A 71,938-nucleotide genomic window follows, 5' to 3' on the forward strand; every position below is an offset into this window, starting at 1 on the left:
TCTTTCCCCTCTACCTCCATCTCTCTCTCTCTTCCTCTCTACCTCCATCTCTCTCTCTTTCCCCTCTACCTCCATCTCTCTCTCTTCCCCTCTACCTCCATCTCTCTCTCTCTTCCTCTCTACCTCCATCTCTCTCTCTTTCCCCTCTACCTCCATCTCTCTCTCTCTCTCTTTCCCCTCTACCTCCATCCATCTCTCTCTCGCTAACCCCTCTACCTCCATCTCGCTCTCTTTCTCAGCTGGATTACTCTGTAACTGTTAACTCACCTGACACTGCGATACAGTTGTCCAGCGCCGGAGCCCATGAGACTCTGACATCATCCGGGTTGCAGCGATGTGATTGGACGTCCAGCTGAGCCCAGCTCACAGCTTCTCCCAGGTCCCTCAGGTCTGAGACGACCGCCTGTCCAGACGAGGAGAGTCTGATGACCCTGCCGGCCGAGGCGTCCGTCCACCAGAGGACGGATCCCCCCCAAGCCGCCGGTCCGGGGGAGAGCTGAGGAGCAGCAGACGTCCGAGTGTCGGCGATGTAAACGTTGCCGTTACAGCAGCCGGCGAGGAAGACGGTGTCGCTCACAAACTGTAAAGAACTCAGAGGATCTGCCGAGTCTGTCTCTGTTGGGACGAAAGAACTCGTATTGTTATAAATGCTCCTAAACACTCAGCAGGCCTGACATGATCCACTGAGAGATGGAAATAAAATAATAAATTTCCAGGTTTTAAAACTGCAATAAATAAAATATGGCTATCGTTGACTCTTTGCTTATACTTTAACATGTGTACTTCCATTAATAAATATATGTAAAGTAAATAGTGTTCTTGTACTTTGCTACTCTGTCCCCTGAAATTAAATGAAGAGCTTCAAATAACTTTAATGACTTTTTATAAACATACTATGAAGAACCGAAGAGCTTCTTGGAACTAGTGTTTGCTCTTTGGTAGGGAGCATCAACAAATCCAATAGGCATCAAGGGAAATGCCAATCCACTCATCTGTACAAAAAAATGTAAAATGCCTTTAAACTAGGGATGCCCCGAATCCAGGAGTCAGCTTCGGATCAGGCTGAACATTGGGCTTTTTGACGGGGTTCGGTTTCTGCCGAACCTTAGAATTGTATTTCCACCGAACCGACCCCTACGCTTGCACTACGCGCGCTACGCTGGTCGACGTAACGACGCCGCTGTTGATTACGGGAAGGTGTTTACGTAGGTGGAGCGTTCAATGCAGTAGGCTGTGAGAAAGTGGAAATGGAACTCGTGAGCAGAAAAAGTGTAGTTTGGCAGTACTTTCAGTCAAAAGAAGACCATTCAAGTCCAGCTACATGTTCAATCTGCAATGCTGATTAGTCTGGTGGTGGCGAGGACCCTAAACTATACACAACATCACCACTGTTACAACATCTGGTATGAAACATCTGAAAGAATACGAGTTGTGCATGAAGGAATCTACAGACAGCAGCCAAAATGCAGCAACTTCAGGTACGGCAAAGGAAGGACAGTCACTGTTTACTTCATTAATGTGTTTACTGAGTTAATGGACTGAGGATGGGACGAGGATTCTGCAGAATCTTAACCAGTGGATTCGGTGCATCTCTACTTTAAACCATCCGGCATATTCTTGATAGAATTAGATTAAAACTTCACCGCGTTTTAGCAGGAAGTTCTTTTTAATCTGATTATATTGAGAATCTGCCAGATGGTTTTAAGTCATTTTACATTTTTTCCAAAGACAAGTGCCTTGGATTTTTCCTTGATGCCTAATATACTCTGACTTTACAACACACCATACTATGATTCTTCTTACCGAGTGTGTAGAGAATCTGTCCTGAGGTCAGCTGAGTCAGCTGGACGTCGCTGCTTCGAGCTCCGTGAAGAAGTTGTGACGAGAGTGGAGCTGCGATCCTGCTGCCTCCCTCTGAAACACTCCTCCTCCCCTTCACACTTCCTGTTCGTCTGATCACGTCTGTCATTGGACGATAAGACGCAGCAAGATAACCAATCACACTGGGAGAAAACACGACACATTGCACTTATAACAAAAAAAGGGGGAAAGAAAATGGTTATTTATTTTACTTGTAGATGCTGCAAAAGGTTTACAACTTTAAATCCTTTTTGTCAGTTTCACTTATTAAGTTCAATGTTTTCTATCAGCTGTATTTTCTTCCGAAGTCTTTTTAATTTATTTTGTCCTAAAGAATACATTTATGAATGAACGGTCGCCCCTTTTTTGTTTGGTGTGTACACGCTGCTGCAGCAGTGCAAGAAATGTATTTCATTTGATTATATGTACGTTCCTCTGCTGTCCCAGCGGGAGGGTTCTGATAATCATTCTTGGTTGATTTTAATTTATTTTGAACATGTAAAAGGTAACAGAAAATACAACAATAGAGAGCGTATCGATGTATATGGATGACAAACACTTATTATATTATATTAACAATATTTTTTACACTTATTTAATCCCTAATCTTCATAAATCACTGTTAGTTAAGCTTCAACAGTCAAATACATCATTTTACTTACCATCTATTTCATAAAATACAATTTATTTTTTGCATATTTATTTACTCAAATAAATTAAACTCACTTCTGAATAACAATATAACAAAATGTAATTTTTTAACCCCAAGGCTACATTACATTGGATCTTGATCGTATTGAGGTGGAGGCAGAAGAGTTTTCCTCAATGTTTTTCTGAATACATTTTTGGTACTTTTTGATGCTAAAACTGTTGTACTTTTACTTGAGTGAGGTTTAAAATGCAGAACTTTGACTTGTAACAGAGTATTTCTACACTGTTGTATTACTACTTTTAAGTAAGTAGTAAAAATGAGTATTATTGTACAATGGAAACCAACCGAGATTCTTTCAGGTAAAGTGAGAAACATGTATCGCAGCGGATTAATTGAACCATAAATAAATAATAATAATACAGATTTGAACTCACCGCTGTCGTCTCCTCCGACGGTCCACACCTGCAGGTCGGAGCTCAGCCCGTCGTTGGTAACAACACACCTGGAGGAACGACAACAGGACATCAATTACATTCATTTTAATATTCAAATAAAAGTCGAATTAAAGTCTTCTCTCTGCTGGACTCGAGTTAATCGGATCTGACATAAAAGATCTACAACAAATGCTTCAAAATGCACTTTAACTACACAAGCATCAACTCACTATACCATACTATAGTAGGACTTCATGACTTTCAACATACTATACTAGGACTTTATGACTTTCAACATACTATACTAGGACTTCATGACTTTCAACATACTATACTAGGACTTTATGACTTTCAACATACTATACTAGGACTTTATGACTTTCAACATACTATACTAGGACTTCATGACTTTCAACATACTATAGTAGGACTTCATGACTTTCAACATACTATACTAGGACTTCATGACTTTCAACATACTATACTAGGACTTTATGACTTTCAACATACTATACTAGGACTTCATGACTTTCAACATACTATGAACCATGAACCTAGAGTGTTATTTAATACTATTAACTCTGTTGTAAATCCATGCACCTCTGCTCCGACAGATGTTTCAATCAGTACATGTGAGAAATTTCTCTGTTATTTTATCAACAAAGTAGCATCTGTCAGGAAAAATGCCAGTGCTAATTTTAAAGTGTTTGTACCTGCTTCTCCTGCACACTCAGCTGTGTTTGAGGAATTTAAACCACTTTCACTGACGTTACTTAGTGAGGTTGTACAACACATGAAACCCACCAACGGTCCCCTAGACATTGTTCCCGCCAGAATGGTGAAGGAGGTTTTTAATAGCACCATTGGGTCTAGTCTTCTTACTTTTTTTAATTCTTGTCTTAGTTTAGGTTCTGTCCCAGCTGCCTTCAAACATGCTGTGGTCAGGCCCCTACTTAAGAAGCCTAATCTTGACCCCACAGTGTTGTCAAATTTTAGACCAGTCTCTCATCTGCCTTTTCTTTCTAAGGTTTTGGAAAAAGTTGTTTTCATACAGTTACAAGCCTTTTTACAGCAGAACTCTGTGTTTGAAAAATTTCAGTCTGGTTTTAGATCACGCCACAGTACTGAGTCTGCACTGTTGAGAGTACATAATGATATTGCCTTGTCTGTAGATGCCGGGAATCCTACTGTTTTAGTGCTCTTGGACCTCACAGCGGCTTTTGACACAGTGGACCATGCAGTCCTCCTCTCTCGCCTTGAGCATTGTGTAGGCATCAGAGGTTCGGCACTTGCATGGTTTAGCTCCTATTTGGCTAATAGGAGCTTTTCTGTCATGATTGGTGACCTCTTCTCGTCAGCTGCTCCTCTCTCTTGTGGGGTTCCCCAGGGCTCAATTCTTGGCCCCATTCTGTTCTCTTTATATATGCTGCCTTTAGGGGCTATTATAGGAAAGCATAAACTGTCATTCCATTGTTACGCAGATGATTTGCAAATCTATTTGCCTATTAAAGCAAATGACAGTGTCGCACTAAACTCCCTGCTTAGTTGCATCACTGATATTAAGCTGTGGCTTTCAGAAAACTTTCTTAATTTGAATGAAGATAAAACGGAGTGTATTATTTTCAGTACTTCAGGCACGCAAAATGGTCCAGCTTTGAGTTTGGGAGCTCTAGCATCCTACACTAGGTCAGCCGTCAAAAATTTGGGGGTTACTTTTGATTGCAGCATGAAATTTGACAAGCAGATCAGTAATGTTGTTAGAATGAGCTTTTTCCAGCTTCGTCTCCTGGCTAAAGTTAAGCCTTTCCTCAACAGGCACGATCTAGAAAAGGCAATTCATGCCTTTATTAGTTCTAGGTTGGATTATTGTAATGCTCTTTACGTTGGTCTGAATCAGACCTCCATCGCACGTCTTCAACTTGTGCAAAATGCAGCTGCTCGCTTTTTAACAAACACATCTAGACGTGCACATATCACTCCCGTTCTCTACACCCTTCATTGGCTCCCTGTGCGTTTTAGAATCGATTTTAAGATTTTATTGTTTGCTTTCAAGGCCTTAAATGGTCTGGCCCCGGAGTATTTGTCCGAAATTTTAACATTGCGGGAGCACAACCGGTCATTGCGGTCTTCAAACCAGCGACTTTTAGAAGTGCCGAGGTCTAGATATAAACGGTGGGGTGACCAGGCTTTTGCAGTTGCTGCCCCGAGACTCTGGAACAAGTTACCCCCTGATATCCGCACTATTACAGATGTCGCTCTTTTTAGGTCCAAACTTAAAACGCATCTGTTTAGTCAGGCTTTTAATACGTAGCAGTGGTGTGACGATTTCGTTCTTTTGTTTCTCTGTAACTATTTCTGTTTTTACATGTTCTTTCTTTATATTGTGTGATATGTGTTTTTATTCTTGGTTTCGATGTTAAGCACTTTGGATACCTGCTGGTTGCTGTAAAGTGCTATATAAATAAAGTTTGATTGATTGATTGATTGAACATACTATACTAGGACTTTATGACTTTCAACATACTATACTAGGACTTTATGACTTTTTTTGACATACTATACTATGTTTTTATGACTTTTTCGACATACTATACTATGAATTTTTTCGACATACTATACTATGACTTTTTTGACATACTACACTGACTTTTTTCGAAATACTATACTATGAATTTTTTTCGACATACTATGACTTTTTATGACTTTTTTCGACATACTATACTATGACTTTTTTGACATACTACACTGACTTTTTTCGACATACTATACTATGACTTTTTATGACTTTTTTCGACATACTATACTATGACTTTTTATGACTTTTTTCGACATACTACACTGACTTTTTTCGACATACTATACTATGACTTTTTATGACTTTTTTCGACATACTATACTATGACTTTTTATGACTTTTTTCGACATACTACACTGACTTTTTTTCGGCATACTATACTATGACTTTTTCGACATACTATACTATGACTTTTTCTTATGACATTTTGGGTCTCGGAGGTTTGATGACTGAGTGCCATTTCAGGCAGCCAGCATATGATTGGAAATATCTTTGAAATATCATTCCCATCTCACTTCCACATTAAACTGCAGAGTTGTCTATATAAATCGTTAACTTTAGCCAACAGCATTAACACCGTTAACGTATCAGAAATCCCACGACAGTCACGAGGCGACGATGTTCTTAGAAAACCGTGAACAACATCTAACAGCTGTTCCCGCTGGATCATTTATCTCTTATGTGTTACAATCTCACCTCGTTCCTGGGACGTGTCTGAGGCAGCAAACAGGACCCTCTGCGAACCCACCGTGGACAACTTTGAAGTCCCGTTCTGCACAGAGACCCTGAACACAACACACAAATAGCAGAGGCTAAAAGTGACATTTGGATGTTGCGTTTATAAAAAATAACCCCCCAAAGGTTGGACTGATTTGTTACCTTGTTCTCATCAGCGAAGAGTTTCAGAGGTAAATGCAGCTCCAGAATTTCATTTTTAGACGAGCTGTATCCTGCGACGCACACGGCTGTAAACATAACAAACGATGATTAAAAAGTTGAATTGGAGTTTGAGCACATCTCCTCTTGTGTAAGGTTGGTCAACATAACCAATAGTATCAAATTTGACCCAAAGACAACACAAGGGTTAAATACATGAACTCACTCCTCCCTGACGTCCACTCGATGACCTGGGTCGGATGTTCCAGCTGATACACATGAAGATCTTTGTACCTGAAGAATCCAGACAGGTGTTAAAGACTTCACACTAGCTCAGGACCAAAATCACAGACACACTACAGAGTGCCCAAAAACTCAGAAACGTTGGCACGATGGACTGTTGTTGTTTTTTAACACGTTTATTTTGAAATGTAGTGAAATTATTTCCGTGTTAACATCTTGTCACAGAAACCAATATTTTACTATTTCTGCCTGTTTTATTTCTTACATCTGAATAAAAGACTTACAGATGTACACTTAGGGCTGCAATGATTATTTTCTTAAGAAAATGGTGAAAAATGTGGATCAGTGTTTCCCAAAAAGCCCAAGATGACGTCATCAAAAACAATATTCACATTTAACAAGCTGACATCAGGGAGGTTTTACTTTTTCATTCATAAAAATGACTCAAACCGCTTATAAAAATAGTTTAAAAAAACTAACATTTACTACTGTTTGGCCCGTGACTCCTTATATTGTTCGTTACATGGCACACAATCAAAAACGTTTGGCCACCTATGTCCTACATTAAAACCAGTATACATTATTTTAAGATGTAAACATTGCTGCAGGACTAAGTGTTGTAGGGGCTGTAGAGAAGAGGTTTTATGAAACCATTAAGAAAACAGACAGGGAAGTCCTCAAGCTAACCTGAAGACAGCCACAGGTGTTTATATGTTGATGTAGCTGGTATTTCATTTCACAGCTTCACGTCCCCATTCTCCATAACGTCAAATCATATTATTACACTCCACGATTGGTCATTAGTGAAGTTTATGTTCACTTTTTTATGATAAAAGTGTATTTTCTGTCTATAAACCTCTGGTATTTTATCTTGACACCAGACCCCATTCAAAAATTTTTATATTTAATATTTTCTATATCAGGGCTAAGCACACATACCTTAGCTATACATTACGACTTCATTTTTTAAAATCAATGGAAACGACTCTTCAATTCGGCATGGATAGAGTCCACCGACGATACGTTTTTTAAACATAATTTACATATTGTTGCGTTGGTTTTGAGTTTTGGCACAGCGGTTTCAAAGATCCGGGGTGAAAATGTTAGCGATAACTAGCACTTCTTAAACCTGGCCTTTTAGCGAAATAGGGGACTGCAAAGTTTAGTAAAAGCAAGCCGAACTGAATAACGGCTTAATTAGATGCAGAAAATGTCTTTTAATATTATCTATAAGTAACGTACATCTGCGGGTAAGTAAGGAGAAATAAAACTTTAAAGATGTTTAAGTGGAGTTCGGTTTGAAGGGCTAGCTAGCGAAAATAGAGCTTCTAGCTAGCAGCTAACATAAAACTTGTAAACAAAGAGGAAACATTTCTCACGTTTTTAGGGACTCGATAAACCAGTCGTCTAAAATATCATTAAAGTCTGTTTCTTCCATCTCAGCCATCACCTAACGTTACTGCAGGCATGAGCATGCGTGAGTCTGTTGTTGTTTGACTTCCTGTACGTCTCATTCTTGAGTATATTGGTGGTTCATTCAACTAATGGATCAAGTTTGCCCCCACCTGCTGGACAGGAGCTCATAAGCGGAGTTTGACATTCGAGCCAGGGGGGGGCAAAAAAACAAAAACAAACTCATTGTAGAAGCTGAGACCAGAGGCCTGTTTTATAAAACCAAGATAAGGGATTAAGCCGGGATTTATCAGTTATCCTGGATGATTTAAGCCTTGACTCGGTTTCACGAAAGTGGAGGCACATAAATCACCATGGAGATTTATTCTGTGCAGCTAGCCTGCTCCTGACCAGGCTAACAGCCAGGATTTATTTAATCCTGGAGCCTTTTCTGATCACCCAGCAGTGGTTTTACCCTATTGTTATCAGCCTGGATTAAAATACAGCAGGTGCATATTGCTGTTCATTTAAGTACTGTTATTATTTAAAGTTTTAAATTATAATTATTCATGTGACAGTCATCGTTACTGTTATATTGCTGTATGCAGACTGCTGTTCATATTGTTGTTAGAAGTTTGATGAATATATTATGGCAGTTGTTGAGATAATTAGAAAAGGCTGATACAATTTCAAATGTGTTTTAAATGAAGTCTGTTACTAGGGCAATACATACAATACTGTACATTTCTATAGTTGACCAATGCACCTCGAATTATTTTAGTTGATTAATTTTTTTTTAATTCTTTAACAATAAGGATCATGTTTGTTCCTCTTCCATGTGCAGTGTATTTGGCATTCTTAGCACACAAATTGTGTTGTCCAGTAAACTGGGACTATAATTTGGGAGGATTGTACAATTTAAAGAACATATCCTAATTGTACAATCCTCCCAAATTATAGTCTTAGTTCACTGAACCAGTAACTATCTAGTGTTGTAGACTACTGTACATTCATGTAACAACAGGGAGAGGACACCTCAATGGTTTTTGACCTTATATTTAGCTGGGGGGGGGGAATAACTGATGAATATACTCTGTTCCATTCATGTTTACAGTGTGCATGGAATGTATCATTTAATTATCTTTAAAGTTAGATTTTAGAGTCTAATTTCTTCAGTGTCTTTATTTTCTATGTCCATATATACGAGGGTGCAAGGAATATAATATGTAGAGAAGGAAACTCGTCCTCTATAAAAAATTTAAAAAAAACGCGAGAAAAAGCATGGCAGATAATAGCGCACCGACTGAATGATAGTCTAAAAATATACATTTATGAATATATATATATATATATATATATATATATATATATATATATATATATATATATTCTTAACTGAAACCATTCAATGAGTCACTGTCATTTGCAAAAACGAACAGTTGTACACTTTGCATTAAAAGCGAACAGTGGAAGTTAATATGACTTAGGAAATTCATATTTTAGCCCATGAGAGAGAGGGAGGAACAGAGTGAAAGAGATATTTACGCATCATATTCTAGCGTTGTAGAAAATTGATCTTCATGGTACATTTTCTGCGTAACATTATCTTCTGCTTACTTTTAAGGCAAAGAGTACAACTGTTAATTTGTGCAAATGATTAGTAGCCTAATCCTTGAATGATATGATTATGACGGTTTCAGTTCAGAGCAGTGGTCAGTTAATGTATAGATTTAGGCTACTTACGCATTCAGTCGGTCCGTGATCGTCTGCTACGCTTTCTCTCGCTGTTTCATTACAGCGGCCGTGTTTCTTCTCTTTTTATACAAATAATGTGTTTCACGTCATCATACTTCCACAAGAAGCTGCTGTTCACTCTGTATAAAGTATGAACAATGCGTATTCTCCATTTTGGCATCAGTACATCTGTGATCGACCTCGCGGTCTTTTGAGGAAAGCCGTGGACGCGCATCTATCTGAATTACTTCAGCCTGACTCAACCTAGTCGCTCCTCCTCAGCCTGGCTTGGCCTTCATGAAACGCACCAAGCCAGGCTGCACAGATTAGACTAGGTCAAGCCTCGCTTTATCAGTTATCCTGGATATATATATTCTGATTTTGTGAAACAGGCCCCTGGCCTACCACTTGGGGAACACAGCACGAGCACACATGGACAAAACAAACATGCTAAATAAACATATGTTTATTTTTAAAGAAGATTTTAAATTACATTGTAACAATTTAACAACTCGCCCTTATGAAATCCAATCGCAGCACGGCTGTCTTGGAACGCAACAGACAGACGGTGGCAAACTGCCCCGACACTTGAATTCAACTAAAATGTAACCGTGAACAATCAGTGTTGGACCTCCAGTCTGTTGAGATGCCTCTCCAAACGCAGAAACCAAGCGCAGTCCCACCATAAAAGGTTAAGACACGTTAAGAAAAAAGATCCGTATTTTTGCCGTAATCCAATGACACGAAAAAAAAAGTACTCAACAGCGATCAGTAGATTCACTTCGCCGTTTAAACAATGTGGAATAAAAACGTATAAAAGTACAAATCTACACAAAACACGCAATCAATTAGTAAGCTGACAGCAAATGTATATACATGGCATTTAGGAAACCTTTATTACAACGTTGGCACGGTAAGATGTCCAGACTAGTGCAATAGTAATTTTAGTTTTTTGCGTCCTGCATATGGTCTCAGACAATGGTCTCAGGTGAGAGCCAGAGCCCTGAAAAAAAACATTATTTTTTACTAAAGCAGTAGGCCTATATGAAATCAGATGTATTACCTACCACCATTTAGTTGTTTTGTGTTATTTAAAATATTTATAAAATATCTGGTCATGCCATGAAACAATGCAATTACCCGCTTCAGTGCTTCCCCAACGCAAACTCCGCGCATGCAGGAGCTCCATATTTTAGAAGGCCTAATGTTTAGCCCAGCCTTGCATTCCCAGACAACCCCCACAGCGCTACACAAAATTAAATTTGACATTTCAACAAACAGACTTACCTGTATTGTAGACGACAGTTAGCCTACTTGTTGGAATAAGCAAAACCAGAGTGTAGACACACTCCATTACAAGTTTGTATAGCTCTGTTGTCGTTAATGTTGTTCTATGTGTCTATAGTGGACGGAAATTGAAGGTGAACATTTGCTCTATGAAGGGTTACATTGCAGCCCGGTTCGCAGCAGCCAGTTACAGCGTTCTCGCTCCACACTGGACTCATTTCTTTTTATTGTTTATCTCGAACAATCAACAATGTTGCAAAACAAAACAAAAAAATTAAAACCACCAAATTAAAACACAATCAGAATTTACCAAAGATCAACCAAAAAATAATAAAAAAGATAAGTTCGAGAAGGAGCGGGTGGACGCATACAGCTTAAATTTAAAAGTTTTTTGTTCACATCAGTCACTGAGACACCGATGCATGGGCTATTTTCCCATGCATGGTCCAGGTTAACTGGAAAAAAAATACCGAAATTACCCTTTAACGTTTCTAGGTTTGACCCTGGCAGCTGGTGACAACAGCAGACACTTCATCCGTCCTGCAGATCTCCATCACTCTGGCTGTTATTTACCCCTTCCTCCTCCTCCTCCTCCTCCTCCTCCTCCTCCTCCTGTTGTTCTGTTCTCCCTGCTGTCTGACAGGAGAGAGACTGAGTCACATCTCTGTCCGTCTCTCTTCCTCTCAGAGACTGGATCAACAGCTCTCTGTGTGGACACACATGCAGGCTATACCAGTCCTTCCAGAAAAATGCAGTGTTTTTTTGTGATTGTTGCGGGCAAAAATCCTCGATTATGCGGCACGTTTTCTTAAAAAATGCAATGGAATATGCGGGATATTTATGCAATTTTATGCGATGAAATTGCGGGAACTTGCAAAAACCGCGGTTTCATCATGGTTGCATCGCGGGGTTTGCAGCTTTTCGATGATGTTCACGTCGCGTAATTACGTCACTTCATAACGTTCCCATGGCAACAGGGGAAAATGGCTGCTCTTGTGTGAAGTAAACGCAACATTTTTCAACTTTCTGCTAAGGTATATGTGTGACTTTTTTGCAACGAAAATGCGGGGATTATGAAATCATGCAAGCCCCTGCATATTTTGCACGGAAATCGGCAATTTATGCAGCGAAAGTGCGGCGTATTTGAAAAAATGTGGTCCCCGCATAAATATGCAGACTTTGGCTGATTATGCATTGAATTATGCGATCACATAATCACGTTTTTCTGGAGGGACTGATTTACAATGCTGCCGCAGTTGTTTTCTCCGATATATCAACTCATCACCTTTAACAGTTAAATTGTCCCGCTTTAAGATGAGATTTAACAGATTCCAACTTATTTAAAAGGTAGGCCTATATTGTGTAACTTTTCCGCATTAAAATCAAAAAATTGTTACACATTTTGTTGAATTGTGTACTTACATTATCCCAAATTTTTCAAAGAAATCTGGCATTTTATTCAAGGTAACGCTCCGTTACATTTTGGTCGCCTGTCGATGGCGTCGTATTCCTTTTGTGCTGAGTCAGCGTTGTGGTTGTCTGCCAGAAGTTATCTGAAATTGAATTTCTATCCAGTTTTAAGCCACATTTTGACGCTGCACTTCTGAGATCTTGGTGGTTTTTAGCTCGATATTTGAACTGGATGAAGGAATTTTAGTCGGATGTCTGGCTCTGTAGTAATCAGAGTAACAAGCTGATCAAACGTTAGCGGCAGCTTGGCTCGCAGCCCCTCCGCCGACTAACCAACTAACAGCATCAGAGAAACACAGATTTTTACCATCAAGCTGCTTTATTTAGTGTTTTTACAGGTTTTAATCAGCGGGTCCGTTTGTTTTGACATATGATAGGTATAATTCATAGTTTAAAAAATCCAGAGGTCTCTGGATTTCTGCTGTTCAGGAGACACTCTATAACAGGGGCGTCAAACTCCTTTTCACTAAGGGCCACAGTGGAAAAAGAGAATCACACCAAGGGCCAGACATGTAGAGTTTATTGACGTGCTTTTGTTACTGCATGTCACTTTTTTTTTTATATTTTGGTAGCTTTTTTCCTCATTTTTGTTTCGTCTTTTTTGTGACCTTTTTGTAAATTTGTTGCTTTTTTCCAACATTTTTGTACGCTTTTTGTTGACATGAAGCCCTACAAAAGTCATCAAAAGAGTTCCATAGCCATCATAGAATTTAGCAAATCAAGCAAAACAATGATAAATATATTTTAACAACAACCTGTTTCACAGCCTGAATATGAAAACTCTCGGCAAAGCTGCCATATTCTGCTTTGAATGTCAGGTAATTTGTCAGGTAATTGCAGTTTAAAAAACACTTTCCTGTGTTTTTGGTTTGTCGCACAACTAGGCGAGCCAAAATGTATTGTGAACCCAAATTGATATACGGGCCGGATCTAAATCTGCAAGGGGCCCGATTTGGCCCGCGGGCCTTCAGTTATTGAGGCTCCACTCTGACAGCAGCACAACACACTGTAAGCTAAAGCTGCTGCAGGAAACTTTTATTAAAATGTTAAAACACAGGGCTTTGAAGCAGGGGAGCGGAGTTCACGTCCTGGAAGAAGTTAAGGGAATAACACAAGACTTGCACCCAGGAAATGGGTGTTCGTGCCCCGGGAGTACTTTTTACTAATCATAACTAGTCTAGGGGCCGTTTCACACTGCCTGCGTGGCGTAAGCGTGTCAGCTGCGTGGCGTGTCTGTTTTTATTTCAGCTCCCATGTTAACAGGTAAGAGCTTTCACACTGCCTGCTTGACACGCACGTCTTGAGCCGCGCAGAAAATGCGTGCCTGCTAGAAATAGGACCGACGCCTATTTTTCACGCGACACGCAAGCGTGCTGGAAGCGTTTCCAGGCAACATAGAATATGGGGAAAGATGTTTATATGTAATTTTGACACAAATACATTTAATAAATTACATTTTGATGTCTGAAAGTCTCTAGGTTTTGAAATAAATGCAGATATAAATGTAAGTTAAAAAAAAAAAAAAAAAAAAATTATCATTATTTTCAAATATTGCACCTGTCAATACAGAACAAGATATTCTGTAGCCTATTTCGCCGTCAATAATCAAATCAGTATATATTTATGTTTAAAATGAAGTATACTACTGCTTGAGTGCATTTTATCAATGCGTACAGACTTGTGTACAGACAAGGCTAGCAGCAGCAGCAGCAGCAGCAGCAGCAGCAGCAGCGCGTCAGACACGTTTCTGGTGTGTAAAGACGTAGAAAACGCCACGCAGCCGCCACACAGCCAGTGTGAAACGGCCCTAGAGCTGCAAAGATTCCTCTATTAGTTGTCAACTATTCAATTAATCGCCAACTATTTAGATATTCAATTGATCAGTTTGAGTCGTTTTTAATGAATAAAGAGTAAAACTTCTCTGATGTCAGCTTGTTAAATGTGAATATTGTTCTAGTTTCTTCTCTCCTCTGTGACAGTAAACTGAATATCTTTGAGTTGTGGATAAAACAAGATATTTGAGGACATCATCTTGGGCTTTTTGGGAAACAATGATCCACATTTTAAATGTTAAAAATAACATTTAGTTGCAGCCCTAGATGCAGAGTACTTTCTATGCTTTTGCACTCAGAAAAGCATCAGTTTTACAGTCTTTTGTGCATTTTAAGCAACACCAGGCAATTGAAATGAACACCGCCTGTTAAAAAACACATTCAGTTAAAGTTAATAAACACATTTAAGGCTGCCAAACAAGTTATCAGAAACTAAGCACCAGCACTCTGACAGAGATCTGACAGTCTTCTTCTCGCTGCTGTTCTTTCAAACTCGCAGCAGGAAAGCGCTGTGTTTTTCCTCAGATATGATAATTGTCGGACTCTCTCAGACGAGACGGAGCTGAGAGTCAATACAATCCCAGCAGGTACTAATAATTCCTGACAAAAAAGAAGAGAGATTAAACCAAAAAGCCTGTGGTGAGAGGCTGAATGGGTGATTTGTTCACAGATATATAAATATACCCATCGACTGTCTGCAGACAGATGGGTATGTTTCCAGACAGGAAAGAGAAGAAGTGTTTCTACTGCTGTCTACAGTGACTTCACTCATCTTTACTTAATATATATTATTAATTCCCCCTGAGAAAAGTATTTACTCGTCACACTACATTTGCCTTGCATCGTGAAGGCGTGTTCAGACTGAGCACAAAGGAGATTTTAGAAGCAAAGTGAATAATTTAAAGACGCAATGGAAGTGTATTTTTTGCAAATTAAAAACAGGACTTTGTAACTTTTGCAGAAAAGTGACCATAAGTTACAATTATGAGATAATGATAAATAAGCCACTTTGTTTATCCTAAACCAAGTTGAAATAAAAGTATATTGAATTGAGCAACGATGCTTATACGGTGTATGAATTCAATTTTTCAACTTAAAGAGGAAGAATGTTATTTCTTCTTTAATCAGTTAAAATGTCCCGCTTTAATGCACAGCTGCAACCGCACAGATTGAAACTCATTTAAAGGTATAATGGGTTACTTTTCTGCATTAAAATGTCAAAAACAATGTTTGTATATTTTGTTGAATTGTGAAGTTACATTATGCTAAATGTGTCCAACAATATTCAAACCAGTCTGTTACATTTTGGTCGCCTGTTGATGCATGTTGATATCCCCTTTGTCCATTCATCAGCGGTGTGGTTGTCTGCCAGAAGCTTTCATGAATTGACTTTTTATCCAATTTTAAGCCACATTTTTACAATAGACTTTTAAGATCTTGGAGGTTTTTAAATAGGGTGTCACATATGATTTTATTTTGACAATCATTTGAAATGAGCTTTCGATTTCGAGTATTGAAATTAGAAGCAGGATCGCTGATTCCCCGATTCTTTCTCTCTCCACCCCCGCCTAGTTGTGCACATCCAAAGAAAAAACAAAACAGACACAGCATAGCTTAGGGTCTGGTAGCATGCAGCTAAAGACACAGGGTAACGTTAGCATAGGGTCTGGTAGCATGCAGCTAAAGACACAGGGTAACGTTAGCATAGGGTCTGGTAGCATGCAGCTAAAGACACAGGGTAACGTTAGCATAGGGTCTGGTAGCATGCAGCTAAAGACACAGGGTAACGTTAGCTTAGGGGCTGGTAGCATGCAGCTAAAGACACAGGGTAACGTTAGCATAGGGTCTGGTAGCATGCAGCTAAAGACACAGGGTAACGTTAGCATAGGGTCTGGTAGCATGCAGCTAAAGACACAGGGTAACGTTAGCCTAGGGTCTGGTAGCATACAGCTAAAGACACAGGGTAACGTTAGCATAGGGTCTGGTAGCATGCAGCTAAAGACACAGGGTAACGTTAGCATAGGGTCTGGTAGCATGCAACTAAAGACACAGGGTAACATTAGCTTAGGGGCTGGTAGCATGCAGCTAAAGACACAGGGTAACGTTAGCATAGGGTCTGGTAGCATGCAGCTAAAGACACAGGGTAACGTTAGCATAGGGTCTGGTAGCATGCAGCTAAAGACACAGGGTAACGTTAACATAGGGTCTGGTAGCATGCAGCTAAAGACACAGGGTAACGTTAGCTTAGGGGCTGGTAGCATGCAGCTAAAGACACAGGGTAACGTTAACATAGGGTCTGGTAGCATGCAGCTAAAGACACAGGGTAACGTTAGCTTAGGGCTGGTAGCATGCAGCTAAAGACACAGGGTAACGTTAACATAGGGTCTGGTAGCATGCAGCTAAAGACACAGGGTAACGTTAGCATAGGGTCTGGTAGCATGCAGCTAAAGACACAGGGTAACGTTAGCATAGGGTCTGGTAGCATGCAGCTAAAGACACAGGGTAACGTTAGCATAGGGTCTGGTAGCATGCAGCTAAAGACACAGGGTAACGTTAGCATAGGGTCTGGTAGCATGCAGCTAAAGACACAGGGTAACGTTAGCTTAGGGGCTGGTAGCATGCAGCTAAAGACACAGGGTAACGTTAGCATAGGGTCTGGTAGCATGCAGCTAAAGACACAGGGTAACGTTAGCATAGGGTCTGGTAGCATGCAGCTAAAGACACAGGGTAACGTTAACATAGGGTCTGGTAGCATGCAGCTAAAGACACAGGGTAACGTTAGCTTAGGGGCTGGTAGCATGCAGCTAAAGACACAGGGTAACGTTAACATAGGGTCTGGTAGCATGCAGCTAAAGACACAGGGTAACGTTAGCATAGAGTCTGGTAGCATGCAGCTAAAGACACAGGGTAACGTTAGCATAGGGTCTGGTAGCATGCAGCTAAAGACACAGGGTAACGTTAGCATAGGGTCTGGTAGCATGCAGCTAAAGACACAGGGTAACGTTAGCATAGGGTCTGGTAGCATGCAGCTAAAGACACAGGGTAACGTTAGCTTAGGGGCTGGTAGCATGCAGCTAAAGGCACAGGGTAATGTTAGCTAAGTGGTAGCCTGCAGCCGCTCTTTTCCAGACACCATGGCGACTGCCGGAGTCGGAGATGACAAAACAGAACGGGAAAATCCTCCTGTTCCCCTGAAGCTTCCCCGCGTGGCAACAGTTTGCCTTCCCCGTGAGTGAGTTGTGGAAACAAACAACCAACGGTAGAGGCTTCAGTTGCACCTCGTTAAACTAATGGTGCAATCAACTGAACCTCTTAAATCTTGAGAAACTTGTAAAGTCCCTTCTGCCATCTAGTGGCTCTCATTGTGGCTTCGCTTCCCTGATTAAAATGTTTAAATCGAAAGTCAAATTGAATCGTGACACCCCTAGTTTTTAACTATATTTGACCCGGATAAAGGATTTGAGACGTCTGGATCTGAAGTTGTCAGAAAAACACGCTGCGCAAACGTTAACGACAGCTCGGCACGCAGCCCCTCCACCGAAAAGCCCAACAGCTTCTTTTTTTATATGATTTTTAACATGAATTTAAACGTTTTTTTGGGAAGGAATCTTAACCAGGAGACGCTGACTGCAAAGACGCCCGCTCTGTCTTTTGTTATTGTTTTGACTGAGAGATCCCGAGCAGCAGAAAATTATATAGTACACGTTTAAGTAAAAGTACAAAAGTATTAGCATAAAAATATGCTTAGTACCAAAAGTATGTATTGAGAGACGGACTAACAAATTGTTGGTTTGGGTCATGGGATTAGTTGGCAATAAGAAAAATAAAGAATAACAAGACACGTATCCTTTGAAATTTTGATTTAGGATTTTATATATTAGGATTAAAACACAGAAAATGTAATTATTTTTGCCTGTGAGTTTGTGAAATGATCCAGTACATTTTTAATAGGATCAGTGGTCATTAATCCTCATTTTTCTTCCACCAGCCGGAATAAAAAGCATGAAAAATCACTACGTAGTGATTTGTGAGGTTTTGAATCGACCCTCGGCAGACAGCTCATCACTAACTGCATAATTACACAGCTGCTGTCGCTCCATGTGGCTTTGTTTGTGTTTACAGCTAAACGGAAAGCTGATCTCACTCAACTGTGACTTGACATCAGAGAGCTGAATGAAATACTACATATCAGACTGTCAACACTGCAAACAGTGTCACTGAATATTAACACGGCAAAAAAACTCAAAAACATTTAAAGGGGTAACTACCGTTTTTTTCAACCTGGACCCTATTTTCCTGTTTCTGTTTCTAAGTGACTGATGGGAACAACAATCTTTGATATTGGTCCAGTCTTAAGCTTGGTTGCTGCAGTCAGCAGCAGCGAAACAAGCTACAAAGTAAGTTAATAGGGCAATTGTCCAGCTTGTATTTACCTTCATAAAAGAGCTTGTTTTGCCGCTGACAGGCTGTTCATGTTGCAAGTGTTAAATAAATGTTAAAAAATAAAAAAAAATGTTTATCACAAAAAATAAATAAAAAATGAGCAGATTGATTGAAATACATAGAGCTGGGCAATATATCGATATTATATCGATATTGTGATATGAGACTAGATACCGTCTTAGATTTTGGATATCGTAATATTGTAATATGACATAATTGTCTTTTCCTGGTTTTAGCATTACAGTAAAGTGATGTCATTTTCTGAACTTAGCAGACTGTTGTAACTGTTCCATTATTAGTCATTATATCCACATTACTGATGATTATTTATCAAAAATCTCATTGTGTAAATATTTTGTGAAAGCACCAATAGTCAACACTACACTATCGTTGCGGTATCGATAGAGGTATTTATTAGGGATGTCCCGATCAGGTTTTTTTGCCCTGGAGTCCGAGTCCGAGTCATTTGATTTTGAGTATCTACCGATACCGAGTCCCGATCCGATACTTCTATAATAATTCTACTTTATAATACCTCCAGACCGCAGACATACTCGCGCTTTCTGCTTCAAGCTGCTTCCGTGTTCTACTTTGCCGGCATTTAACCAATAGCGTCTCTGCAACAAAGTGATGTCATGCCGCACGCGTTGCTGTTTCTGTGTGGAGTCAAAAGGGTCTAACTCTGTGCCACCGCATAACTATAGATGTGTTAAAAAATAATGAGAATATATATACATGTATATCCGAGTCCTGATCGGGAGGTAACGTCCGATTCCGATCGAGTCTGAAACCACGTGATCGCGCCCGATTTCTGATCACGTGATCGGATCTGGACATCCCTAGTATTTGGTCAAAAATATCGGGATATTGGATTGTCTCCATATCGCCCAGCCTTAGAAATACAACAGATTTTTAAGTCTTAGCACATCTAACGGTTGTGTTATTTATTTACTTATCTGTCAGATCTACTCCTTGTGCTTTTAAATTCCCCCCAGCGGATAAATAAAGTTATTTGAATTATATTTATCTGCGTCAAGGAGACACTGATCGCTGCTATCTTTGATTACTACAAACTATCGTTTGTAGTAATCAAGATCTTCAGGGTCGACAAGCACAGCTCAGAAAATGAGTTAGGATGAGACAAATTATCAATACGGTATAAAAAAAATTAGTGATGTCAGTTAAACGCGTTATTAACGGCGTCAATTTTTTTATCGCGAGATTAACGTTCTTTTTGGCCTAGCAAACTTTGTCGTTTTTTTTCACATGCACGTTAGAAAAACTACAACACCACACCGGATCTAGCTAGACCGGAAACACAACAACAGGCACGCTGCACACACTTGTTTGGGCTTACGAGCCGGCCAAAGAGTAGTACATACCTGCAAACTAGTCGCTTTTTGGTGAAAATCGCCGTTTTAAATGGAAAAATGTCATCCACGTGAATCGTGTAGATCCAAAGAGTTTTTATTTGGGGGGGGGGGTCCGAGACCCGGAGCTAATACGGCACCGGTGCCTTAACGACCGTTCTCTACCGGACCGAATAGCAACGCGGATTTCGGTGCCTTATTTAGGTGCCACTTAAATGCCTGTGCTTCTCTCTGATGCTCCGAAAACGGACGTTAGAGGGAACTGAAACATCGCCTAGTTAACACTACACTTAGCAGCAGCTAACGTTAGCCTACCGTTAGCTAGCAGCTGGAGTAAACACGGTTAAAATGCTGACAGCTAAACGGTCTAAAGGGTGACTGTATTTACTGGAGAGGATCTAACACCAGACTGTAGCTGCCGTTGTCTGAAAAACACAGACTCAGTCTCGCCTCGCCAGCCTCGTGGTGCATTCAAAGTTGTTGTAAAATACCCTTTTCCCATCTAGTGGTTGTTTTCGCCGTTTTGTGCTCCTTTTTTTTTTTTTATTAGATCAACTTTTTATTGTTTTATATTTATGAACATACAGAACAGACAAATATAATTGAACAAGGTGCTCGTTTTTATAAATATATATATATATAATCTTTCGGTTCAGGCACCGTTTTAAAAGTATCGTATCATGTTGATAAGAGCATTAAAATGAGAAAAAATAATGGGACAAAAAGAAATCAAGGGACATTTAGAATAGAGAAAAATGTGCGATTAATTGCGAGTTAACTGACATTAAAGCGATTAATCGCGATTAAATATTTTAATCGTTTGACAGCACTAAAAAAATATATATATATGGATATGACATCAGAAGTAACGTATGCTGTCATGTGTTGGTGCAGTCAGGGTGTTTGTAACTCTGAACTGCTCTGATTTCTGGGGTTTTAACCATTTAAAGCTGTTTGACATTTAAGAAAACATTATGTTGATATTACTGTGTGTCAGAGAAGACATTCTGCCTTATGGTTCCTCTTCAGCTACACAGATATCACGATGTTTCCTAGATGAATTAGATGAATTATGAACCAAACATATATGTTCAATAGGGATGTAACGATGCATCGTGAATCAGTTAAAAATGGATGTAAATGTGTGAAGATAACAACCGGTTGAGATAAAAAAATTAATCACGATAGTTTTTTTTAAACAGCCTTGGGCGTAATCTACTTTAGATTTCACTTCTTTGATTTCGGACGTCACTATGGTACAAATCGTGAATCGTACTGAATCGTGAGTTTGAGTGTATCGTTACATCCTTAATGTTTAACCATTTAAGACATCAGTGACTCGATAATTTAAGGGTCTTGTGAGGCTGAAAATCAAACTAAGTGTATATACTGTAGGAGATAATAAAGATGTTAAAAGCACATACCACTGTAATGAAGCTGTCAACTGTTTCTCATACATATTGGGCTGAAAACTTCGCCAATGTTTCGAACTTGAAGATCCATTTCATTTCAATGTTTCTGTCTGAAGATGGATTTTGTCTCTGAAAAGGCTGCTGAAGTCGAGTAGATGGATGGACGGAGCAAAAGACAGATATCAGCTAAATATAGAAGTTTCTCTGTCCGTAACATTTCTGTTATCCAGAGTTAGTTTGTAAGTTTTTAAGTTGCCTTGAACATCAGTCCTGGTGTTTGCCACAGACCCATCGGAGCTGCGGTTGGTCTCTGAGGTCCGTCGGCTCCGACGTGGAGAACCAGCTGCACTGGCAGGCGTACGCCCGCAAACCTCTCCTCTTCTTCAGCTTGGCTCTGAGCTTCTGACGGTCTGGCATGTTGTTCCTACACAGACACAGACACACACACACAGACAGACAGACAGACAGACAGACAGACACACCGAGACAGACAGAGACAAAGAGACAGACAGACACACAGACAGACACACAGACACAGACAGAGACAGACAGACAGAGACAAGAGTGACAGAGACAGACAGACAGAATGTAGTTAAATAAAGTTTTATAGTTACTGAGGATATGAACTTAGTCTAATGCCTACTAGGGATGCACGATATTAGGAAAATATGCAATAACGTTGTTGAACATCGTGATAATGATATAACTTGCCATAAACAAACAGATATTAAAGTGTTCTCAGCTCTGCTGCTTTCAGTATTCTGCTAAAAAACAACAAATTGCTTGTTGAATTGAAAACAAATGAAAGGAAATCATTTACAACATTCTTTTATTGAACAAACTGAACATTGAATATAATATAAAAGGCAGCACTAAAAAAGGAATGACAGTCACATTTTAAAGTGCAGTTTTCTACTGATATTTTCTTTCAACTAACACAAAATCCCTGAGTGTCTTTCGTGATATGTTGCAGCCTTTCCCGATACGTTTATTGCGCCAGTTGATAATGCAATTACGATTAAAAAAAAAAACATATGTTGTGCACACCTAATGCCTACCATACATTAGAAGATTTTAGAAGACTAAAGTCTGACACCATCTCACATCAAAAGACAATCTGTCATAATGTCACTGAGTTTTTAGTCACAGACTAGAAGATTTAAAACTTAATATCAAACATGTTTGATTTTGTCGGAACTTCAAGACGGGGAAAAAGACTGACTCAGACTGAGTTTTATGACCACCGTACACCAAACGATTGAGACGACGGGAGCGCGCCTCAACTCTAATCAGACTCATGAATTCATTCCGATAATGGAGATTTCTCTGCGACAGTGGAATCGTTTGAAAATTAATTTGGTGTAAGGTCGGCATAAGTCAGATTAAATATCATACTCAGCTTGGAATCATTTATTTGACCAACATAATATTGATAAACAATAATAGTGGAAAGATTCTTCCACAGGAATGATGTTGATCTTTATTAAATTAAAACGTAAGCTAGTGCAAATGAGCCAACACAACCAGAGTTAAATAAGTGCCAGTCAAGTGCACTCAACATGCATGCAGTGCTTTTCCTCCTACTTTCATACTTACAAAGTTCCTTTCTTGAGCACTGAAAAGCTGCATTTTAATTCAAGCCATGACGCCTACATCACCAACAATTAGGAGAGCAATTATAAAAGTTATAATTGCTTTATATAATAATAAATATAACATTAAATAATAAAACAAATGTGTGGGTAGCCTCAGTAATGGATGTACACTTTCTATTCAGATGCTAAAACTACCTGGCATACGTGAGAAAAACAGGAGGAATATTCAGAGGATTGAGAAGGTGACGGGGAATATAAGACATCATTATTCTTTCTACTAACTTACTAACCAGTCCTTCCAGAGTTTTTTTGTGATTGTTGCGGGCAAAAATCCTTGATTATGCGGCACGTTTTCTTAAAAAATGCGATGGAATATGCGGGATATTTATGCAATTTTATGCGATGAAATTGCGGGAACTTGCAGAAACTGCGGTTTCAACATGGCTTCATCGCGGGGTTTGCAGCTTTTCGATGACGTTCACGTCGCGTAATTACGTCACTTCATAACGTTCCCATGGCGACAGGGGAAAATGGCTGCTCTTGTGTGAAGTAAACGCAACATTTTTCAACTTTCTGCTAAGATATATGTGACTTTTTTTGCAACAAAAATGCGCCGTATTTGAAAAAAATGCAGCCCCGCATAAATATGCGGACTTTGGCTGATTATGCATTGAATTATGCGATCGCATAATCACGTTTTTCTGGAGGGACTGACTAACTACTATCATATTATGTCAGATGCCAGATAATGTGTTCCCGATGGCATCATCGGTCTGTTGCCTTCATGTAGCTCGGGAAAGGGAAGTTTGGAGTACATGGGCCAGTTACCAGTTTCAAGATATACCACGGTTTAAAAAAGTCATGGTTTCAAAACCGCTAAAATCATCCGTCATACCGTTCCTGTGGTAGGAGCTGTTTTTTTTATAAGTTGTCAGGGACAGGAAGTGCAGTTTAGAAATCCCCCTTCCTGCCAGTGTGCAGTGTGTTTAAAAATAAAATACATTGGGTTCAATGGAAAAAAAGTTGTTTTTTATCCACACATTTCAAAATAATACATTTTAAAGCTGTAATAGCAATAGAGCAATATCATGATATTTCTGCTGAAGGTTATCATACCGTTAGAGTCTCATACCGGCCCATGCTTAGTTTGGGGTCCCCTGCTGGAGCTGCTGCCCCCGCAACCCGACCCCAGATACGCGGATGAGGATGGATGGATGGGGTGGTGATGGCGCAGTGGATATGACGCATGCCTGGGAGACCTGGGTTCGATTCCCACTCCGATACATCAACCAATGTGTCCCTGAGCAAGACACTTAACCCATAGTTGCTCCAGAGGCGTGCAACCTCTGACATATATAGCAATTTGTAAGTCGCTTTGGATAAAAGCGTCAGCTAAATGACATGTAATGTAATGTAATTGATGGATAACAAATTATGGATAAACTGCTAAATCTATTAATGAAGGGGAAAAAAGTATAATAATAAAACCTAATCAATTAATAGGGTTCAAGCTAAAAATAGTTACAGTCCATCCAGCAACTTCACTTAAATGTGTTTTAATAGATTCATTCAAAAACATTACAAATTACATTTAAATGTCAACAATAAAGCTGCAACTCTGATTATTTTCCTTTTGCAGCTTGTTGGTCAAAGTTCTCCTGCTGCTGCAGGATGATAACACCGACGTGAACAGAATAAAGGACAAACTCATCATCCTGAGTGTTTCTGAGTGTTTCAGAGTGCTCTGAACTTAACAAAATAACACTAAAGGTAAATTACACACTTGGAAGAAAAAGCACTGCTTAGTGCTGAAATGTCAGAGGCATTAGGGGTGTAACGGTTGACATACGTGTATCGTTACACCCCTAATATATATGTATAGTGTGTTTTATGTTGGTTTGTTGACAGGTTTTTGTAATGTTATTTTAGGCACTGAAAGGCTGTTACAGTTTTCTTACTGCACACAAATGTGACTTTTCTATCTGGAGAGTTAAACAAAAACAGATAAAAATGAATAAACTAACTCACTAGTGTGATTGATATTCCCTTGATTGCACAATCAAGAGATCTCTTATCAAAACAACCCAACACAAATGTGTTTGATATTCCCTGGATTGGACAAAAACATAATTTAGTAAACCAAATAAATAATCTACAGCTACAGAAAATAGTTTCGGCGTTATGTTACATTACGGTAAAAGTTCTTCACAGACGATGGCTGTAAAAATGAATTTACAAAATTCAATGACTTTTTCAAAAAACGTTAAGGATTGTACTAATCCAGGCCTAGAAAATTAGATTCAATTCAATTCAGTTAATTTAAGAAGGGGACAATGCAAATTAATAAAACACATGATTGAATATGGGTTAAAATGCCATAATCAGCCAAAAGGCGATTTTAAATCTGAAGTCCCCTACAGTGTTAAAAAGGCTTTTAAAAATCCAAATAAAAAAGAGAGAAAGACAACACAAGCAGAGCAGAACTTAACACAAAACAAGACATGGCAGCGACACCAAAAAGATTGGCAACAAACAAATCATAAAGCAGAACAGGGTACACGGAAAACAACAAAGATTAGAAAAGACACAGCTGTTGTTGTGTGTGTGTGTGTGTGTGTGTGTGTGTGTGTGTGTATATATATATATATATATATATATATATATATATATATATATATATATATATATATTAAAATGCCATGACTTTTTGAAGTAGTAGTTTTCAAATAGACGCACCAAACCATAATTATGTAACATTACGTTAAAAGTTATCCAAAGAAGATCACTGTATAAATGAATTTCATTAAACATTACAAAATTAAATGACATTTCCAAAACCTTTTTTTAAAGATTTTACTAATTCCACGACATTTTCAGGGCTGAAAAATTAGATGTTGAAATCTCATGACTTTTTCAAGTTGACCGTAGGAACCCTGTGAGATGCAAACGGCTGCGGCACAAACAGACTCGGAGCGTAAAGACAGCGAAGTGAAGAAAAGAGCTATGACTGAGGCTTTTCGGGTCGTAAAGCCATTAGACAGACTCTGGTGCAGGGTCACGCACCGAACCAAAACCATCCAGCAGCTCACAACAACAACAACAACAACAACAACTGGAGCAAACAAAATAAAACCATCTTTCTATAGAGGACAGGCAATACCTGAGCTCATTCGTTTATCTCTGTTCATTAAACTGACTCTGTGGGAAAGCTGAATGGAGCCAGAGTGTCAACAATTAAAATGAAATGATGACTAATCTACTCACAGCAGCTCTGGATCTTATTTACTTTTTACAGCACATTCACTGCATGTGTTTAATTTCAACATATTTAAATAAAAAATGTGGATGAAAACTGAAACTGTGACTTTAAATTAAATCAGACAAATAAATTGTAAGATGGAATATGATAGGGAGACAATATAGGAAATTGGAAAAAAAAAAAAGTACATTTAAAAAAAATGTCTTTTAAAAGGCATGTTGACAGTCCCCATTTAAATCTGAATTAATTGATATTTTTGATCACTTGGGGCAGACAAACAAAAAACCTGCCACGCCATAAAATGTATTAATTGGCACATTTGCTGATCATTTTATAACTTTTTTAGAAATAGTTTGTAATTGCATCTTCATTAATGACTATTTTAACGTAAAATTATAGACAGCATGTCTATAATTCTACGTTAAACCCGTTAAAACCCGCCTCAAGTTTTATGAACTTAAATTCTTCATTTTCTAACTGAAAACCAAAATTAAACTCCACTCAACATCTTGAGTTTCCTTCCTTCCTTCCCTCCTTCCTTTTCTACTTGTTATCTCTCAGCTCCATATGCTGCACATGAACTGATGCACCCCCCACCCCCATATTATTATTATTATTATTATTATTATTATTATTAGGGATGTCCAGATCCGATCACGTGATCGGAAATCGGGCCCGATCAAGTGGTTTCAGACTCGATCGGAATCGGACGTTACCTCCTGATCAGGACTCGGATATATATGTATATGTATTCTCATTATTTTTTAACACATCTATAGTTATGCGGTGGCACAGAGTTAGACCCTTTTGACTCCACACAGAAACAGCAACGCCTGCGGCATGACATCACTTTGTTGCAGAGACGCTATTGGTTAAATGCCGGCAAAGTAGAACACGGAAGCAGCTTGAAGCAGAAAGCGCGAGTATGTCTGCGGTCTGGAGGTATTATAAAGTAGAATTATTATAGAAGTATCGGATCGGGACTCGGTATCGGTAGATACTCAAAATCAAATGACTCGGACTCGGACTCCAGGGCAAAAAAACCTGATCGGGACATCCCTAATTATTATCATTATTATTAAATAAATATAGCTGAACAGACAAAGACAAGAGCGGCACCTACTACATAAGTAAAATCCGAAAGGAGGACGTTACACTCTCGCCCACACTGTTTTGTTGACGGGTGGTGTTTGCAAAGTGCAGAGAAGAAACACAACAGGGATGACGAAAAGATCGAACAATAAATAAATAAAAAATATTAAGAACTCAGTATTTAAATAAACACAAATAGTACACTCGTTAGGAACAATCGGTTACAGTCGATAGTCCTTTAGGCTCTTAAATGAGTTTTTTCTCTGCAGAGAAAAACCTTAATTGCTGCAATCATTCCCTTGGTTTAGTTTCTGGATTTTATGTGTGTTTAGTGGTCTAAAATCAAAATATCTCTGCTTGTTTGTATTCCAGTCACTGGTCTGCAGATGAAGAATTGTTCCCCCTGAGATGAAAAAAGGAAATTGCTTTTATTTGGTATGTGGGGAATGTGGGAGAAAAACAACAACTTATTGTGGGAGAAAAACAACAACTTATTTTCCAATTTAATGTGTTTGTAAGTTTGAAATGGCTTATTGAGGTATTAACAAAAGTTCTTTAATCTTAAAGTAACTTTGGAAACGTTCACCTCTTCTAAATGTCTGTTTCACAGCTCAATACTGCCACCTTGTGAACAGACTGAAAACTTCACCCACAACCAACTATTTCTGACAATTATTTCTAATTTTGATTTCACATTCGAAATAATGATTTGATGCATATATGTAAGTAAGTTTCAAGTATGTTACATATGGCTCCCTGCTCACTTTTCTGTATTTTCTGTGTGTGATACAACAACAACAAACCCTGCCACCACAGGCAGATTCATCATGAATCAGAGCGGCCTAATGAAGTGGGCGTTCAGACCGAAAACAACAGTCACGTTGGAGGGGGCGTGATGTTTCAGATGTTACCTGAGAAAGACACTGTTTAGTCTTTGCTCACCGACTGTGGGCGACGTGAGGTGAACAGAGCTCATACAATCTGGGACAGAAGTTACACAAAGTGTTGCTTTTTGTAAGACTTTCCTCTAAACTGTGATTTCTCTCCCTCATTCATTTTACTTCTTCATTAGTCTCACATTACCAGCTCTATCTCCACATCGCTGTGGCGTAAGGTCTGCCTACACCACAAACACATTGTGGGATTATACGTAGAAAAAAAATGCTCCTGGTTGTTTGCATTTCTTTAAACCAATCATAATCGTCTTGGGCGGCGCTGAGCTCCGGACGCAGCGATGGTGGCTCTGCTAAATAGTCTCAGGAAGGAACTTGTTTTGGTGGAACATTTGCACCCCGCAAAAGAAAACGCCGCATAAAATATTAATTGAAGTTAACTGTTGACACAATACAGTAACATGAGCTATTTAAATTAGCTGATACATGGTTAAACCTCATTGGCTCTTACCAGTGTATCTCCGTGTGTACTTCGTCTACAGCAATCTCACCAATCTGTCCCAAAATGTCCCAGTTAGAGAGGAAACGACCTAAACGTATTCTTTGTAAATCTTTACAGTCATTCCCCGAAAGAACCAAGCAGACCTGCCATGTTGCATGATCGAAATGTTCTTCAAAACTTGACATTTTTTAACGTGTAGCTCGCTAGCTCGAAGTTTTTTGTTGTTTCCCGTAGCGAAGGGATTTTGAGAACAGCAACACACAGAGAGCAGAAGGTGAGGGATAAAGCCTGACATCCGGCGCGTGACGTCAGGCTTTATCCTGGAAATGTACTTCCATTAACTACTTCTTCAAGGAACAAAACAAGAAAAAAAGTCTTTTGGTTGAACTGGTCACGACTGGCGAACATGTGCAACAAATGTGACAAGGAGCGGTAAACACTGCTTAGTTTTAAGGGGTCACAAGCTTCAAAGGTTGGGAACTTCTGGCATTCTCTGCATGTGCAATAACAAAAACAGAAAATGTCAAATGTACTGACCTGACAAAGATCCACGTTGGTAGAAAGCGGTGGAAGAATGAGTCTGAATTTTGTTTGAATTGTCCCCTCTTAACATGTTCTGAATTTCAATGCCTTGTTGTAAAGTGCGAGCGTCTGCAGACTCACCTGAGGAACAGGTAATCACAGGACATGTCCCACTCACAGTCATCAAACATCAGCACCCGGAAGTCACAGGAAGTACACCTCAACTGGTGGCACGACCTGTTGATACAGATCGCTGGTCAGTAATTATTATATACAGAAGTGTGTTTTTTACAGTTAATATAAAAAGTATTTAGTATTTTAGTCTTTAATACATCAAACACGCTACCTTGGTATAACTGATTTCAACAAACAAAGGTATGTTGGGGATAGCTTGGTGATCCCTTAGATAATCCGTACCAGTTGGGCTGGGTACCGAACTTCGTCACTTTTAAGCACCGACCGATTTTCCTCCACAGTATGGAAAAATGCCTTGCTATTCAATACCAAATTCCAATACCTAAGAAGTAAATCCTATCAGCGTCAGTGAGTCAGTAAGCATGCAGCATGCTTCTATCAAGATCTAATAATTCTTGTGATTGGCTGTCTAACGTTACACGTCGTAGAGCATGCAAGAAACACACTGTTAGGCACAGAGAATTTTTAAAACCGAGACGCCCCACCTCAGATTATCTTAGAATTAGCATTCTTTCACCCCAGAGTCACCAAAGTAAATATTGGACCTTTATTTGGACAAGCCATTTTTTCATATCCCCTCAACAATCTGACACTGAAATGGCATTTTTCAGACGACAAAAATTAACTTTGTACAAGACCTGTTTCTGTCTCAGCAACAAACTCTCGCCAGATCTGGCAACATGGATAAGCTAACTTCAACTAATGTTTGTGAACGCCGTAGTCTATATCCTCGATGTTCCACTTACGGGATTGCTCCGGTGCCGCAGGAAATTCCGCCGGATACATGGATGTACGTTTCCTTCCTTCCTTCTTGGAATTTTAAACTCTGGTGGATTTGTGAGGACTATGGTTAACTGCTCCTCAGATCTCTGCAGGGTAAATCCAGACAGCTAGCTAGACTATCTGTCCAATCTGACTTTTCTGTTGCACGACTAAAACTACTTTTGAACGTACACATGTTCCACCAAAACAAGTTCCTTCCTGAGGCTATTTTGCAGCAGCTCCGTGTGGAGCTTAGCGCAGCCCAAAACTATTGTGATTGGTTTAAAGAAATGCCAATAAACCAGAGCACGTTTTTCTCCCATCTAGGAATGCTTTGTGGACTAGCCAGACTCCACAGCGCTGTGGAGGAGGGTCTGGCAAAACGAGACTAGGAACGCCGTAACAAAACATTTTTTTGTGATGCTAAAAATGTCTTTTAGCTGTGTTAATAGCAAATGTTAGCAAAAGAAAATATTAATAAATTATGCAAATATAACCCATCCACACAACGTTCACTACACTTTTAAATGAGGCCACGCCCATTTAGGAGACAATAAGTGTGTACCGTCTTGTACTATTGGCGAGGGGTGTTATCTTTAGTTATGGAGCTCCGGTGTGTGTGAATTTTTGAGAGGCTTGATTACAGTGTGTGTCATACAGGTGCTAAAAAAATATTTTTAAAAATGTACCGTAATCTGTAATGTTGTAATTTCTTTTTGTTAAAATAGTTTGTAGAAAATCGGTATCTAAAAAAGGAACTGGAATCGAATTCAGAGTATCTGTTCCAGACATTTTTTAACGATACCCAGCCCGGTCATCATTATAAAACATAAACAGGCGAAACATGACAGACGCTTGCGTTATAAAATCAGTTTTTCACACCTCTTGGATGTGGCTGTTCCTACACCGTTTGTGACAGAGCTCCCGCCAACGAACACAGGACAGCACCTGGATGCAACACAAACAGCGCAGATTGTCTCAAAGCACAAAGAAAATCAGCATCCAAATTTAAGAGAATCACACAAGCCGACAGAACCGGAACAGAAGACGAACAGCATTATTATTGCAGAACCTGGGAAACGTTATTAGAAATGTGAAACCTAGTCCGTTATTTCATACATGTATACGCATATTTAAGAGACAAAAATACTTCCAAAAGAAAAGTTACTGCCAGTTAGTTTGGTGGTTAATTCAGTAAAAAGACCAAACATGTCGGCTGAACAAGTCAAAGGCAACTGGATTTAAATTGAATGAAGACACACACAAAGCTACAACCAAACTTTCTAAATGTCTGAGTGCATTTTCTAATTTTCAGCCGGTAATTATTATTACCGGCTGAACTCATTCACTCACTTTCTCCCTCCAGACTGAGACGGCAGCTTCTTCTCTGCTTGGGTTCCTTTAGGAAATGCTTCAGTCTGAGATAAAAGAACAGATCAGAGATCAGACCAGGTTAAATATACATTCTTGAAGTAGAAAATGTAATTGAAAATGTTTCAATGAATTTAAACCTGAATAGATATATTACCACCTGTGTTTGTCACCGTGCCTAATGCAACATTCATGTAGATGTAGTCACTTTGCAAACCCAGGTGTCTATCGCCTCTAATTTGTTTTTCATAAGACGGCCAAGACTTGGAGATGAGACAGCTGCATGATAATCATTTTTGGAAGGGAAATAATTTGCTCCTGAGCTGTACATATTTGAGATACTGGCACTTTAGCTGAGTATTTCCATTATACAAAATGGTAGGCGTATATTTTTTTTACTACATTTACTTTGTTGGCAAAGCACTTACTTTATTTATGCAGGGAAGAAAAAGACTGCAAGCTGGTAAACATGGATACAAACAAAGTACTTAAAAATTAGGCTTTGCAAACATTTGGTGAGAAAGAAAAGGCACTGTACTTGTTTGTTAGACCTCAAAGATACACACAGTGCATTCTAAGTGAGCAACACTGAGTGTAAACACAACTTCTCTCATGTCAAATATCTTGGTATCATCCTTGACTCCAACTTGTCCAACTTCAAAAAAAACAAGTGAAAAAAAGTAATCCGAATAACTAAATACAACATAGCCAATTTTAGGTATATAAGAAGCTGCCTAACAACTTCAGCAGCAAAATTATATTTGGATTCAATGATTATCCCTCATCTACTATATTGTATGACAAGCTGGACGCAAGCAAAAGATACAACCCTTAAGCCTGTTCTTTCTTTGTATAAACAGGCCCTCAAAGTGTTAGACAGAAAACACAATACTTATCATTATTGTAAAATTCTTAACAAACATGGCATCCTTAGTTGGGAAAATCTAATTAAATACAATGACATCTGCCTAATGTTTAAAATCCTGAATGGCAAAGCTCCTCCACCGCTCAATACTTTTATTAAACATAAAAATTCTAACAATAGAACTACTCGGTCTGTTCTGAGAGGGGACTGTGTAACCCCTTACAGATCCAGCTCCTTCAGTCAATCGTGCTTTTCTGTTAGAGCCTCTAATAGGCAGAAACTGCACCACCTACCATAACTTCACACAAAGTCTCAAGGCCTCAGACTTGTGAACATTTTTAATCTCCTAGTATTTTTTATAATGTTGTTGTTATTACTGCTGACCTGCTGCTAACATGTTTGATGTTTTGATGTCTTGCCCGGTATCAAATTTAGCTCACCCTGCATTTCTTGGGTATGTATGAATAATTAATTTGTATTTTAACTATTTTACCATCGTATTAACCTGTGCTGTATTAACACCTCCCTCATGAGTGATGTAGCCTATTTCACCTTTTTATTACTGCTTGTTACGGCTTTACATGGTTGAACGGTGCAAGAAGATGGCTCGGGTCTGAGTTGCTTTGCTGTGTTTTGATGCTTGCATGGCTTCTTATACTGAATGGGGATACTGTTGATGTGTAACTGTGCAAATGTCTTGCTGCTTCCTGTAGCTCTGCATGGCTTAGTGAGAAAGCGTATGTGTTGCTCTAGCGGTCTGTACGGTGTCTTGTTGACTTCTGTCTGTATAGTTTAACCTGTACTAATGTCTCGCTGTTTCCTGTTGCTCTGGTCTAAAATCATCTGGCCAAAGGACTACAGTTGAAAATTAGCCGGCTGGCTAACACTGGCACATTTACAGAAATGTTAATTAATGTGTGTTGTCCTTTATGAAATAAAGAATAAGAATAACAACTTCACGGGACCCTTTCCTGAAAAATGTTGCATTGTTAGAGTTCAAACAAGACAAGTGTTCTGTATATTTGGAGTAGACATGCCAAATACAACCTTCAAATACTTACTACAGGCCAGGGTTTCTCTTATATCCTAAAGATAAATGTTTAATTTATTATAAGTGTATTCATTTGTATGATGTTAGAAGAGGTGAGTACAATGAGTACTTCAATTAGTTTAGTGCTAACACTGTGAGAAGTGTTTCCCTTGTTTTTTGAATACTTTAACTTCACTAAAAATGCTTTTGCCTCATAGTATGGCTTTTATTTTAAGTAACTATTTCCTTCCCAGCACTCACTGAGTCTACATGTCGTCACAGGTACACTTATATACACACACACACAGGTGTGTAGTCACCTTAATCTTTATCTGAGAAAGACCATTTGCGGTTGAAAAGTCGTCCATATGGAGAAAGAGAAAAAATTGGGAACGTGATAGCAGTGTGCAGGGATTTTTTTCGTCATCTTTTCATAAAAAGTACACGTTCACCTTTAGTTGAGGGGAATCGCTGAAGTCTTCCTCCAGTAGTTCTTCCAGAAGCGCGTCAATATCGTCAGTGACGCTGCTTATCGGCTGTTCAGGTTTTGTGGCACTAAATCAGAGGAAACAAACTCATGAATTAAACATCAATTCATACTTTTGACAGTAAACCTCTATGTTTACGATTCATCAATTTAAACCTTACAGTTTTTTATTTCTTGTCATGCCAATCTCACATGGGATTACAACACACCACAAACTTATTTAGCAAACGTCTTCTGGGCGCATATACAAATCATTTGGAGAAATACATGAATACAAATATTTACATACACACACATATATACACACACACACACACACACACACACACACACACACACACACACACACACACAGTGCGTGGCACTATCTTTATGGGGACCCGTCATTGACATAATGCATTCCCTAGCCCCTTACCCTAACCTTAACCATAACAACTGCATGCCTAACCTTAACCCTTACCCTCACCCTAACCATAACCTAATTCTAACCCTAACCCTAAAACCAAGTCTTAACCCTTAAACAGCCATTTAAAGTTGTCCGGACCCCACAAATATACTGTATTTCCGGTTTTTGGACCCCACGAATATTGTTAAACAAGAACACACACACACACACACACACACACACACACACACACACACACACACACACACACACACACACACACACACACACACACACACACACACACACACACAGGGCCTCTTCTCCTGGCTAATTTATAAGTTTCACATGTGAACAGCCATCTCAGTCTTTGAGCATCATCCATATTTACCAAATCAATCTCTGCTTTTATCTTACTAAACAAAGAATCACGCTGTTCACAATAAACAGGAAAAGGTAAAAGCCCAGATCTCACTTGAACACATAGAGATCTTTGCCTTTTTGACCAATTATATACAACATAATTCTCTGTGCCATATTCCGGTTTTATCGTCACAAAAATATGCAATTTTGGCTTAGCCCATATATCGTCAGCCCACTGCTTTTTGTCTTTAGCAAACACAGATTCTTTAAACAAAGTGATATTCAGCTATTCATTATTAAGAAACAACTCACCAAAACCATAATTACAAAACAATTTGCATATGTCGTTAGACCAAGGACCAAGAATGTGTTTATCCCAGAGAAATATTTTCCTTGTCAACCTATTTGCGTCCATATCTAATAGACGATTCCATAACTGGGCCATACATATCTTCCAACGAGCCTCACATGATTCCCATCCCATGTCTCCCACTATTGACAATGTTGGAGCATATTTGTGCACACCCAAAAAATATCTTATGGCACTATTTTGCACTAATTCACAATTAGACATATTTCTAAGTTCTCTAACCCCCATAATATAATCAAGTATAGTATTACACATACTGATATTTTATAAGCTGATTTGAGTATTTTTAGACACAATGTTTGCTTTCAGTATTTCTCCAGAATATATGTCCTGGTAGTTTGGAGAGTGGAGTGTTTAGAGCTTTGTGTAGGGAATTATAAATATCAAAATTTGTTCTGGTGTTTAGTTTATTTTTTGAGGGGGGTAAGTGGTGTGTTGGGTGGACTTCTCATGACTTTAGTATTTCTAAAATCCTGGCCACAGGATAATAAATAAATTAGTGACATGGAACTTTCTGTTATTCTGGTTTTGCACATTACATTATACAATATATACATTATATTTTACACTGTAAGGAATGCAATCGTTATGTTAAACACAACAAAGATAGGTATATATTTCATTCTGAACACAAGCTAACTATTGCTGACATTCTGCACACATTAGCTTGTAGCATAATTAGCTTACGTTTAAGCCCTTTAAGGCCCAGAAGATACAGCTCGTCAGACGTTATCAACACAGAGATGCTTAACAGCCGCGCAGAACACCCCAGTCCTAAACGTTAGCTTATAGCTAACATAAGCTAGCCGCATTAGCAATGTTTACCTGTATTTTCTGTGCCCTTCGTCGTCTCTCCCGCATTTGCCAGCCTCGCTCTGGTCCACGCAAGCCGAAGATGCGACAGAAACGTTGCGACAAAACTTTTTTTCAACTTCATCTAGAAGTTCGTCCAGGTCGTCTTCATCATCCATGTTTGGGCTTTGGTGCTTTCCAAGCTAGCACCCTAGCACACAGCCATAGACTGCACACAGCAAGCAAGCGGAGTACGATCAGAGCGTTCGTCGTTGCTAAGTAACGAGGGAAAAGAGGGGAAATGGAGCGACACCGCCTTCAAAATAAGTGTCATTAAAAATGAATGTAGCTACAACAAATGCCCTTCCTTCCGACTTTACTGAGTCCCAACGGTGATATTTCATTAAAGATATTTTTTGTTTTACCTTTAAGTTAAGATTGTATTAATTCCCAGGGGGTTAATTCAGATGTCAAAGCAACATAATAAGCAGCTAAGAGGTAGGAAAATATAATGTTTGTAATAACACATTAAATAAATTACATTAACAAGCTACATTCTGTACGCTTAACGGCTCTACCTATACCTAAGGATTTTGTTTTGAAACTGTGCATAGAAGTACTATTCTTTTCTAATTCTGCGTTAGCACAACGCTAGGGCTTAACACATTAGTGATAAAATACTACCAAAGGACACGCTGTTGTTAGATGTGAAAGGAAACAGACGTTTTTTGATTCAAGAAAAGAAAAAATACTACGTTGTCGGCAGGATTCGAACCTGCGCGGGGAGACCCCAATGGATTTCTAGTCCATCGCCTTAACCACTCGGCCACGACAACCGGATAACGCTATGTGGGTTATCAAAGTACATATAAACTAGTGGTACGAAAGAATGACTCCTTATATGAGTTCTCTCATAACTGTTTTGAATATTATATTACAGCTAATTGGTAGAATTTGATTTTCCTGTTATCTTACGGTCAAAACAAAACAATATCTCACAGAGCAGTTAGAAAGTTATATAAATAAAATACATTTGTAGATAAAGACCTTCCTTGAAAATAAAATAGTAGTTATTAAAAGGGTCATGAAATAATCCTCTGGTGGACAAATGAAATAGCCTGTTTTGAGCAGATACCACGTTAGGCTACAGTTAAGTGTTAGCAAGCTATCATAAGCTAACGTTAACGTTGATGTAGCCTACTGCCTTATTGAGAGTGAAAAAAAGATTTGTCTTTTATTCTTTAATGAGTAGCTATGATGCTGAATTGTTTAATAATTGTAGTTTGTGTCAGATGTTTATGAGAATTTAAAAAATCAAGTTTTGGGGGGGAAAAAATCAATCAAAGTTCCCGTTAGCTACAGGCTATATCCATGAGCTAACTAACTCACGTTAGCTCAGCTAGCTAACGTTTACTTTGATGTCCAATTCAAGACACCAGAATTGTTTTCAACGTTAGCCTTCAACAAATAAAAATGATTTCATTCACAATCTTGTCGTCCACCAAACTGAGTGAAATATTGTAAAGATATGTGTATGTGTGTGCGAGACTGTGTGTTTAACTATATTTGTGGGGTCCAAAAACCGGGGAATACAGTATACTTGTGGGGTCTACACAGCCTTGTGGGGCCCAAAATGCTGGACCCCACAAGGTTAAAGGTCTGTTTGCGGGTTAAGACTTGGTTTTAGGATTAGGGTTAGAATTAGGTTATGGTGAGGGTGAGGGTAAGGGTTAAGGTTAGGCATTTAGTGGTGATGGTTAAGGTTAGGGTAAGGGGCTAGGGAATGCATTATGTCAATGACATTTTACACATTTATTTAAATTTATTTTATCGTTATTAATACGTACTGTGTGTATATGTTTATACTTATATTGTTTATATCTTTTTATCCTTCTTATATTTGTATGTGTGACATGCTCCAACAACACCATGACAAATTCCTCGTATGTGCAACGTACTTGGCAATAAAGTCCTTTCTGATTCTGATTCTGATTCTGATGACGGGTCCCCACAAAGATAGTGAAACAAACGTGTGTGTGTGTGTGTGTGTGTGTGTGTGTGTGTGTGTGTGTGTGTGTGTGTGTGTGTGTGTGTGTGTGTGTGGATTCAACCCAGTAACATCCATGTGACTTCACTGCAGTCATTTAGCTTTCATAGCTGAGTATAAGCTCTATATTTGCTTTATATGTCAGTCATGTTGTCAGTTTTATACATCAGAGGAATTGTTATTTTCACTGAAAATCTGTAACTGTTTCATTAAGTAGGCGTAGTTGTTTGCATAATGAGTATAAATACTGATAGAAGTCTCTGAAAAGACGAAAGGTTGACACCGTCTCACATCTAAAAACAATCTGTCAAAGAGGCCAGGGTTTGGGGGATCTTACAGGGTCACAGTTACTTAACTTCACTACCAATGAACACACCTAATGACCTTTGCTCGCAATCTCTCTGTTTTACAGGAAGTGTTATTTCGAAAAAGTCCCGCTGCATTTAAATGATGATTAGGCGATAGTAAAGTGTCACATTGGGGGGGTGGAAGAAAAAGTACAGGCTATGCTTAGGTGCTGCAAATATACGCCTGAGCAAAGGAAACAGAGCGTGGTTTTGTTAGAGAAGATGTTAACTTCCCCAAAAACTAAAGTTTGAACTGACATTAATACTGTGTGTGATAGAGGGGGGTTTCCATCAGGTGTGTGTATCCTGTGCAGGGCTGAGGGCGCTTGAAATGAAAACGTTACGAGTGGCATTGAGATAAGAAAAACAACATTTCAATGATTTTTCAACGTTCTTTTTTAAGGAACAAATAGCATCCATAAAAATAATGGTAGTTACATTTTAAAGTGCAGTTTTAACTAGACAACAACTTACACCGGTATTTGACAATGGAGACATAAACACAGGCATTAAACATAGTTCCATTTGTCTGGGAAAAACATGTCGTCACAAATTCCAATGGCTTTATGTGAATGGAGAAGTGCTACATTTAAAAAAAAGAAAAGCCCAGACATGCTGTCCGTCGGGTTTCCCCCCAGTGAGTCAAAATAAAGGTCAGGTAAAATAAATAGCACACAGAAGAGGCGTATAAAAATGTAATCCTTTTCAGTTCTTCATTTGAAAAGGCTTGCTTCTCACTGCGGCCAAAAGCATCTGTAGTTAAAGATATAGAGATTTATAGAACAAAGACTGCTCTGGATGTGATGCTACATGTCTGGGGACATATTTATAACACAATCGCATGTTTTAGAACAGAAATGAACAGACTCGGAAACAACTTAGTAAAAGAAATATAGATTCTGTAATGGCTCCTATAATCCAGAGGGGTGTTTTAGCTTCTTTATCAGTCCCACCTGATTGTGGTTCCCACCCTCAGTCATTTTCCATTCATCTTCTTGACAACAGGATAAACAGCCCTGTTTACACGTGCGACTTCCTACGATTCAGCTTGACATCCTGCAGCTGTTTACCCGCGCATTTATTTGAAAATTTTGGCACCTTGACAAGAATGCAAAATAGAGCGAGCGTCCGTCCTGAAGCGTCAGAGATCGAGGTGCCCGAAAGAGCTACGGACACGAGACTATGCAACGTTTGACAGAAAGAAAGAATAAAAAGAAAGAAAACATTCTGTCTCTAACGCATGGAAAAGTTGAATGTATAAACAATAGAACAGAAAACATTCTTTGCACATCTGTAACATAAGACAGGGAAACTCCCGCACACTGCCTAGTGGTAAATCTACAGAAAAACTGTTCACATTAAAACAGGAAAAAGGTTCCCTGCAGCCTCTGTTGCACCAGCTGTGCGTAAGTTCTATTTTATGTTCGGGTGTAAAGTCCACACTAAACGCTACGTTGAAACTAATTACTTTGATACTAAAGTTGTGTTGACGTTGGGTTGCACCACGGAGCCGTGAGGTTCATCACTGATACACTGGCGAAAAGTCCACACAAACCATCATTTTGTCACAAAAAATGACGTTTTTTCTTAATAAGGGCTAGGTGTAAGATTTAATTTGTAACTTACGCCTGCGTTACAACTATTTCAGCTGGTGCAACCATGGATGTATTAAGAGTGCAACCCTCAAAAATGGCAGTAGCGCATAAACTCTGACCTAAGTTAAAACTTCCGTTCAAACTAGTCTACGTTTAAACTTACGCAGAGCTGGTGCAACCCAGTGCAGAAGTTTATCAGCACACACACACACACACACACACACACACACACACACACACACACACATACACACACACACACACACACAGCAAAGTGCTGCGAACAATTTGGGGTTCAGTGTTTTTTTCCAGGGACACTTCCACGCATAGCCAGGAGGAGCCTGGGGATCAAACCCCCAACCTGCTGTTACCTAGTCCACCTCCTGGGCCAAAGCAGCCCCGCTGACCAGCTGCCTGTCCAGTATCACATGTCTGGACTCTCCGGGGAGGAAGATCCCGCTCTGTGTCCACATTTGTTTTAGCTTCTGAAGAGTTTTCTACGAGTTGGTCCTTGTCTTCGGCTGGAGGATTTTAAAAGTAGGGGGGTAGTGGTTGGAATCATTTAATTAATCAGTGATTGTGATTAAAAGTTGTCCAATTATGTCGATTTTTCTGATGCTTATTGGAGGGATTATCCTTTAGTGTTCCACTGACATGCTGCAGGTGAATTTGTAGGTTAAAAGGTGATGGCCCGCAAGATTTTTAATAAATGTCACTAATTCATACGTTTAATCACAAAGGCCGTAACTGAGGACAAGTTATAGATGTTGTAACGTAAAGATGTTAGTCCTTACGCTAAAAAGAAGCTATTTTTGTGGGGTGGTCTTCCCGGTCATTGGGCTTCCGGTCTTTCTTCTGCAGTTTTCCAGAACAATCGTCATCTTCAAACGCAGACGTGCTTCATCGTGGGTGCTTTGGACACTTTAGGACCCAGAGTGTAGATCAACTTCAAGTCCTCTTTGTCAAGCGGTTTGAACGGTGCATTCAACACAATTTCTTTGGTTGTTCTCCTGTTTCTTTCTTTGATCATATTCTTCAAACTGCCCTGTGGTGGAGACACGGGAAAAATACATTTAGAGGAGGAATGAAGCACGACAGAGTAGTTTTGTGTTGTTCGCTCAAGAGTTCAGAACAACAAACTGATCATTAAGTGAATCCATGTAAACTGGGTTGTTAGAGACGCTTTGGTACTGTCAACCATTTAAATGCTGTTGTGAAAAAGTTCCCAGGCATTAGTGTGTGTGTGTGTGTGTGTGTGTGTGTGTGTGTGTGTGGGCTTGTTTAACTATATTCGTGGGGTCCAAAAAACACCAGTATACTTGTGGGGTCCCGACAGCTTTGTGGGGCCAAAATGCTGGACCCCACAAGTTTAAAGGTCTGTTTGAGGGTTAAGACTTGGTTTTAGGATTAGGGTTAGAATTAGGTTATGGTTAGGGTGAGGGTAAGGGTTAAGGTTAGGCATTTAGTTGTGATGGTTAAGGTTAGGGTAAGGGGCTAGGGAATGCATTATGTCAATGATAGGTCCCCACAAAGATAGTGAAACGCACGCATCTGTGTGTGTGTGTGTGTGTGTGTGTGTGAGTGTGTGTGTGTAGACTCCATGACTTACATAGCTTATGAGGAATATCACAAGTGCAAGCATCAGCACCACTGTGGCGGAAATCACAAGGTAAGTGTCCGTCATCAGATTTTCCTTGGGAAGGTCGACACAATCTGAAAATCAAAACAGAAATTGAACTTACTCAAGTTCCAACCTGCATGGCTTTCTGTTTGTGTACATTTTAAAGGCTTTAGCATCGGATGAGCTAAGCACATTTAGTCTCACAAGACGTACTGAAATCTTGAGAAACGGTTGAGCCCAGCAGCTTAAAAACCAATCGGCAGACTAGACGATGATGATGAAGAAGATGTGGTAATGAAATGGCTTTTTTAGACAGATGATTCACCCTATCTCAGCCATGCTCCATCCCCGGAGGCAAAGATCCAACGATCCATGTTTTTTCCACAGTAGATGTAAATGTGATGGTCGCATCTGGAAGTTCCCTGACTCTAATTTAAAAGTCATGGATGTCTCAGGCGGCCAAATATTTGTTTGTTTTTTTCCAATCAGAGAACTGGGAAAGTTTGGAACATCTGCTTTTGGGATCTGAATGAGAACACCTGAGAAAACCCATAGATATAGAACAAGACTTTTACACAACAAATCCTCCAAACCATCCGATGATATCGGTCGTTTACTCCTCCCCTCTAATACGAGCCCTCATATCTAAACCAGAGAACGTAAAGTTTGCCGTTTTAACCCTCCTGTTGTCCTCGGGTCAAATTTGACCCATTTTCAAAAAGTTTCTAGATCACAAATTTGGGTTTATTTCAACCAAATTGTTAAAAAAAAAAAAAAAAAAAAAAAAAAAAACTACGTGGATGGTTCCATACAACTAGTAAAGTAAATGATCAGTTATCAATTTTATGGCATTTGAAAAAAATGAAAAAAGAACATTGAAAAAATTGACAGAAACATAAAAAAAAATAAAATAAAAAAAATAAAAATAAAAAAACAAACTTGGATAAAAGTGAACAAAAAAAAAAAAAACACTGAAAAAAGTCCTGAAAAGGAAGACTAAAACGCTAACAAAAAAAGTTTTAATTTTAAATTCTGACTCAAAAAAAGTTGCTTGTTAGTCGACGGGAAGACAACACAAGTGTTAAAATTGTCACAGTTTGGTTAGGTTTAGGCATCAAAACTACTTAGTTAAGATGAGAAAAAGAACAGTTAAAATGTGACGTTACTTCACTTCCGGTTACGCACATGACGCTGAATGTGACGTAGCTCCGTTTGTTCCGTAGAGTCAGTGTAAGAGCCAGGTAGAGTTCCATTATTTAGAACACATTTCCTTTAGTCCCTTATGGTAATCAGGGCACCGTGCGGGGGCGGAGGAAGCATAAGTCATATCTGTTCACCTATTTGGTTTTGTGAATGGGAGAGGGGGTGACGGGGGAAGTCTCATTTTTGCTGACCGCTGTTTTCCTGTTTCTACATTCTTATGCAGAATTTGGCAGTCTATACTACGTCACCTTGCTTCCTTCTTTGCTCCGGTCACAACTACTACAGCCACTAGAGGGCTCTGCCACTTTAAAACGTAAATATAGGTCGTAATTGCTGCTTGTACAAACGACTTATGTGGCCGTTTTCTTTTTTTTCCGGGCAGACAAAGGTCTCCGTTTACCTGTGAGAGTGAGGAGCACCAGTCCATCCTGGTTCTGCTCCCCGACAGGCGCTGCCAGGTGACAGCTGTACAGTCCGCTGTCACCACACGTCACGTTGGGCAGGGTGATGTCCCGGGACTCGTCCAGCAGCATCACCTCTCGCTTCACGCCGCTGTACAGACTCGTCGGGCCGTTCGGGAGGTCTTTGGTCAAAAGGCCGCTGAGACGAGACGACGGAGACTCTCCGACCTGGGACAAAACATCGGTACTTTGTTAGATTCATGTACAACAACATGTCATACTGTAATCACAAAAACACTCATCACACGCACACTTACACACACGGACGCGCCTATTCATGCACACACACGCACCTCCCCCCACCCCCATTGTAAACTGTCCCCTGTAGCGTTTAGTAAAAATACTGAGCTCTGTTTATGTATGTCAAATACACTTTGTATACTGTATGTTACATGTCTCTTACACTCATTTGGGTCATGTAAGGTTTGTGGGGTTTAGTAATTGTTTTTATAGGCTAACATGAAAACCATTTGCGCTAAAAACTGTAATCAGTGGTGGACTATAACTAAGCCGACGTACACCAAATGTGGAACTATATAGTAACATTACAGAGACTCTCATGATTTCATTCAAATATTGGTAAATTTGTCTGCGGCAGTGGAATCGCTTGAAAAGTCGATTGGTGTAAGTCGTTTTCTGTCTTGACATTCGGGCAAAAAACTGTTGACGTTATCGTAAGTTTGAAGTCTTAATACTATTCATACTTCATACTATTCATCCTGCAAATACACTTATTCTTACTACTCTTATAATGTTACTGTTTCTGCACTACAATGGTACTGTTACTACACTGGACTATATTTTTCATACTGAATATCCATATTTTATTCTGTTTTTCTTATAATATATTCTGTTAATACACTGCATATATCGATATTATTCTTACTACTATTATAATGTTACTGCTACTACATTGCACATATCTGTACATGTTGTTCATACATTATTCATATTACACAGCCATATGTATTCTGCTCTTATAAGGTAACTGCTAATACACTGCACATATTTATATTTAATTTATATTACTCTAAACCACCTTCTGTTAACCAACTGTATACTACTGTCTACACTGCACTATATTTCTTGTCCTGTCTATACTTGTATATCTCATTGCACTTTTCTGCTCTTTTTGCACTTCTGGTTGGACGCAAACTGCATTTCGTTGTCTTTGTACTCGTACTCTGCACAATGACAATAAAATTGAATCTAATCTAATCTAAAAACTTCTAGTCTGTGACTTAAAACTCAGTGACACTATGATAGGTTGTTTTAGGATGAAAGATGGTGTCAGACTTTAGTCTTTTCAAAGTCTTCTAGTTTAAGGTAGTTCATTTACTCAAGTACTGTACCTAAGTATTTGAAAGTTACTTGTTCTTTAAGTGTGTATTTCCATGTTATGTTACTATATAGTTCCCCCTTTTGGAAGCCAATATTGTGCTTTTTACTCCACTGCATTTATTTGACAACATTCAGTTATCAGTTACTTTGCACATTCAGATTATTAGAAGTTTTTTAAAATTGGCTCCACATTGATGAACATTAAAATGCTCATACATGTATTTGTTAGTGATAAAAAATGAATGTATGTATGTTTTATAATAATGTAACACTTAGCAAGAAGTCATTCTGCACAATAAGTACTTTTACTTTTAATGCTTTTAAGTACATTTTGCTGATAATACTTTTTACTGAAGTATCATTTTGAATTCAGGACTTTTTATTTGTTCTAGTTGTGTTATTTGAGTATTTTCAGACTGTTAATACCCTTCCACATCTGTCCACATCTACCCTCCACAACTGCCAGAAACTTGTTTTACAGTCTATTTATAAACGCAATTTCGTACCAGTGCTGTATTTTTAGAAGCAGAGTGAAACAGAAAGTAGGTTAACGAATTTGAATTCAATCCAACCAACGAATGAAGTGTTTTCTCCTTCCTGGAGCATTTTACACGTAGCATACAATCTAAAAGATAATACAGTAGTTTTGTTCTTAAGTTTGCATAAGTGCAGTTCTTTACCTTGTACCACCTCACAGCTCTGTACTGGACACCAGGCTTGTATTTAGCCGTGCATTGAAGCTCACAGTCAGCACCGGAATACGATACAACCTGCAAAATGTTTTCTGGGACAGCCATGCCCGCAGTGAGACACACACCTGAAGGAATACAAGAATATATATATATTAATATCAATTAAAAAAGGTTTTACACACAAATAATGTGCGTAAAACCTTCAATATTAGAGGTTTAACTTAAGACAAAGAAGACACATTAAAGTAGTTCGGTCTATTGGCACAATCTAGCTATCACATACAAATGCAGTCGGTTCTTCTTTTAAACACAGCAGCAGGTACAGTAACTATCGGATGAAATGGAATTAATGACTTAGATTAAAATGCATTATGGCGGACGTTAAATAGTGAATGTTTTAAAAAGTACTTACACAACAGCGACAACAGCAGAGCAAAGTTCATAATTTCTGGAGACATGATGATTATGATGATGATGATAATGATGAAGAATACGATTGAGAAGCTCTGAAACTGTTTCTGAGAGAGTCTGTCCTTGGTAGGCTATATATGTGCAAAGTAAACGAAAGCGTGTGGGCGTACCTTGCATCCGCGTGCATCTGGGGCAGATACCAACTTCCCTACACATGATGAAATCGCGTCTCGCGACCCATTCTGTCTCGTCTATGTGGATAAGTCACTAGATGAGAATCTCATAAGCAGCTATGTTCTGCAACGTTATTAAATCATATTTCGTCCCCTCGCTCCTTTTAGGTGAGTAAGCAAACTATCTCATCTCCACTTTAATGTATATTAAGATAACTCAGTGATTCATTATTATTATTATTGTTGTTGTTGTTGTGCTTTACGGTGTTAATGAACTAGTATAACTAATAGGTGTCCCGTAAGCTTCCTGTTGTTGTGACAGCTAGAGTTACGCCAAACTGCATTAACAAAATTGCCAATTAAATGTCCCCCACTTAAACATGCCTCCAAGAGCAAACATTCATGCTATTTATTAATAGTTGTCGTTTATTGATTAAATCGGCAAGATTGTACTGCCAATTAATCTCCCTCCTATTACTCACACTAGACTGAGTATTAAAAAAATGACTGAAAATGAGATGAAAATGAGTTTGACATGAGCCGAATTAAAAACCGGGTCATGTATATGTAGCGAATATGTTAAAGTATTGCTTTACCTGCTGAAAAACATGGGCTACAAGATAGAATATATTAAATTGACGGATGTTCGAATGACGTTTAGCGTTACTTTGTGGGACAGAGCGGCTTTGGTTTTTAAACTTGTGAATTATATAACAATGAGTAGTGTGACTGTATCTAAACATTATATATGTTTTGTAAACTATTTAGTTGTGAATGGTTACGGTTTGTGACCACTGTGAACTTTTAGTTTAGCTAATGTTAGCATCAATAATAATGTGGCGTCCCTCTAGCTGCAGATGCCGCACCAACATTTTACAAACTATTTAATACGTTACTGCTACAGTAATATTTATCTATTAGGGATGCCTCGAGCCAATGCTTACTATTAAATCATGTAACAATAAGTTATTCGGGCATCATAATGTTGCGTTTACATAACTATTGACCGTATAAAGGTGTCATTGAAAGTAAAAGTATCCTAGCCTGTGGGATTCCCCAAACTTCCCCAGCGACACGCGGAGGTAGTTTCCAGTCTAAAGTGGGAAAATATTTTAAACCGGTAAGGAAATCCCCACTATGAGTGAGACTAGTGGTATTTTAAGTGCTTAATTAGTTCCTTATTAATTAACAAAGGCTACTAATGCTTGTTAGACCTCAGGAGAAAAATAAAAATAAAGAAACCAAAACAAGCTAACGCCTTATGGAATTATTTCTTCTTTTTTTATGTGCATTGGATTTTTAGGTACACATGTAAAGTCATTTGTTTTGCTTGCAGTTCAAGTTCAAAGGTTCTGTCTTTCCTCATATTCATAATTGATGTCAAAATAAAAATAAAAGCAGACCAAAAGAGAGGGAAAAAATGACAACAGAGGTTTTCAAATTCACAATAATGTTTTTTTTTTTCTTTTGTTTGGACGGTTTCAGCAGCTGTGGGGTCTGTGAATGGAAACTCCGAAGTGAAGGAGAGCCACTCTTCTTATCCCTGCTGTGAAGCCCCAACAATTGAGCTCACAAAACACGGTGAAACCACATGGAGCACAAAGAACAAGGTAATGAAATCACCCTGCATGCATCACAATACAGAACATTTATTCATACGAAATCAATCTGTTCCTAAACTATGTCCTATAACTATTATTCAACCCTCAAAAAACCCACCCAAAAGCCACCCAATTACTCTGCGTTTTATTTTACAAAAACTCTTTCAATAAAGCTGCAGCTGTTTCACTTCATGTGAGCTAAAAGTGAAGTTTGCAGTTTTATTTTATATTTTTATCATCAAGGTTGGAAAGCAAATTGTCTGTCAAATAAAAAGAAAAAAGCAGATTCCATGTCACACTCATATCGTTATGGTTATAATTAGGGCTGTCCTCGACTAAAGAAATTCTTAGTCGACTAACACTTTTTGTTTTAATCGATTAGTTGATGTAATCGACAGAGCTGTGCTCTTTGAGAGGTGATTAAGACTAGAAAAGCACAATATAAATGTAGTTAATGAACCATCTGTAAAACTGAGTTTCTCCACAATTAATCCTGCAAAAGCACCACTTTAAATCTTGTGGTTACCAGAAATGTGCTCATAAGTTTCTTGGAAATGAGTAATTAAGCATGAATTATGACTCATCAACTCAAGAAATCTTAGTCGACTAAGACCAAAATGACCGATTAGTCGACTAATCGACTAAGAGGTGGCAGCCCTAGTTATAATACTTTACTTTAAAGGGATACAGTAGTTCAGATGTTTTGAAGGGGAACTGAAGTCGTTATCTCTGCTCTCTTCAAAGCCACCAGACTCCTTTGACAAATAACAGTTATTTTACCTCGCGGAACACGGGAGTGTTGCTGCTCTACCGCTGCCTCCGTTGGTTAGTTAGTTAGTTTTATTGTGTGACTTTGGTGATTTAAAGGGATAGTTCAGATTCACCAAATGCACACAATAACACAAACTAACTAACAGACGGAGGCAGCGGTAGAGCAGCAACTCCCGTGTTCTGCGAGGTAAAATAACTTTTTGTTAAAGGAGTCTGGTGGCTTTGAAAGAGCAGAGATAACGGCTTCAGTTCCCCGTCGTAAAGGGCTGTCTGACAGCAAGGTAGAGCGCTGAAAATATTCTAAATATAGCATACACTTAAACTGATATCGATGATTTTTTTAGGTGTCTAAAATATGTTTGCATAACAAAACACAAAAAAATAACTCCACAGGGAACCTTAAAGGAGAACTCCGGACAATTTTTGAAAACGCATCTTGTTGTCATGTAAGGGCCCTGTTCATGTTGCACAGACATATTAATTGCATTTTGTGTCTGTTAAGAGGCACAAAGGCACTCTTTATGATATGCCCCCAAAACTGCTGTTTTAGCTAAGTGGGAGCTCTCGGCATTAGCTGCAGCAGCTCCAGTTAGCTAGCACCGATTCGGCTCGTTTTTTTTGCTATCGACAGTACTCACATACTTATAGCGATCAAGATTAACGTAAAAATTGCCCGGAGTTCTCCTTTAATATCAGTTGCAATTTGGATCAATGCAACCAAAATTAGTCCATTAAAATGTCCCCCTTCTCAGCTTATTGTTTGGGTAAATTTTTCACTGTTCATAAAGTGGTTTTTGTTTCATTCTTGCAGCCGTTTGCCATCTCCGACGGCACTGGCACGTCCACTAGGTGCATTCCTCCGTGCATGACGATCGAAGACGGACGGATGACGGTGGATGAATGTGTGAATATAACCGCCACCGTGGTGTCCAGCGATGTAGGTCACAAACCTTCTGTTATTGAACTTTGACTTTATTTGTCTCTGTGTATTATTAGTGTTCCCAAACCATGGGAAAATGTAAAAAATAATTGATGTAGCAGCAGTGATTAGGATTAGGCATCGAGAACCGGTTCCAATTTGGAATCGTTTAAAAAATCACGATTCCAATGGAATCGTTCGGTAAAATTTGGATTTGAATCCAATCGTCGGTTCCTAATTTCACAGTTCAGAATCAGAATTGGAATCAGAATTGTTTAAATCCAAACGATGCCCAACCCTAGCAGTGACGTCACCCTCTAGTTTGTGGACTGCCGTTTTGAACAGGTCCTAAAGCATCCCCTGCTTTATCGTCTTTTTTAAAATAAATGGGAACATAATTTACAAAAGTTACATTATGCTGTATTGAAGTAGACTTGCCAGCCTTTTCTCGCATCCGTACAAAAAGATGTAAACCCTAATTTCCAGACATTTTTCAACTCGTCTATTTCAGGCCCCCAGGAAGTGCTCTAGGCTTCGAAACAAATTAAACATAGCGGCCAAACAGTGGAACTGCAACTCCTAGTCCGTCACGTGATGCCCTCTGGCCCAATAAGACTTTTCCCTCTCAGACTCGCATCGTGAAAGACACGTCTGTAAATCCGTGGATCCATTTTTCAGAGCGTCACAACCTCTGGGAAATACCTTGTTTCCTTATCAGAATTTGATCCATTCGATCCCATAACATTTTGAAAGTCTAGAAGAGCGGAACAATTAAATAATTTACTAATTCCTATTCAAGTTAGCTGGAGTGCTAAACCGGAAGCAGGTGGCGGAGGTCTCTAGTGCACCTGCTCTATGAGCTGCACAGTGCGGAAGCAGCGCCGGAAGTTGAACTTTTTTGGCTTCATGAGCCACTAAAAACTCCCTTTCCAGGTTAATTAAGGTGAGCAGCTGCATGTCAGGTTCTAAGCAGAAAGGCCTGGAGGAACTTTATCAGAAGCAGATGCTAAGAAGGGTTGAATCTGTCCTGTCAGATAGTTCTCATCCCTTACAGGCTGAATTTCAGATGTTGCCTTCAGGATCACGCTTTAAACTCCCAAAAACTCAGAACCAACAGATATAAACACTTTGTACCTGCAGCCATTCTACTTCTTAATTCCATAAAGTCATAGATAACTTATTGACGTACTATTTACTGATTGTTAACTGTTTATTTTTAATTGTTTTTAACTATGCCTGCAAGGTAGGCAATCTCTGTATTATGTGTGTGAGATTGTGTTTGATTTGTACTATACTATCTGCTGCACAACAAATTTCCCCATTGGGGGACAATAAAGTAACCTGAACTTGAACTTGAATTCTCATAGGAGTAAATGGGGCTCCGCCTCGAATGCTGTATCCAGTTCTCATTATACATCCATGATCTATTTACAGGAGAAGAATGTGGCTGCAGAGGAAAGGATCTACTACTTTGTCCAACCGTGCTCTGATTCTCCATCATCTCTTGGATCTCGTGCTACAGGTTGATTTCTGACATTATTTGAATGACATTTTGACATCTGAAACACTTTTAAAGGATAGTTTAATTTTTTTTCAACCTAGACTTAGCCGCGCAAATGCTATCGCCAAAACCCACCAGACTCCATTTACATAAACAGTACTTTTAGCATGTATAGAGCCAGCTCATTTTACATTTAAACAGATGAATAAAGGGGTTTATTTCAATCAAACCAGAGTGGTGATTGTTGGAACAGTGGAAAGACGAACCAAGACGGCTTTTGATAGTTTTATTTTGTTTCTGTTGACTTTGAATGACAGGTGTTTTACAATGATAAAATTACTGTTTTTTTTAATGGAGTCTGGTGGGTGTGGTGATAGCGATTTCTGTGTTATTTCATGTAAAACAAAAAGGATCTTACTCGTTAGTAAAAAGGTCTCTCTCTGTAGGGATCCTTTCCATAATGTTGTCAGACACTTAGAATAATAATCTGAGCCTGTCAGCGGTAAAAACACTTTTAGTGGACGGAAATTGAAGTTGACATTAATGTTACACTGCAGCGATCTCGCTTAATACCGGACCATTTTCAAAGATTGTTGTTCCCATCAGTCACTTAGACACAAAAACATGGGAAAATAGGGTCCAGGATGGAAAAAAACTAAATCACCTTATAAGACTATAGAAAATGACTTAACAACTCATTTTGTGCAAACATGGTCATGGTAATGTGTGGGAGATTCTGATCCATCAGGGAGGTAACTTTCTTATTGTTCTTTTGGCTGCAGGGTCGGCTGGTTTGTTGCTGCTGGGTTTGGTGATCGCTGGATTGAATGTGAAGTAGATGATGTGCCAAGTTTGTATCATCAAACTCAGAGACAACCTGTTGTTTCCTTTAATGCTGCTCTTCATGGTACAAGTTTCAGTACCTTCACAGAATGTACTGTATTTCTTTGCTTTTGCGTGCTGTCCTCTGCACTTTATTGGGATTTAGCGATTTGTATACAGCGGTGATTTTAGAAGTAGAAACAATATATATTCACATAGCAATAATGAAAAGTGAAGTCTTTTGGGAAACCTCTCACTGCCTCGCCATGCAGTGGCTTGCAGACAGTGTTACTTATCGTAAAATGTTTATTTATATTTTTATATTTAGTTCAGAGGAAGTGTGATGCAATATTTATTTATCCTCTGTTTTCAACTGCAGCTTAGCTCGTGCACATCAGTTTTAGTCTCCTATTGTTAATTTGTTACATACAATTTCTACTTGTGGGCTTGTATGAAATTTAGAGAAACATATGCAAATAATATATTTACATAATTTCACTGGTGCTTCTCTCAGGGCTGCATTTACTAAGAAACGTACAGAGCGTTGTTTCCATGTTTATTAACATATTTATCCAGACTTATTCTGCAAATCAAGACAATTTACATTTTTTCTAGTATACTTACTGGGTAAACCCATCAAATGTTCCTCTTTTGTTCTCAATACTGCTGCTCAAATTAAAAATGCATTTATACAAATACACTTTCAGGTCAGTTTTAACACACTAAATGTTTACATCAGTGCTGGAGCGTTCTCCACCAAAACTCTTAGTAAATACAGCCCGGGATATCTCATTCACACCAGCGCTATGTGAACAAAGCTCTAGCTAGTTGACCAGCAAACATTTAAACAACTTAGTACAGTTTTTTCAAAAGATTATAAATCTCCAAAAAAACTATTTTAGTTTAAGAGTCCCAGAACACATTTAATTCACGAGAGGGGTGCATACGAGGGTGACGAATAGATAAAAAAAACTACGTTATCCACGACCATTTTACAATGTGTGTAAAATACGTTTCCGTAACGTAATTAAGAATGCAGTTTCATATTTGGGTCCATAATTTTTAGGAGAAAGGTTTGTAGTGTCATAGGACGGAAGGTTTAAAAAAGAAGGAATTAGGAGCTTAGAGTTTAGATGTAAAATGTTATGTTAGGTGCTGAATGGAAAAGCCAAAATGCCTTCATTGATTGAGTCCAGCCAGCGAGCAAAAAATTCAAAATGTCCGCACACATTCCGCTCTGTTGAGACTGCCAACTCGGTTCAGTTTACCGCTCCAACATGGCTGCTGTGGGCCCAGTTTCTCCGGTTCAGTCTCATCTCACGGCATTTCATTGTGACGACATTAATTAATAGAAATAGAAAGCACTGATAACTTTTATTTTGCACTGTTAAAAGTCTCGCCGTTACATATCTTTGTCACAATCCTTTAAAAGACTAATTTAAGGGATCGTTATTAGCTGCCGTCTAAATGAACTTGAAGGAAGGTCTAAGAGTGTCGGAGGAGGAAAGAGCATCTGACAGGAAGCTGTGTTGTTCTCTAGAACCAGACTGGGCATAAATGAATGCAGATTTAAAATCAGTAAAAGAACAATATGATGAAGGAAATTTTTGTATGAATCTGACTGGTAGTTTCTGAAGAAATCGCTCAAAAGCCAGATGGAGAAACTGTTGCAGAGACTAAGTATTATAAAATTATAAAGGCTTCTCTAAGCTGGAAACCAAAGAAGTATTAGCCAAGTTAATCAAAGCTACGTAATATCTAAAGTCGAATATCAAATTCTTTCCCAACTGCCTTTACCTGAGCTGCAAAGGTAACTTTTAATATGTATATTATATATACGTCTGCTCCAGCGTTATTTAAAATAACCCAAAGAAACCCAAAATAAGCTATTTCCTTCTTTAAACTACAGTATATATGAATCTAACACTTTACCTGCACTTTCACAACACTATCTTTTCTATGTACATTATTTTCTCCATCTTAGTTTTCCTAGTTTCTTGCCATCTAGTGTTCATTTTGTAAGCTATTTTTAATTTACTCTTAGTCTTGTGCCAAATGTCCTTGTTAGTTTTAGTCATATTTAGTCATTCACATATCTTTTTTTTAGTTTTAGTCGACTAAAAGTCTCGTCATTTTAGTCTAGTTTTAGTCAAAAGAAAACTCAATATATCTTAGTCAAGTTCTAGTCAAAACATTTTCTTCAGTCTTTTTTTAAATAACAAATTATTTCTGAGATTATTTCTGAGAACCATTTCAGTCAAATAGTTATAATGACACATTGTGATTTTTTGTCAATATCATTCTATGTAAAATGCGACCAAATGTCGAGCCTCTTTCTTATTTCACCAGTAAATTCCTGTTAAACGACAAAAACAACCACTGGATGGGAAAAGGGTATTTTACAATAACTTTGAATGCAGCACGAGGCGAGTTTCAAGTGAACGCAACATCTGTGTTGTTATTCAGACAACGGCCGCTACAGACTGTCTGTACGTCCCGGTATTGGAATCCTCTACAGTGAAATACAGACAAACTTTTACACCGTTTAGCTGTCAGCATTTTAACCGTGTTTACTCCAGCTGCTAGCTAACGGTAGGCTAACGTTACCTGCTGCCAAGTGTAGTGTTAACTAGCGTGACATGCGGCGATGCTTCGGTTGCCTCTAACGTCCGTTTAGAAGCATCAGAGAGAAGCGCAGGCATTTAAGTGGCACTGAAATGAGGCACCGAAATCTGCGTTGCTATTCAGCGTTTTAAGACATTGTTGCATTCTCGTCTTAGTCATGGAAAAAAAGGTTGTTGACGAACATGTTTAGTCTCGTCTCGTCTGACGAAATTAACACTATTGCCATCACTTTTAAATTCATTAAAGTCCGGTACGTGGTGAGAAACATTTCGTTGTGTATCTCACAACAATTAATGTCTAATTCAATAACTCACGGTGACTTTCTGAGTTCTCTTATGTGACTTAAAAGTCTCAATCCCTCATTTTGTTTAAGCATATAATCGAAATGTTTGACATAGAACTGCACAGTGTACCAAATGTATCAAATAACCAACATTTTCAAGCTCTTTCTGACCTAAATTTACCCATTTCACACTTATGAAGTTATAAAACATGTCTTAATCCCCTTCAATTTAGCAAAACAATTCAAACAGAATTTCAGACAAACGTGTCATTAAAACATAGTTATTGTTTTATGTTTTATCTTTAGGAAGTTATGTGTTAATTTAACATTCATATTTTATGTCTTATTGAGCCCTAGTGTGACAAATCATTTAAATTATGCATTTTGACGGATTTTTTTTAATCGCTGATGATGGAAAAGATCTGCAATTTCTAATGAGTTACATTTAGTTTTAGTCTCTGTATTTAAGCTCTAATGATGCTCTTTCCTGCTTCACGACCGCCTCGGACCTTTTAAAAACCAATTAAATCCCTAATCACCGGGCATTACCTTACTAGACAACCTCTACAGGTACTCAACTGGTGTTGTTAGGCGTTACAAATTATTGATTATTATTGATTAAAAGCATTAAAACTGACTGTCTTTTCCTAAAAAAGAGACAAGTAAGAGCACAGATTGACAGTGTTACATCATTTGTCGAAATAATAATGGTGCTTCTGTACTCTCTCTGTACTGATTGAGAACGTGTTTACGCTTCAAACACTTAAATTTGTTGTTTTTTTTAATCTGAAAATAGATTTCTTTATTTACCACTATTCTGTATAAATGTGACCCCTTCTGAATGAAAAATGTGAATTATATGAGTTATTTTGTTTTCTCTCATCTCCCCGTATATATTTTTATATTTGTACTGTATTTCCTAATCTTTCATGTATTTGCCACTATTACCTCTGTTATTTTTTTAAATTTCAAAATCGGTTTATACCGTGATGTGTAATTTCATACAGTAAGGGCCAAAACTCATGTGCATTTCTTCCTGTGTTGCTGCTATTAAAGATTCTGATAAAACTTGAAATCTGCTTAGCATTTTGTCTCATAATTTATCAAAAAAAAACAATATTTAGATTTGTTATTTGGTGATGAATTTGACACTGAGTGAAAAGGTTCCATGTGATCTAAAGTATAAAGTAGTTTTCACAAATATTCAAATGTTTATTTGTGTCTTGCTGGCGTTTAAATGACGTGTGGCAGAGTCATTTTATAATACAACTATTTTACTTTACAATGCCATGAAAACATTTGTAAATTTCTTAAGGTTTTGCACAATTTATTGCAAAGAAATGAGTTCAATAGTTCCAAAGAAAAAACATTTTCTGTTCAAACAAGACGTGTTAAATTTGTTAAAAAGTTAGAATTCAAGATTGTAAAAAAGAATGTACATTTTGAACTTTATTTGAGACTTATTAGGTTAACGTTTCGTAGCTTCTGCAGCTCATATTCACGTTGCAGCTAGATGCACTGAACATTTATTACAAAATTATATTAGTGACTTTTCAGCCAATCAATAGCTGATAACAGATCTGAGAGGGACGTGATTCATGACATGAGAAGATGAAACGTAGGATTCAGTTAAGATGTATGAGGGGTTTATTCTGCCCTTTTCATATTATCCAGAAGCATAGAGGGTATGACTGGAGTTTCTTTTCTTAGATGTTTAAAGCAGCCATATTATGCTCATTTTCAGGTTCATATTGTATTTTAAGGTTGTACCAGAATAGGTTTACATGGTTTAATCTTCAAAAAACACCATATTTTTGTTGTACTGCAGCGCTCTCTCTCACTGCTGCAGATCCTCTTTTCAGCTGGTCTCTGTTTTAGCTACAGAGTGAGACCTCTTTTCTTCTTCTTCTTCTTCTGTACTATCTTTGATTGCACTGCACATGCCCAGTAGCTCAGATGTAGATCATGTCAGCTAGATAGCTCCATAGACAGTAAAAGAAAGGCTGTTTCTACAACTTCGGTCAGTTACAAGGCAGGATTAGCTGGGAGACTTCTAAATGAGGGCGCACATGTAAGTAGTTCTTTTGTAGATTATGGTGAACTTGTGTGTGTTGTAGCAGTGCTTTGCTACTGAGAACAAGGTAGCATGCTAGCGTTAGCATGCTAACGAGCTAATGGTTGCGGTTAGCCTGCTCGTTTCGGCTTGTGACGTCACAAGCCGTGCCGATTTTGAACAGCTCACCCAGAGACTGAAGGCAGGACACATTCAGAAACTGTATCTCACTCTAAACAGCATGGAGGGATTTTTTTCAAAGTTTGTATGTGTGTGGAAGCACCAGAGACACAACATAACACCCCAAATCCCAGAAAAAGTGATTTTTTTCATAATATGGGCACTTTAACAGCTATTTATATTTGAAATCTAGTTCTAATAAGTCTGAAGGATAAAGTAATCTTGTCAAACACACTTGTTGAAACACATACAAACAATAATCAGATTAGTGCTTTACTGTGAAAGCCTGATAATCACAATTAATTGTTGTTTAATTTTTCATTTCTGGTTGAATTGCTAAAAAGAAATCTGGAAGAAAACAAAAAAAGTCTGGAACCGAGACATTTCTGTGATTTATCTTTTCTGGAATATTTTTTGTCAGAATTAAAAGCACAACATTTAAACATGTGGCGACTGACAAACTGAAGACTCAGATTAAAAAAACATCATAAAGACAGTTTATCTGAAACATATTCCAGAGCACAGTACATGTATTTGAGATACTTTACAAAATATTTACATAGCTTTTTTTCATTTTTATTTTTGTTTATTTTTAAACAACAAAACTGACTTTAGGGATCCAGAAAAAATAAAAAATGAACCGAAGGGAGGAAGGAATCGATGGGGAATAATTTGGTGTCTTTATCAAACTAAACAAACCCCCTCAGACGTTATTGTTCCTGTTCAACGCTGTAACAGTGTTTGGAGTATAACAACCTCTAAAATCTTTGTCTGGCTCAGATGGAAAAGTCTTTTCTGGTTTCATTCCTGCTCTGTTTCCTATTTCTTACCAAACCTGTCCATCAGCGGAGCGCCCCAGGGTACTACGCTTGGTCCCCTGACATTTGCAATGAACGAGAGAATCATTTGCATCTTTCAAACAAACTATTGTCTTAATCTTATTCAATGAGACGAACCTTAAAGTTGCCACCAGGGGAATTTCAGACGCTCTATAATCTCACGGCGGTGCTCGTCGCTCGTGTTCAGGTTCACATTTTTGAACTTATGGGTCCTTTCACCAGACCCTGCTCTTTGCGCGTCACCGGTGCATGGATGCTGCAGTCCCGCGCCTCGCAAAATCCTGGCACGCCTGCGTCCCCGAGCATGCCGGTCTGACCAACTGGACCAGGGAAGCCACGGGGACCTCGGGGACCTTCCATGCCATTTTGGGGTTCTGCCGGGTGACCTGGCAGACCTGCGGAGAGGAAATTACAAAATCTTTAAGCCTGAGAATAACAAGTACAAAGTCTGGTCCTATTTACAAGAAAATATAAATACAAGATGAAAAACAGGCACACAGTGAGAAGCATTTTTATAATCAGTTGTACAACCTAATTGAATAGTAAATAGTAGTTTCTTCATACAAACAAAATGTTACAAAATGTATATTTTCTAAAAATGTATTAAGTGATGTAAAAAAGGCTTATGAAATTAAAGTTTGAGGGGGAAACATAAAAATGCCAGTGCTAAGTAAACAAATTGATTTCATCTTACCAAGTAGATAATGTAAAACAGCAGGATATAGCTTATTTTATTTTACAGACTTTTATCGTTGTTTTTTTTAAAAGAAAAAGAAAACACTTCTAACAGTGTTTCCTCTATGTTAATTTTGTAGTGGCGGCCCGCCATGGCAAAATGGGGGTTGTTGTTAACCAGGGCAGAAAATACATAAAAACACAAACATAGCAAACATAAATGGGATTAAAATGAGTTATATTTGACATTTTCACTTCACTTTTCACATTTCTAAGGTAGCAGCAGAACGCACAAAACTCTGATGAATCATTGTGATACGTGATATCGATCTCAACCTTCAGGAGATCTTAAGTTTTGTTATGATTGTGTGGAGATGAACAGTGTCGTACCTCTGACGCCTTGTGGTCCATCAGGTCCTGCCAGACCTGTACCTGGATCACCTGCGAGGCCTTTAGGTCCTTTTTTACCTGTTGAGAAAAACACAAAGAGCTTCTGGAAAAAGCTACAAAACTACAGAAATCCATTCATAATAAACAGTTGTTCAAACCATGTTTAAACAGAGGTTGAAGATGTAAATATGTGTTCAAAACTCTTCTTTTGCTCCTTTAATTTAGCATTTGGATTATTACATTGTTCAGTTTGAATTTATAATAATTTGTGCCCTGAAATGATCAAATCACTCGTCCGTTGTTGTGTGCAGCTAAACACTTTTACAGCAGGATGTCAAACATATGACAAAATTTTAGTTTAACAGCCAAAATGTATCTCAGTCTAAGTTAAAAATCAAACTGTAATAAACTGTATTTATAGTGAGAATGTCAAAAAGACAAATTAAATAAAGGCTGTTAATTGAAAAGATGAACATAATTTGAAAACATGATTTAGATTCCTAAGGGCATGAACTCTAAATTTGAGGAGACAAAACACATAATTTTGTAAATATAATGAGTAGGGGTGGGGGAAAAAATTGATACAGCATAGTATCACGATATTTTCCGTGGCAATACTGTATCGATACACAGACGGCAAGTATCGATCTTTTATTATATAAATGGTCGGTCTGTCTGCTTGATAATCCCATTTTGCAGCAATACAATTGAAGTGAGATGAACAAACAGAGAAATGTATCTTTTTAGATAAAAATAGATGTTGACAGAGTTTACTTTTGGGGACATCATTTGAAATTGGGAAAAATTTGAAGTTGGAAAAAAGGTAATAAATTGCAATATATCACAGAATATTGCAATATGTTTAAAATAGCAATAATATTGTATCGTGACATAAGTATCGTGATGATATCGTATCGTGAGACCTCTGGTGATTCCCACCCCTAATAATGAGCATGAAAATAAGTAATTTCAGGCAATGCCACCTATAGTACTGCACTCAGTACAATTCTGTTATATTTGCAAGAATTTCTAAACAAATATAATCTGATACATACTACATGGAGTTTTACTGGATATACGGATGTATCACACAGATATACAGTACATATACAATGTGATAGGGCTGTGCAATTAATCGGATTTTAATAATTTGGCTCCTAACGATCGCAAAAACAGTGTAAACAAGTAAACTTTTTTTTGTCTTGAGTCCTGAATGACACGCGCACTTTTGCTCTTCCTGGAAGCTAAACCCACTCAGCCAACATTTGAAATATGTCTTTATATTATTTATTTTAAGGGGAATTCAAAAAGTTCAACAGGAAACGTATTAATGGAAATGTCACAGTTCAAAGTGTTTTAACTGTTGATTTGTTTAACTGTTGCTACACCTTTTCAAAAGTCAATGAGCAATCATGTTAAATAATCATGATTTCAAGATTAATTTCAAAATAATCGTGATTATACATTTTTCCATAATCAAGCAGCGCTATGATGTGATGTTACCTTGGTCACCCTGCGCTCCTTTCTGTCCCTCCAGTCCACGGTCTCCTTGAGGTCCTCGGGCTCCTTTGGCTCCGGCTTTTCCTGGTTTACCCTGACAGGCGGAGGCAGAAATGGTGTCCAATTAAATCCTTAATCCAGGTGTATCAGTGAATCACAATGTAATTTATGATCTGATATCAGGATTCTCTCGAGTCTTCTCTGTGTGCTACTGCAAGATGATCATCTACAATTTAATCTGTGTTACTGAAGAGAAATACAAGTACATAACGTGTTTTTAAGGGTTTTGCCATCACTAAAATGCTGTAAATTGACATTTTCTTTCTAGATTGTTCTTATTTTTCTCTTCAGTTTTTATTATCTAAAGCATCAGTGGTGAACTAACTCCTAACTAAGAGGAATACAGCACATAATGTTTGTAATTCAAAAAGCAGGAATTCATTTATTTACTGTATTAAAGCTATAGTGTGTAGTTTCTGTCTCCCCCATGAGGAATTCTAAAGCGTGATTTATGGTTCTGCGGAGGCTCCACGCAGAGCTTTCTCCGTAGCCTACGTTAAGTGGCCTGAAGTTTACACTTGTGCGTTGGTGTGTGCGTCGATCTCTTTAAGAGAATAGCAGTGTGTGTGCATGGGGAGCGTGTGGTAGAGCAAGTGAGAGAGTGACGGCGATTAGCTTCGGAGCGAGTAGCGAGTCTAGAGTCATAGTGAGAGAAACAAAGTCTCTCCCCTGTGCTTTCTGACCACGGTGGGAAATCTGTAGCAGGAGAACCCTCTCATTGATTTCATGTTGTTTACGGCGAAGGAGAACCAGGAAATAAGTCGGGGGAGCGACATGCGTTGCAGCGACGTGTAGTTACATTTTTCGAGAGGTGAACGCCAGGCTTCGGCGTAGGGTCGGTATCGCCACGTACCTACATACGTAGATTTAACGCAGAAGGATAAATCACGCTTAAGTAACGAAACAACAAGGCTGTCGGCGCATCTACGTGACACAAGCCTTCCGTGATCGTGCACACCCTCCCCTCTACGTAGCTGCTAGTAACCAAGGAGGACACGGAGGAGGAGAGGTAATTATGCTTTGCTGGATTTTCTGCCCCCGAAAGTCGCCGTATGACACTATTTTCTGAACCTAGCCATACTGAGAAACACAGAGAGAGTTGTGTGGAGCTGATAGTCTTAATTAGCTTTGTAACAACTCATTTTGCAACAGCTTGAATGTAATGGACGTTCATTAATAGAAAAAAGTTACGCACCAAAGGTTGGATTGCATTTTATAGAAAACTAATTATTAATGTGTGCAAAGTCTTTCTTTTTTAAAACATATAGTATGTACAGTACCAGTCAACGGTTTGGAAGACACTTTACCATTTTTCTCTCCAGTTTTTATTATCTAAAGCTGGTGCACTGAACCAGAAACCCTCTCCACCAATCGTAGCTGTGAGGTAAGAGAAGGACTTACAGGTTTGCCCAGTGACCCCGTCTGCCCAGGGCCCCCTGGAGGCCCGATGAGCGTCCTGTTGTTGACGGGGCAGCCCTGGGAACACTTGGCCCGGATGGAGGCGGCGTACTGAGAGATCTGGGCCGTGACCACGCCCCTGCAGAGCTGCAGGACCTGCTCATCAGTCAGACCAGGACCCTGCAGGACAGAAACTGTTCCACATCACTGCTACAAAACACAAGTCATCTAAAAATCTAAAATCTTAAAATCAGGTCTAAACATTTGGAACAATATGCAAATGAATGAAAACATCTGATGAGTTTTACTTGCTTTACTTACTTGTGGATAAAACAATCTTTCAATGCCGTTATTTTCTTCACAGCTGAGCAATTATACTTCAATGAGTCATTTTAAAGTCATCAAAATCTTTCATTTCCACATGAAAAAGAAAGCATTATCTTGTTTATAGGGACATTTTTATTATTTAAAGATGTTCACGCTTTGTAAAAGTATGTTAAAATGCATCTATGTCTTGGTTTAAAAATATATGAATGCAAAAAAGTTACTTTAACCTAAGAACTTTATTTAAATTGCACTTAATGAAATGCTCGACTGAAATGAGATCAAGTGAAAAAGAAACTCATGAAAAGCTTGGGGACAAGAGATGGTGAACAGCAGTGATTTTTTTTAAAACCTTTTTAAACTTTAACATCTTTCTAAGCAGGACATCCAATTCAGGGACATCTGCTGTGACTTTGAAAGCAGTTTAAAAATACTGTTTGGGTATAAATACTCTGAAGGCAGGCGATCCGTTAAACAAGCTGTTACTCACAGTGGGACCTGGAACTCCTTTGGGTCCTGCTTGGCCTTTAACACCGAGGTCCCCGATTGCACCGCGCTCTCCTCTGGTGCCCGGGGTGCCGGGCGGTCCCTCGGGGCCGGGGCCGCCGGTACGACCGACTGCACCTTTAGGACCATGCTGGCGGAAAACGAGAATGGAAAGGAAGGACGAAAAAGTAAAGATTAAGAGTTGAAGCATATTTAACTGTAATTATTATCTCTTTTATTTTTTAGGCCTTTATTTGACAGGACAGATGAAGACATGAAAGGGGAGAGAGAGGGGGGGAACGACATGCAGCAAAGGGCCGCAGGTCGGAATCGAACCCTGGCCTGCTGCGTCGAGGACTAAACCTCTATATATGGGTGCCCGCTCTACAAGGTGAGCTATCCAGGCGCCTGTAATTGTGTCTTACACAACTGCTTACTGTTTATAATACTGTACGTACAGTTTATTGCATAACGAAATGTATGAAGAAAATAATAATGGAATAAATAGGGGGAGAAATGGAAAGTTTCTTTCATAGTGAAATACAAAGAAGTCTGTCCAAACGTCTGATGCATTTGTTTCACCTGTTTGTGTTGCGTATGATAGATTACATGTTTTGGAAACTCCTCAACTGGATTTTTTGCCCTGTTGCCATGTCCTAGAAATACGCACATCTAGTGTGTGTGTATTTCTATTACGTCAAGGCAAAAAACATGAAGTAAATAGAGTAATCACCTGTCCTTTGTCACCAAGGTCTCCCCCGCCGCCCTGAAAGGTGACAAAAAGGAAAAACAAGGTAATCAGTGAATAAACCCCAGCTGGTGTGGGAAGAGGAAGTAAAACGGAGATTACGATATGTGTGATGTGTGACGAGTTTCATCATCAGACTGTAAACAGATCAAATTACCTTTTGTCCTTTCACACCTTTAATGCCCTTCTTTCCTGCTGTGCCCTGCGGGAAAAAGAAAGAGGAAGTTGTGATTGTTGTGATTAGAAGACTCACAAAAAAACAATAGCAGCAGTTACCGGTACCAGTTTTTATTGTATACAAATAGCTTGTAAAACAGGAAGGACGTGATAGGTGAAAAGAGGACAGCAGACGAAGGGAAACTCCCGTCAGTCTGAACCTGTTGAGTGTTCACTGCTTAGCTTGCTAAAGGCTGTGCGGCGATTGCGGCGAAAACGCAGGTCATTCCATTCATTTTGAATGGGGGTGGTGCGTTTAGGCTGTGGCAAGGAGTTCAAGTTACTCTATTGCTCGATGGTGTTTTAAGCCTCCAACGTCGCCTTCCAGGCAGCTAACCCTAACCTTAACCCTAAACATAACCATTGCCGCGCTGCCTGGAATGGCTTAAAACACCAAACTACCTTTATTGTCCCCCAATGGGGCAATTTGTTGTGCAGCAGATAGTATAGTACAAATCAAACACAATCACACACACAACACAGAGATTGCCATCCTTGCAGGCATAGTTAAAAACAATTAAAAAAAACAGTTAACAATCAGTAAATAGTATATCAATAGTAGTAATAGTAACAGTCAATAAGTTATCTATGGGTCTTTATGGAATTAAGAAGTAGAATGGCTGAAGGTACAAAAGAGTGTTTATATGGTTCTGAGTTTTTGGGAGTTTAAAGCGTGATCCTGAAGGCAACATCTGAAATTCAGCCTGTAAGGGATGAGAACTATCTGACAGGACAGATTCAACCCTTCTTAGCATCTGCTTCTGATAAAGTTCCTCCAGGCCTTTCTGCTTAGAACCTGACATGCAGCTGCTCACCTTAATTAACCTGGAAAGGGAGGGTTTGCAGGGGGCACACGCACCGACTCAACTTTTGGAGAAACGTAACCCCACGTCATGCTGCGTCGGCGAATAATGTAACCGGCGATCAGACTTGTCGGTGTGTTTAGAGCTATGGTTTGAGGCGGTGTGAGAGTCCCGTACAGGAAACAGGAAACATCACTGCCTCTATCGCTGCCACAAGAAAGTTTTAAAACACTAGGGCCGTATCTTAACGATCTAAGCGCACAGCGTGAAGCATATGGTGCAGGAGCGTTTAGGGTGTGTCCATATCCACTTTTGCTAGTTTGACGGCAGAAAAAAGGGTCCGTGCGCCGGGCGAATGGTTCAAAAGGGTTGTACTTAGTGTCTTCAATAATCAGAGGTGTGTTTTGGGCGTGACATGCAATAAACCAATCAGAGTGTCATCTTTAAAAGCCAGGTGCATTTGGACCTTGGCGCATTGCCATTATGATGGAGGATTTGCACCCTAATATTTTTATTTGTAATCTTTTGCATGTTTGTGTGCTGCTGTGCGTCCCTGTGTGTGTAACAAGCATAGTGTGCGCGCTGTGCATGAGCCTAGGAGCATTTCACTAATTCGCTGTTAAAATAACAATGAAATTCTGCGTTATTTAGACCAGGTTTTTGTTGGTCGATGGTGCGATCACTTCCCGCTGCCTCAAGATAGCAATACACCCAGAATGCACCTGAACACACCTCCTGTAAGACCAGCACGCCAATGGGCGCAAAGATGGTTGCAGGTGCATTTGCTATTTGAATGATGCGGGCGCTGGACGGGAAACTGACAACTATGTCGTTCTTAAACTAGAAAAGACACTTGCGTCGGGCTTTGTGCTGCGCCGGGTGCAGGATAGGGCCCTATGAGGGTAAAACACCAAACACAAGCACTGAACTGCCCAGGAGTTAGGGTTAACAGCCGAATGTTTCCTGCAACAACAAAGCACTCGCTATGTCTCGCTCGTCTCTTTTCTTTCTCTCTCTCCTGGGAAATAAAGCAGCCTTCAAGTGCGGTCGGAAATGTCAAAATCTAAAACCATCTGACGGAAAACAGTAACTGTGAAATATGAAGTCTACTTGTGCTTTGTTGGGTGGGTTCAAGAACACAAACAGGACGTCACCCGAATGGGCCGTTTCATTGACACTCCCCCTGCCGCACCACCCTCATCAAATGGGCCGTTTCATTTTTCTTGGTGTGAATGCCCATTAACACATAGCTAACATTAGCTCACTAACAGCTAACTTTTCCTCTCTGGTAGACAAAGGGTGCTAAAATAATCCTTTGATATGCTTAAATCTACTGTTTCTAGCTAGCTACAGGCACATTGTTAGCATTTTAGCCCTTGGTTGCACACTGTGGCGCAGACTGTTGCCCCATCTGGTGGGCGGGATTGTTCAGAGTAAGACGTGTTGCTGTTCTGTCTCTTTGTTTACCAAAGTAAAAAATCATTTGTGTACTCGACCTCGTGAATCACAAAGCGGTCCACATTTGATTGGGTTCTTCCTTGGCCCATGCTACACCCTGCCACCAAGTTTAATTATTTCATTATTAATAGAAAACAATCTATTAATGGAGAAAATAATTAGCGGATTAATCAATAATGAATGCAATCAATAGGTAATTGTTTAAAATGAGCGTTAGCTCAACCAACTCCAACAGTAAAGTCCTTACATTAATGCATGAGGAATAATAATCTAATGATATAATATAAAATAGTATAGCAGTCACAGGGGACATTTTTATACTTTTAAAGATTATTTTTTGGGCTTTTCCGCCTTTATTTGATAGGACAGCTAGGTGAGAAAGGAGAGAGAGAGAGAGAGAGAGAGAGAGAGAGAGAGAGGGGGGGGGGGAAGACCTGCAGGAAATCGTCACAGGTTGGATTCGAACCCTGGACCTCTGCGTCGAGGCATAAACCTCTCAGTATATGTGTGCCTGCTCTACCCACTGAATTTTTATACTTTTAATACTCTGATTACATACTTTTACTGAAGTAACATTTTCAAAACTAGTAACAGAATATATTTACAGAGTGGTATTAGTAATTTGATGTACAGTCAACACTCACCTTTTCACCATCAGGTCCTGTCTCACCTTTGGCCCCCTGGAAGAAAGTCAGGTAACAGTTACAGTCATGTTCCTTAATCTGAGATCATGTTAACGTTGTTCTTTGTGGAAAGAGACCCATGTGACTTCTGATATTTTTATTTTTAAAGATTATTTTTTGGGGCATTTTAGGCCTTTATTTTTAAAGGGACAGCTGAAGACATGAAAGGGGAGAGAGAGAGAGAGAGAGGGGGGGGGGAATGACATGCAGCAAAGGGATGCAGGTCAGAGCCGAACCCACAGCTGCTGCGTCGAGGGCTCGAGATGGGAGCGCGCTATACCAGGTGAGCTACCCAGGCGCCCGTGATGTCTGATATTTCATAAAAGATGAATATGGGTCTATATGTTAGTAAACTGATCTGCAGTCGGCTGTTTGTGTTGTGTATACCCACAGGCTGGCCCTGCAGGCCCTTTGGTCCTAGTTTGCCTGGTACTCCGGCGTCTCCTTGCTCTCCTCCAGCTCCCTGTTGAACAAACAGACAGAATAATACAGAATATATAAAACAAGCAATCAATCAATGAATATAATTCAATCCACAATAAATACAATTTAAAAAATGATAAAAAAAAAATGTTTTTACAACGTCAACACATTCTCATGAACGGGTTCGTATGACATTGTTTGAAGATTTATTCCCACCCATTCGCAGTCTTGTATAAAGTACATGAAAGCAATACTTAAAAGTACTAAAAGTACAAGTATCTTACCAGAAAATGACTTTGGTAGAAGTTAAAGTCACCTATTACCCGGGGGATCTTTTATTATTTATAAACCAAAATGAAAATGAATTAAAATATAAAAAGGAAATGAAAACTCTGCCCTGGGTAAAGCCCTCTTATTTTGAAATGTTAAATTTGGAGGAAGTACGAACAAAAGCTTTCTTTATGGTTTCATGGCCAGACAGTCTGGAGTTTTTTTAAACTGTCTGTACGGTCATAAATCTGCTCACCGTAGTCTATTCCTTCAGCAGTTAAACAGTTTGACTCAAAACGATTTCACTTCTACCGTTTCAACCACTGAGAAATCTCACTGACATTTCAAAATGAAAAATGAGCCCTGCACCTGTCTCACCATAAAGTAGGCTTTATTTTATTTCATAACTATACTTCCTTCAAGCTCTTTTTAAAGAAAATAAAACACCCCCTATGTAGTCTCGCATTGCCAGACCCTCCTCCGCAGCATTAGTCCACACAGCATTCCAGGATGGGAGAAATACGTGTACTGGTTTATTAGAATTTCTTTAAACCAATCACAATTGTCTTAGGACGGAGCCACGGTGCCTCTGCATAAAAGCCTCGGGAAGGAACTTGTTTTGGTGGAAGTTGTTTTAGTCTTGCAACAGAAAACTCAGATTGGACAGCTAGCTAGGATTTATTTTCGTAAGAATCAAGTACCAAAAACTGAGGAGGACACGCTGTTGGATGCTGTCCTCCTCTCCTACTTCAATGCCTAACGAATCTATCTCTCTCTCTCCCTGACCCTGTCGCTGGTTGAATCCTGAAACTATTGTAAACAAATTAATAACATAACTAATTCCATTGGTCGGACTGTTCAGCTCTGTTTCAGACTGATACCTCCGGTTCAGGCTGGTCCTCATCCTCAACACGTTCCTTTTTCAGTCGCGGAAAATACTTTTCAATACTCATCTGGATTTAAGCAGCAAACATTCAGTGTAAGAGTAAAACATGACATAACATTATTTATAATACGTTTATTTGATTCACAGCTGCTACATATAGTGTTTTGACCTCGACAACCCAACTGCATTTTACCACAAACTTGCGACTAGTTAACTTCGTAAAGCAGGCGCAATCGCTTGTTTGCTAATAGTCGGGTCGGGACTCAACATTGTATTCAGAATCTAAAATATTTGTATAGCACTTTTTAATGTGTGATTGTGTAAAGGTGTTCACGAGATAGATACCAACTTTTCGTATACTTGTGAATTTCGCCAGCTGTCTTGTCTCCATAAAGACAGACGCTGTGTGCACGGTGGGCTCGATGGTGTTTTAAGCCTCTAACGTTGCCTTCCAGGCAGCCAACCCTCACTTAAACATAACCATTGCCGCGCCACCTGGAAGGCGACGTTGGGGGCTAAAAACACCAAACACCACACGGTGGAAGGATCTGTGTGTGTGTGTGTGTGTGTGTGTGTGTGTGTGTGTGTGTGTGTGTGTGTATGTGAGCGAGACACAAGTGACAGAGAGACGGAGGAGGGCAGGGAAAGGAAATGCAGCTGAATGTGTTTTAAATAGCGCTAAAAAAATATTTATTAATAACGAAACGCAATGTGCGGCAGCCGGTGTTGATAGTGCAGCGCACCGCCACACATTAGTCTATGTGTGGGAAACACTGACCCAAATGAATGTACCTCGGTCCGTCATTAAATGTATTAAATCCCTGTTAAAGTAACTTGCAACACAAATAAGGGTCTGTTACTATATTATTTTTATTATCATGATGACTCACAATTGTGTTTTTATAATTGCATCCAAAGTTATTGATTCTCATGCTTCATTGATATATTGATGGAGGGAGGGCGTGTCATTTTTAAACAGAACATGTTTTTAACAGTAATTTTTAACAGACAAACAGGAAACGTCTATCCAGATGTGACATCTGGTGATCTCTCTCACTCTGTTGTTAACTGAGCCAATAGCGTGTTCTTTGTTTAGTTTTTTCTTTCAGGGACATCCCCTCCACCTCCTTCTTCCTCTTCTTAATGTCATAGTGGCATCTGACCACATCAATATATAAAAACAAAACAGCATACCTACTGAGAACTGAACTCTGGGAAATTCCTCAAGATATTCGTTATAACTGCAGATCTTAATCCCGTGATTTCAAAAGGTTTCAAAAAGGACTTTCAATTTTAGATGCACAACCACAACCAACTTTTACAGAAATAAATCTTATAAAACTTCCGTGTTACTTTACATTTCATTTCCACTACTGGATTCATTTCAAGCAGAATGTTTCTTAGCGAGGAAGAGGAAGAAGTCGATGAGGAAGTCAATGTCTGTGTTTCCCACATTGGCTGCATCTCATGTCACTTATTTGATAGCTCCTCGACTCCTCGGCCCTCGGCTGAACCGGAAAGTTGTTCTGTCCCTCCTCCGTGAAGGCTGGGATCACCGAGGAATCACGAGAGCAGCCTTCCCAGAAGCCGTAGGGCTATGGTTAACTGCTCCTCACTGCCAAAGGTCCATAATTTTAGTCTTTTATAATAGTGTCTTTTAAAATAACACCGGCCAATAATGCGAATTGGACTGAAAAAGGTGGTACGTGATCTTGGTAAGCAATTTAACATCAGTGTAGTAGTGTATGTAGTGGCCATAACTCAGTGGAATACTCTCCCCACACACCTTATTACATGTACAAATCCTCAAACCTTTTCGAGTTTGACAAAAGCACTGTCACAACAAAATTGTACACATTTACATTATAAATTGTAATTTATATAAGTGTGTGTGTGTGTGTGTGTGTGTGTGTGTGTGTGTGTGTGTGTGTGTGTGTGTGTGTCTGTGTGTGTGTGTGTGTGTGTGTGTGTGTGTGTGTGTGTGTCTGTGTGTGTGTGTGTGTGTGTGTGTGTCTGTGTGTGTGTGTGTGTGTGTGTGTGTGTGTGTGTGTGTGTGTGTCTGTGTGTGTGTGTGTGTGTGTGTGTGTGTGTCTGTGTGTGTGTGTGTGTGTGTGTGTGTGTGTCTGTGTGTGTGTGTGTGTGTGTGTGTGTGTGTGTGTGTGTGTGTGTGTGTGTATTAGGAGAGGTAAGGATTTTGATTGCATAGCTCTGTTGGTGTGGGGTGGGGGGGGATTGGTTTTAGGAAGGGGGAACAATTGAGCACATGATAGTTTTAATTGTAAATTAGGTGTGACTGTGGTTGTAAAATTGTATATTTTAATGTTTTGTATTTCACTTGCGTGGAATTTTTATTGTGTTACTGACCTGCCAACGGACTACTGGTGGAAAATAGCACTTGTGCTACAACCTGGCACAATGCATCTCTCCTTGTTCTTATACAAGGTTAATGTTAACTTGTGCATTGTCCCTGTTTAAATAAAATGAATCAAGAATATATTCAGTGCATCAAAAAGCGTGCTCGGCAGAGAAGCTCGTCCAGCACAATTTAGTGCATAAAAAGTCACCAAAATGAAGTATTTGAACCTCATAATTAAATACAAAATGAGGGAAAAACAGCAAAAAACTGTTCGTACATGTAGCTACCAAAAGTAAAGCATTTTTTGCTGTAAACACGACATTGTCTGCTGCTGTATAAGACCTAAAACACAGCGCTTTTAAGCAGGGGAGCTGAGTTCCCTTTATCATAGAAGCTCTTATTTCTGCCCCGAGGAGCGAGCATCGAGGAGCTATAGGCGAAGGGAGACACGAGAGCAGCCTTCCCAGAAGCCGTGCAGCTGAAGGAGTTGCTAACTCCGTACATACAGCTGAATTTATGTGACGCTTCCGTCTCATCCCTCTAAAACACATTTGCTCGTTGCCTCTCTCCTCTGATGATTTCCTCGAGGAAGGGAGGCAGGTGGAGGACTCGAGGAGGCAATTTAAGGGCTATAAGATGCAACCGCTGACCCAGCAAGTGGTTCTGATCAATGATCTTGCTCTTGGACTTTAACTAATTGAAGGTGTGACTTTAGAGTTTACTCACCACAGTGCCCACTCGGCCTCGGGGTCCTTTCACACCCCGATCCCCCTTCTGGCCCTGCAGAGGTAGAACAGACATTAGGACACTGAAGTTTCATCCAACAGGTCTATTTTATAGTAACATTTTTTACTTCTACATCTCATTTTTTTCCCCGTTAAAGGGGTTTGTTTGGAGAGTGTGTCCCGTTCAATGTCTCCATAGAGGTTTAATTAAATGCTGATGTAAAGACTTTTAAACATGGAACCAAGCTAACCAGCTCTGAGATGAATTGTGACCATAAAACATTTGATTTGTCTTAAAAGAACATTTTGAAAACGGCAAAAAAGGGAAAGGTATGAGACTGTGTACAGAATCAATCATAGGGCCCTATTTTAAAGATCTAAGCGCACGGTGTGAAGCGCATGGTTCAGGTGCGTTTAGGGCGTGTCCAAATCCACATTTGCTAGTTTGACGGCGGAAAAAAGGGTCCGTGCGCCGGGCGCATGGTTCAAAAGGGTTGTAATATTTTTATTTGTAATCTTTTGCATGTGTGTGTGCTACTGTGCGTCCCTGTGTGTGTAACAAGCATAGTGTGCGCGCTGTGCATGAGCCTAGGCGCATTTTACTAATTTGCTGTTAAAATAACAATGAAATGCTGCGCTATTGACTTTAGACCAGGTTTTTGTTGGTCAATGGCGCGATCACTTCCCGCTGCTTCAAGATAGCAATACAGCAAGAATTCACCTGAACACACCTCCCATGGGCGCAAAGATGGGCGCAGGTGCATTTGCTATTTAAACGACGCGGGCGCTGGACGGGAAATTGACAACTGCGTCGGTCTTAAACTAGCTGCGCCGGGTGCAAGATAGTGTCCATAGAGTCGGTGGTAGCAGTTCGCTCTAGCCGTTTGGTAAACATTTCCATGGTAAGAGCAATCTCCAACATTTAGAGACTTCGCTGTTACACTTAGGATTGTGGGTAGTGTAGTACTTCTCCATGACATAGCAGATTA

At 39.1% G+C, this 71,938-nt stretch overlaps 4 protein-coding genes, 1 long non-coding RNA gene and 1 other non-coding gene across 8 annotated transcripts in view; all 6 read right to left on the reverse strand.

The window, feature by feature from the left end:
* wdr73 (WD repeat domain 73) overlaps positions 1-8,180 on the reverse strand; it is a 9,800-nt gene extending 1,620 nt beyond the window's left edge. The window contains exons 1-7 of the mRNA XM_031319284.2: positions 8,020-8,180; positions 6,624-6,691; positions 6,401-6,486; positions 6,218-6,306; positions 2,947-3,014; positions 1,804-1,962; positions 268-615 (exon numbers count right to left, since the gene is read on the reverse strand). Coding sequence (XP_031175144.1) covers positions 268-615; positions 1,804-1,962; positions 2,947-3,014; positions 6,218-6,306; positions 6,401-6,486; positions 6,624-6,691; positions 8,020-8,087 — 886 coding nt within the window. The 5' untranslated portion in view covers positions 8,088-8,180. The remainder of the gene's footprint in view (positions 1-267; positions 616-1,803; positions 1,963-2,946; positions 3,015-6,217; positions 6,307-6,400; positions 6,487-6,623; positions 6,692-8,019) is intronic.
* A 10,196-nt stretch (positions 8,181-18,376) lies between these two features.
* Positions 18,377-18,776, reverse strand: LOC116064472. Its single transcript, XR_004108536.2, has 2 exons — positions 18,683-18,776; positions 18,377-18,643 (listed from the first exon to the last, which is right to left on the reverse strand). It is a non-coding gene; the product is annotated as an uncharacterized LOC116064472 (long non-coding RNA).
* A 2,915-nt stretch (positions 18,777-21,691) lies between these two features.
* On the reverse strand, positions 21,692-38,722 carry c10h8orf37 (chromosome 10 C8orf37 homolog). Of its 2 annotated transcripts, XM_031319511.2 has the most exons (8): positions 38,712-38,722; positions 36,618-36,620; positions 36,097-36,274; positions 34,119-34,221; positions 31,754-31,818; positions 31,283-31,348; positions 29,585-29,680; positions 21,692-22,004 (listed from the first exon to the last, which is right to left on the reverse strand). In XM_031319511.2, exons 3-8 carry the CDS (start codon positions 36,240-36,242, stop codon positions 21,845-21,847), a joined length of 636 nt encoding a protein of 211 aa, XP_031175371.1. In that variant the 5' UTR covers positions 36,243-36,274; positions 36,618-36,620; positions 38,712-38,722; the 3' UTR covers positions 21,692-21,844. The 2 variants fall into 2 exon arrangements, with proteins under 2 accessions (XP_031175371.1, XP_031175362.1); XM_031319502.2 differs by lacking the exons at positions 36,618-36,620; positions 38,712-38,722 and having other exon boundaries at positions 36,097-36,350.
* Positions 36,818-36,899, reverse strand: trnas-aga. Its single transcript has one exon. It is a non-coding gene; the product is annotated as a tRNA-Ser (tRNA).
* A 1,831-nt stretch (positions 38,723-40,553) lies between the features above and the next one.
* On the reverse strand, positions 40,554-45,925 carry cd83 (CD83 molecule). Its single transcript, XM_031319489.2, has 5 exons — positions 45,783-45,925; positions 45,359-45,495; positions 43,277-43,505; positions 41,662-41,765; positions 40,554-41,097 (listed from the first exon to the last, which is right to left on the reverse strand). The coding sequence occupies exons 1-5, from the start codon at positions 45,826-45,828 to the stop codon at positions 40,936-40,938; spliced, it is 678 nt and encodes a 225-aa protein (XP_031175349.1). The 5' UTR covers positions 45,829-45,925; the 3' UTR covers positions 40,554-40,935.
* Positions 45,926-56,966: 11,041 nt separating this feature from the next.
* Positions 56,967-71,938, reverse strand: part of zgc:113232 (uncharacterized protein LOC541546 homolog) — a 44,809-nt gene continuing 29,837 nt past the window's right edge. For both annotated transcript variants that reach the window (XM_031319123.2, XM_036006189.1), the window contains 10 exons: positions 70,951-71,004; positions 66,681-66,752; positions 66,251-66,286; positions 63,287-63,331; positions 63,115-63,147; positions 62,386-62,532; positions 61,575-61,751; positions 60,117-60,207; positions 58,614-58,691; positions 56,967-57,943 (listed from right to left, as the gene is read on the reverse strand). In XM_031319123.2, coding sequence (XP_031174983.1) covers positions 57,738-57,943; positions 58,614-58,691; positions 60,117-60,207; positions 61,575-61,751; positions 62,386-62,532; positions 63,115-63,147; positions 63,287-63,331; positions 66,251-66,286; positions 66,681-66,752; positions 70,951-71,004 — 939 coding nt within the window. In that variant the 3' untranslated portion in view covers positions 56,967-57,737. The remainder of the gene's footprint in view (positions 57,944-58,613; positions 58,692-60,116; positions 60,208-61,574; positions 61,752-62,385; positions 62,533-63,114; positions 63,148-63,286; positions 63,332-66,250; positions 66,287-66,680; positions 66,753-70,950; positions 71,005-71,938) is intronic.

Source organism: Sander lucioperca, chromosome 10, assembly GCF_008315115.2.
Source record: "Sander lucioperca isolate FBNREF2018 chromosome 10, SLUC_FBN_1.2, whole genome shotgun sequence".
NCBI lineage: Eukaryota > Metazoa > Chordata > Actinopteri > Perciformes > Percidae > Sander > Sander lucioperca.

What these genes read in the sequence shown, in the direction of transcription:
- c10h8orf37 (XM_031319511.2), bottom strand. Translation starts at nt 36,242, where the DNA reads ATGGATGATGAAGACGACCTGGACGAACTTCTAGATGAAGTTGAAAAA. An exon ending in GAAGGGCACAGAAAATACAG is followed by an intron (nt 34,222 to 36,096) that starts GTAAACATTGCT and finishes CCTCTGATTTAG; the next exon opens with TGCCACAAAACCTGAACAGC. An exon ending in GGAACAGCCACATCCAAGAG is followed by an intron (nt 29,681 to 31,282) that starts GTGTGAAAAACT and finishes CTGTATCAACAG; the next exon opens with GTCGTGCCACCAGTTGAGGT.
- cd83 (XM_031319489.2), bottom strand. Translation starts at nt 45,828, where the DNA reads ATGTCTCCAGAAATTATGAACTTTGCTCTGCTGTTGTCGCTGTTGT. An exon ending in TCTGCTGTTGTCGCTGTTGT is followed by an intron (nt 45,496 to 45,782) that starts GTAAGTACTTTT and finishes GTATTCCTTCAG; the next exon opens with GTGTGTGTCTCACTGCGGGC. An exon ending in TGATATTCCTCATAAGCTAT is followed by an intron (nt 41,098 to 41,661) that starts GTAAGTCATGGA and finishes TCTCCACCACAG; the next exon opens with GGCAGTTTGAAGAATATGAT.